Source organism: Blennius ocellaris (assembly GCF_963422515.1).
Source record: "Blennius ocellaris genome assembly, chromosome: 13".
Taxonomy (NCBI): domain Eukaryota; kingdom Metazoa; phylum Chordata; class Actinopteri; order Blenniiformes; family Blenniidae; genus Blennius; species Blennius ocellaris.
In genome coordinates this window covers 21379231-21450463 of record NC_137662.1, presented here as the reverse complement: position 1 = coordinate 21450463, position 71233 = coordinate 21379231, and the positions used below count along the sequence as shown (strand labels likewise).

Below are 71233 nucleotides of genomic sequence, written 5' to 3'. Positions count from 1 at the left end.
CCGGGTATCCGTGCCAGCGTGCAGGAGCAGCAGGAGCGCTGAGTTGTTTGTTTTTTTGGTGAGTGTTTGGTTTTTTGGTTGTTGTTGTTGGGGTTTTTTTTTTTTTTTTGCAGAGACGAGAGACGGAAAAAACTGGCGAATGCATACGTCAACGTCGTCACCCAAGAAACGACTTAATGAGGGTAAGTCCGTGTGTCTCACACCTCTGTGTCCTATAAAGTAAAAAAAAAAAAAAAAAAAATTAAACACTGCGTGCTGTCTGCTGACACGGATAAGGGGGGGGGGGGGAGGGGGGGGGGTAGTTATGCATGAGGATGCCCACAAAGTGCATGTTGTTGTTTTTGTTTTTTCCATCCTCTGGTGATGCAGGTGTTTGGCTTTGTGGCAGATGTTTGGAATTAGATAGCTCGTAGCTGCAGGAGAGACGACGACAAGGTCACACTGTAAAGTCGCAGTGCGCCGATTTGGACGTGACCGACGCATCTTTTTCTTTTTTGTTGTGCGCGCGGCTGGAGACGTTCACGATCCCAGACTGTGTGAACGCATGCGAGATGTTGGATGGATGCATGGTTTATTCGCCCCCCCCCCCCCCCCCCTTATCCATGTCAGCAGACAGCATGTGCGCGTCCATGTTGTGATAGCTGCTGCAGAGGAAGTTAAAAAAAAAAGAAAAAGGATGACGACGAGGCTTTTGGGTTTCAAAGTTGCTGAAGGGCCAGAGGTCGAGGCTTGGACACAGTTTTTTTTTTTTTTTTTTAGTTGAAGCATCACAGCTGGTTACAGTGTGAGAATACACTGTAGATCCTCCTCACACACACACACACACACACTCCTCCAGCAGGAGAGATTACATGAAAGGGCTCCCAGAATAAACCCCACTGAGCTTAAAAACACTACCGACTGCATCACGTAAGCGTGTTTCCAGTGCAACCACGTATTGGCAGTGTCCTCGGTCCTTCTGGAGGAGTGTGTGTGGATAACGTTTGATGCGGCTGTCTGCCCGGGGTTTTGAGAAAGCTGCTTTTCTCACAGCGATAAGCTCTTCTGTTGATGTCAGTTTTCACCTGCGGCGAGCGCAGCCGGGTACTTCGGGAGGGAAAGAAGTTCACAACAGGCGAAACATTCTTACTTTTACTACTGAGCCTCACTGAAACCATCTGATTCAACAAGCATGGGCTTTTTTTCTTCTTTCTTTCTTCGAATTCAAACATGAAAGGAAGGTTTCTAATTTGGTTTTGTATTGTTTGACGTCTTACATGCCACATATACTGTTAGTTGTAATATCCATCCACTCACTGCCACTTCACCGCCCCGTGCATGTATTTGGATGATTATTTGGATCTCGACCCCAAAAAACCCAAACTCATATGACTCTTTACGCTACTGTTGTATTCTTATCTTTCTCTTTTGCAACCACTTTTTTTTATTATTGAGCATTTATTTTCGAACAAAATGTGAAAAAAACAAACAAAAAAACTGTTGATTTGGTCGTAAAAGTAGATGTGAGCGCTTTAATTCAATGCAAATGTTTATAATGGATGTTTTCATGTATGTCACTTATCTGCCAGTAAACTTAAGTCGTCATTCCGGTAAATTGAAATGATTAATAATGAATAGCGATGGTTGCACAATATGAGCATGCAGAGATCACAGGTCATACTGTACATTTTACAGTTCTTCCAAGTGTTTTTTTGTTGTTGTTTTGACCTCCTTACTGCCACAGCATGGCCAGAGTTTGATCCACTCTGCACCACAGTCAAACATTGGCAAACCTATAATTAGGACGACCACTCTGAAAACAAGACGGAGGAGACGGCGCGTCCTCCGCAATGGGATGCGGCGGAGTGAAAGCAGGTTTACCGAGACTGGGTCGTTGCAATGCGTCATTGTGTTTTACAAGTGGACGCCCTCTCGTACACAAAGTCGCGGCCGCCATAAATCGTCGCAGAGAGACTCACTGAGGGCAACACATGAGACCAGACGCACGATCCGGCAATGGTTGGCCTCGTAGGACGTTTTGGTGCCAGGAAGTGGAAGTGACGGTCCCACAACATCCCAGCAGGCCATGAAGATCTCCATACCCCACATGGAAAGAACCTATACCAGGATATATGCGCATATATGAAAACAACAAGCAGTTTATATGCACATATATGCTGCATATATGCGTATATATGCCACATATAGGCAAAATTGAGGTGCATATATGTGAATATACAGGCCATATAGGTCTCCTGTACTGCTTCTTTATTTACACACATATATAGCCCATATCTCACTTTGGCAACTGTCATACATTATCAAGGAAATAACTAAGAACTAACTAAAAAACAATTATGCAAGAAGAACATATAGGTGCATATACGCACACATATATACGTGCATATATGTACCTATATAGGTACCTGTATGCATGTATATGTGTACATATATGTACATTTGTGTACATATAATATAGGAAAACGGCCAATTTTACATATGTCACATATATTAAAAACCTATGTCAAAACCTATATTAAAACATATATGTTTATATAGGTTCTTTCCATGTAGGCCTCGTAATCAGAAACGTGCGTGGCGAGGGCGGCCGACTTCCATTTCCATCGGCCTCGCCTGGACCGCCAACGCATCAGCAGTGATTTTAAAAAAGGCCCGGAAGGAGCCACACGGAGGAGAAACCGTGCTGACAAAGGAGGGGGGGGGTCACCAGATCCTGCTGCCCCCCCCCCCCCCCCCCCCCCCCACACTCGGCTGCAAATTCATATTTTGCAGGCTTTTTTTTTGCTTTAATGACCAAAAAACACCATCGACCATCTCCAAAGTTATCTTACCGTAATACCGATCCTATACGCCCGGTGACGACGGCGTGCTTATATTATCTCACGTCAGTTCAAACACGCTGGAATGTGATTTCATTAACTTCATAATCTCAGGCTTGTTGTTCTTGGACGGCCGCAAAACTTCCAGTTTGTTGTGGCGTTTCAAGGAGGAGGCGAGCCGGGGTCAGTTTGGCGCGCCTCCGCAAACATCCACATCAATTAGCTGCATATTTCGCAATAAACGGAACGAAACGGTGTCATACAATTTCAAGCGCCGACGAAAAGGGTAAAGAAAGTAATAATTTTTTTTTTTTTACAATCCGGGGAGTGAACGTCGGAATTATGTAACTTCCCCCATGTTGGTTCAAGGAAACTCCTTCAGATAATCGGAAACATATGTTTGCCTTTTGAAACCGTCAAATAACACGGGAACATTGTTTTAAAGGTCAGCGGCTCGGCGTCTTTCCTGATAATATGCTCTCTGTGTTGCCGTCCCCCCGTAAGCAGAGACAAAAAATAGGATCAGGAGGATTGGCTTGTTTTCTCTGCATGCCTTCAGAAATGTCAAATAATGGGGTAAGCAGAGATTAAAACTCTTGTGCGACTTAAGAGTTCATTTAGATGTATCTATCCTCTATTGTATTCCAAGATACAAATGTTGAATATTCAGTTTTCCATTGTTTATTTGTCCCGACAGTGAAATTCCTGAGGACGTCTATCTTAAACCAAAAGTCTGGTAAAATGGATTAATGAGTGTGTGTGTGTGTGTGTGGGGGGGGGGGGGTTAATCCCTGCAGTGAAAACATTGACAGGACGAAGGGTGGATGCACACTCTCCCTCAGATAAACACACCCTGCATACTTGGAAACTGCACCGATGCCCCCCCTTTTCTGCTCCTCCTGGGTGGAGTCATGCTCCAAATGACCTTTTTACCTTTTTGTAAAGACTTGAAGGGTGAAAGGGGAATAGTTTTTGTCGCGTGAGGCACGATTTATGAAAACCGAAGTGCAACACTCCCTTAAAGGCCTAGTGAAATGTAACACACTACTTTGCAAAAAACGATAGTTGGGGTTCTACTTCTAAGGTTCCTCCGTCTCTGCCCCACCACTGTTGTCGCATAACAAAGTTATTTGAATTTTGAATCTCCAGCCGAGGAAGTCGGGGGAATCCTTCTTCGTGGGCGTGACGTCAAGAGTTGTGCAGATCTCGATCTGTTGTGTTTACATTGGCTTGTTTCCTCTTAAATATCGAAGTTTTAACAGTTTTTTGAAGTTATAGTCGGCGCCTGGAAGAGACCCGAGCGAGGAGAAAAGGAGCACGGGCGGCGGAAGCCGCTAGCTCGGGCGGCTAGCGGGAGCCGCTAGCTCGGGCGGCTAGTAGACGATCAAGTAATACCTGGACTCATCTTCGGTGATTCCGCGCAGTCGGAAAAGCGCTTCGACGTGATCCACGAAGCCGGGTCGTTTTGCCAAAAGTCAGGACGCCTCAAAGCCTCAAAGGTGAAAACTGCTGAGGCTGAGGAGACGAGGAGACGAGGACGAACCATCTTCTGCTTCCTCAAACATGTTCCAGACGGGGTCACCGATGGCAGAACGACACATTCTGTGTCTTCTTCATCAATCACTGGATTTGAAATGATGATAATGATGAAATATCGTTAAATTCAGCCTCTTCGTCGTCAAAACTCTGATCCTCCATAATGTAAACACAACTTGGGCGTGTGCACAACTCGTGATGTCACTCTATTATTGTCAGAAGCTCCGCCCAGCAGCGAAAATAGCGCTGTTTATCGGCTATTTTCTCACAGATTGCCGTGTTTTAACATTTTACCCTTCGGCCAGTTAGCATAATAATGTCCCCAGAAGCGACAGCCAGAGTGTTTTGGAGGTCGAATTTTCATTTCACTAGGACTTTAAAGCTCCGCTCTCCATCTTCATTGTAAAGATAATAAAAGAAAAAGTTAATTTACATAATATGATTTCACATGCTACACATTAAAGAGATGTGAAGAAACACAGTCTGTTTGGTGGTGGTAATAAAAAAATGAATACACTTTTAGTGGCCTGAGATGAAACTCGTGCTCCAATTGACTTGACGGCACAAAGTGTTCTCTGGAGGAGCTTACTTCCCACTCACTCTCCGGAAAACTGACATATTTTGTCATTTTTGTCACCGTCTTTTGCTCGAAATTTAATTCTGCTGACGTGGAAATGGCCCTCTGCCTCCCCTCCCACTCCTCATGCATGAAAGATTACTTTGTCAAACTGGAGAAAATCAGAGGCACATTAAACTGCTCGTTTCGTAAATTTAATCTTACTTGGATTCCTTTCTTTGGACACGCTGAGAGACTGGATTTTGTCACGTTATGTTGGGATAATCCCTGCAATTGACCTTACTTTTGGTTGATCTGTATTTTTCTTGTATGCAGTTTGTATTAGATTTACACCGTTTCTATCTTTGTCCCGCAGATGCAACCTTTTGATTCCCCTTTCTTCTGTATAAACAGTTTTTGTTTTTTATTGTCTTTGATACTAACATGCGCTTGGACACTGCTGTTGTGATAGAAAGAGCCAAGACCACACACAGATCCAGCAAAAGACAGAGACGAAATGGATTATAGGCACAAGACTGACTGTGATTCTCCAACCTATCAACAGTACAAGTAAACTGTTTCTCTCTAATCTAATCCAAGCAAAACACTCTTCATCACAACGGCACGATGACGTGTGACGAAAGGAGTTTTTTTCCCCTCAGGTCTTCACAAAAAAAAAAGATACTAAAAGTGAGACGAATAATATTTCTACCTCAGAAAAAACACTCCAGAATAAATTCACTCATCTGCTTAAACAGGTTTTGAGGTCTGTGGGTTGTATAATTCTGACATCACTCAGCCTGGCGAGACTGTTTTTACTTTCTAGACAACCACAATTTCACCTCAGCATGTTGGCAGATTGGGCAGATTTTGTGTGTCAGAAGCTTCATTATTGGCCAGTTTGCTATATTAGTCTATTTCGACTGTCCACTTTTGTGCCCCTCAAAATATTTTGATGTTTCAACATTAGATTGTTAACCGACGCGCTAATAATGTTTCTACAACAGAAGCGATGAATCAAGTCAGTGGATCGAAAACTCCTATGCGACGTCCTGTGAGTGTAAATTGATGTTTTTTCTTTACGCGTATGCAGTATGCAGCTACGTATTTACCGTACACTACAAAAATTATTCACGTGAAATGTCAACAAGTGGTGTTGCATTTGAATACTTGGGGCAGCGACACAACAGATATTAAGTAACTGCTTTACCTCCTACAAAGAAGCAACAAACAAAGAGTCCAAACAGAAGAAGGAAAAAAAATGTGTAGATATTTTTTTTTCTGGATTTTTTTTCTAATTATTATCATACTTTTTTTTATTTTAAAAAACAATAAAAAAATTTTTTTATTTTTTTAAACTTTTTTAAATAAAAAAAATATGATAATAATATAAAAAAAGAAATTTCAGGGGGAATTTTATTTTATTTTATTTTATTTTTTTTGAGGAAAGTGTCTCCATGAGAGCACACTGAAATGCGGCGAAACACAAGCTGCTCAGGCAAAGCAGGTGCATGTAAAGAGTTACAGTCCTCCTTTAAGAAAGCACATGAGCCAGTGCCAATAAAGAAACAAGGTAAAAAAAATAAATCGCAGTTGTTCATTTGCTCACTGATAAAACAAACTTTTACAAAGATAAACACGTCCTCGGTCAGTAGAACTATGAGCGCCAAGCCAAGGTTGGCTGATTTGGTGATCGATGGATCCAAGGACATCACAAAAACCCGAGAAGGAGTTTATTTATTCTGTGCCTGTGTCAAGCAATGGAGACTTTATGTTGGAGCTGCTTGCCCTGATTGAACGGCGGGCTGACTGCACCAGCAGTCAGAAGCTTTTCCATGACATGGGTTTATTTAAGTGGAAGACAAAATGTATGCACAGGTGTCGGGTTGCTGTCGATGGCAGTATTTGCAGTGGCATCACACCGGAGCAATGCAAACAGTTGTGGTGGGAGACGTCTTGAGGCACTCGAATACTGCTTCAGTCGCTTCATGATCAAACTGCTGTGAAGAGAACGGGATTTGTGATGTGAACCTGGGTCATTGTCGTAACATGAGGCTGGTCTGCATGAAGGCACGAGGCGCTGCTGCAAAGAACTTCTGGGCACAAGTGATGACAACATGGGTGCACAAAAAGGGGTCATGCGATTTCTGGCCTCTGCGGTTGATAACGTAAACATCTCAAAGACGATATCTACAGCTGGTCAGAGGGAAAGATCGACCAATTTCGATTGTAAGGATGGATTCATCCCTACCTGAAGACGAAGGTCGCTGCAGGACTCAGAGCGGAGAGGTGTGCAGTTGTTTCTTGCTCTTGACTACTGGGAATTCAAGACCTCCGTCGTTTTGGAAAACGCAACATTTGCACCACTTTGAAGAAATGCGAGGCCAAGTGCATCTTGATGAAGGTGCCACTCTGGGAGAAGGGATGCCCTTAAAGCAAGCGGGAGAACAAGTCGCACACTTGTCTCACTTGAAGACTAAAGTGGATGTCGGGATATAGAAGATTGCCAATTGCTACATAGTCATACGGAAGCACAAGTGTTATTTCTCGCCGCATTAGTCCTTCATGGGATGGAGGTTGGCGGCAGTCACACACTAAAACCCTCAGGGTTTAATTTGAGCATTTGAGATCAGTCCCATTGGTGCTCAAACGCTTCTGAGACACATCGGGCAAATGTACATTTTGCAGGACGTGGCATCCTGTTGTTTGAAGTGGACCAACATTGCTCTTCTGTTTATTGTCTGCTATAATTGGCGCCCACCGTCTTGTTGTTGTGTGTAAAAAAAAACCCGGGCTTCACCTTTCATTGTGTCACTTAATGACCTCGCAGCCACTCGGGACACAGTGTCTAAAAATAGAGGTGGGGCACCAAAGAAGCCAAATATACAAGAGTCGCGAACTTCATTGTCCCGACAGTCGGCGTCTCCGTCGGCGACGTTCGGCCCCGAGAAACGAGAGTTTTCCCCCGATCTGTGTGCTGGACTTTTAATTCCCACACACTGCAGTTGGTGAGCCGAGGCAGATGCGTCTCGGTAAATCACCCGGATGCCACAACGGACACATGGTCCACATGCGTCCTCAAGGATCTGGTGTCTCCCTCCGGAATGACCTCGCCTCGGGCCCCGTTGAGGAACACGGAGGGCGGCGTGAGGTCCGATAAGGACGCATGTTTAATCAGGAGGATTTCCTGTCAGATCTTTACATTTGTTGCCTCGTTCCCCTACGTTTGCACTCGTCCGTTGTTTTGCAGATTTAGACGATTTTGGCCAAACTTAAGGAGACAATATTGGCCAGAAGTGGACGACAAAGCTTCTATGATGTTTCGCAATAAGAAATGTTACATTTGCAGTTTAGATTAAAGTGTTTTGTTGTTTTTTTATATATTTTTAAAACTCTGCTTGCAGACTCGTGACAAACATAAAACAAGCAGCTACTTCCTCAGTATGTTAGATTGGTAATCATATTAGTTTTTTTACCCCAACATTACGGTAGGGTCAGTTCATTTTAAGTCTCTAATGTGTTTTTCTTTTCCAAGCCAAGACAGGAAATACCAAAAATTTTACAGAAACGCTTCTCCGGTCACTGTGATATTTTACAGCAGCGCCGAAACTGCTGTTGTCAAAATATCATTGCATATTTGGCTTTTTTTGTTCTATTTTCTTTAACAATAACCTCCCGGAGCATCTTTCTGGATGACTTTCACAGATGGCCTTCACATTGAGATGACCGGATTGAAAACACTCGGGGGGGGGGGGGGGGGGGTTCTAGGGTGGTACCTGCAAGGCTGGAAAACAAAACAAGAGAAAGAACAATTGTGTAATGGGCAAACAGGAATAACCACACCACAGAAAACATGGCCGTGGCTGCTGTCCAATATGTCAAAAAAAAAAAAAAAAGAATACCTTGCCCTCGCTTGGCTTTGTTTTATTACTTTTCCACATCAGGACAGGCCAACAGGATGGCTGCCGGCAGCTGATAAGATAAAGCGATGTGCAAGGATGATGAAGGAGTCTTTCTGTAAGGTGGCAGATATCAGATCAGTTCGTATCGGACGGGGAGTGGATATATAACCATCTCGCACGCTATCTGGTACGTTCGACCACATTTTGAACTGTCAGCGGGGAATTCGGGTTTCCTTAATGGAATCAGCAGCTGGTGTTATGTCAGTAGGTACACAAGGAAAATGTATCCACACACACATGTATATACGTTTTAACGCACACACGCCGGAGCGACACAGTACATTTGATACGGTGCGTGCAGTGAAGGAACGAGCTGACCCTCGGGAAAGACGTACTCCTGGTACAGACTGTACCACAGCGACCTGCAGCAAAACAACCAGGACGGAATTCAACCCAATTAGTCGGAGGGAATCTGAGTCCTGTCAAAATCAAATCTCTTTATTAAAGGCATCAACTTCCAAATAGATTTTTTTTTAAAAAGTAAAATCTCTGAATCCCTTCATACAAAATTCTTCAAAACGTGCTCTTATAGAAAAGTAAATTGCGTCATACATATATGTGGTTGAATTTTAAATGATTTAAATCAGCCGAGCCACTGAAAATTTCAAATTTCAAATTTCATATTCAAAATCATTTCAAAATGATCAAATTTCAGTTACAGTTTAATTCATTGCAATGACCAGACGTGTATTTCGGGAAGTAAAAGCTTTTATTTATTGGCAAAAATCTCAACAATTTGTACAAATTTGTTTTGTTTTTTACCATGTTGTTAGTTACAAAATGGAATTTGCACCTTTGGGTAATCTTGAAAGTGATTTATCGTTATTATTTTGTTGACAATCTATTTGAAGTAATTTATATATATGTCAATGTGCAGTGATTTATTAATTTTTTTTGTTTATCCTGGAAGACCTTTCTCCGGAGAGCCTGAAGTACTTTCATTAGGACTATAATTTATTTTGATATCTTCAGCATGATAGTGTGGAAATCAGAAGGAATTCACAAACTTTTTTTTTTTTTTATTAAAGTTCCAAAAATGTCCAATGTTTATATGAATTTCGTGGAAGTAGTGGCCCACAAATGACGAATCAAGAAAATTATTGGCAGGGATACTTTAATGTACTGTATTCACATAATTTCTGAAGATTTTTTTTTTATATTTGCACAAAAGAATGTGAGGTAAAAAAAAATCAAAAAAATCAACAGGAGAGACTTTTGGGGGTAATTTTTGAGACGAATGCCAGTTTTGAAGTAGGTGGACTTACGGCGACTCCGATAATTGACTCTCCTGGATTTAAAGGGATCTATTGTCTGTTCAGGAGGCGATTTGTGGAAAGTCCTTGAAACCTTTCAAACCGACATGTGACCCACCGAAGCTTCTCACACTCTGTTGGGAATTCGAAGGGGCCTTTAAGGTAAAAAAAATAAAAATAAAGAGGGATTTCAGGCTCACAGACCTCCCCGAGGACGTTTTCTTTTTTTTTTCTTTTTCTTTTGTGCCATTATCTAAAACTTGAATCCCCCACAAACAGAGTCAGGCCTCAAAATCTTAATCCCAAATGGGATTTACTTTCTGTGTCTCCGGGGTCGTTTAGGGGTTGAAGAGGCCGTCCGCTGGAATTCCTCGTCCTACTTTTGTCCTCTCAAATCTCTGTATGTGGTCAAAAAGTTGACTTCCAGCCCATTCATGTCATACATGCCACAGACTTCACAGGATATTGTTAAATTGGACATGTGTGGTGTTTATTTGTCCATAAACATGTGTTCTAAAAATGGTGTGACGGGGAACTTTCAGGGGTCGGCAGGAAGGGGGACCGGTGAAGATTCTGTCCGACAATAGAATAAAAGAATAAAACATAGAGACGGGCCACTGCTTGTTGTTTCAGCTACTTCTCCACAATGTTTTGGAATACGGGTTTGTAATCAGGTTTATTCTGAGACGTGAATGGCTACAAATGGAGCCTCTTGTTGCGCAACATGTATTGTTAGCGCTGTTCTACGTCGTTGCCACACATTTTTGAACGGGGAGTGGATGTACTCTATTACGTCAATGATCAAAATATAAAAAATAAAAAAAAAGTTACGTAGGAATGCAACTCTTCCGGGTCCTCATGACGGCTCCATAATTACCCAGTACTACGATACGCCCAGCACACGTGAGTCACTTTAACGCTTGCGTCACTTATTAGGTTCAGTGGGAGGAAGATGCTCTATATCAGGGGTGTCAAACATGCGGACCCCGGGGGCCAGAACCGGCCCGCCAGAGGATCTAATCCGGCCTGCCATGTGATTTTTTTTTTTTTTTAAAGTATAAATATGAAAACTGACAGAGGCTGATCTAAAAACACGAGATTGGCAAAAAGGCCCTTGGTCAGAATTTGACCCTCAACATTAATGCATCTGTGGAGGTCACATAACGCAACACCTTTCACAATAAAACAATGAGTCCAATTTATGTGAAGTGATACTTTAGACACGTAAACTCAAAACAATTTCCAGATGATGACAAATTGTTTTAATCCTGAATAAAAATACGATATCCAGATACATTTGACTGAGGTTTTTTTTTTTTTGCAAATATAATATCTGATTTCCTTTAATATGTATATTTCAGAATAGACTGGGAAATCCTTGCCGTTACAAAAGAATCAAAAGAAGGAAAGACTTTGTCCATATCTGCAGTTTAATATGTTCTGTTTGACTTGTTGGCCCTCCAGAGGTCAGGTTAGGTTGGATGTGGCCCCTCAACTGAAATGAGTTTGACACCCCTGATCTATATAATGACGAAACGAGCGAGCGAGCGAGAGAGAGAGAGAGAGAGAGAGAGAGAGAGAGAGAGAGAGAGAGAGAGAGAGACAGCAGCTTCACAACTCTCTAGTTGCTTTCAAGAAGATGGAAATGCATCATTTACCAGTTTATAGAAACTTCAATTATTGTTTGTTTCAAATATCGCTCTCTAACAATTAGCCTCTATCTGTTCTGGGTTTGACACGTTTTTTCAGTTTTTTTTTGTCCTGGCGAGAGAAACCCGTTGGTGACAAGAGACCTCAACCTCGCACGCCCCGATTTACAGTTGAGATGTCTGAAACCGCGGCATTTCTCTCGCTATTTATCACCTGCGCTCATCTGCAGGGCGACCGGGGGGGGGCTCGGGTGGTAAAGTGGGCCCTCGTCCAGCCTCGCGGTTGACGTTCGATCGCCCCCCCCCACTGTGCACATGAGTGTGTTGCTTGAATGTGAAAAAAAAAGAGGCTCGTTTGCCCAAAAGTGGTGAAACTTTTCCTTTTGTTTCCTCGTCTTTCAGCAAAAAATGTGTGCTCACAAACCTTCCTCTACTTTTCTACTGTTCCTCTCTCTCTCTCTTCTCTCCATGGAAAAAAAAAAAAAAAAAACCCCAGTCAAAGTTATGTCTTTCTGCACCGCAGAAGAGTCTGACTGAATTTCCCTCCAGGCCTCACGAAGGAGCACTGGGGAGCCAGAGAGCTGCGTCAAATGCGTTTATGTAAATCATCAGTGAGGCAAATTAGATATACTGGCTGATGTGTTCACACCAGGAGAGAGTGAGACAGACAGTAGTGCCTCAGTCCTCTGTGGCTCTCCTCCTCCTCCTCCTCCTCCTCCGGTGGCGAGGAAGCAGCCAGACTTGCTCTCTGTCACAGATGGTTTCTGTCCAAAACCACAGGAGTCTTTTTTTAGACAAGGTTGGGGGTGGGGGTGGGGGGGGTGGGTAGAGGAGACAGGGTGTGGATGACTGCGTACCACCACCAAACCACAACTATACGAGTAAACAGCAGGAAAAAGCTCGGCGTGTCCCGGCTCACGCGGCACAAAACGCCTCCACAAACAACGCCTTCAGCGGCGGCGGTTCGGACCCACGTGCTCTGATGAAATTATACCCTGGTGCCACTTCTCGCAGACACTCGAGAAAAAACAAAGCCGTGCTCTGAAGGAAACCCAAGGAAGAAGCGACGCATGTCTGCCATTCTCCCTCCTGCAGACAGATCCAGGCGGACGACGCCGGCGTTGTATAATATCGCCTCCTGATTTTGCACATTTCTCCTCAAGTAAGTAATTTTTTGGGGGGAAAACCTTTCATAGAGATTTTTTTTATTCTCGGTAAACAGCCTCGCTGGTCACATGAGTTCGACTCTCCTCACTGCACTCAATATATATATTTATTTATTTATTCATTTTTTTATCTCCTCTGCAGTTTTGCCTCTCGTTCCTCAAAGTATTAAACATAGTCAGCTTTAACCTTCAGTCTGAATTCGGGGGGAGTCGTTCCGCACCGGAACACGCCGTGAGCAAGCTTGTGTGTTGCAAGACGTTTATGATTCATGACCACGAACGTCACAAAAAAACATCTCTCCGTGCCGTTTTTTGCGTTTGCATACTGTCGTTATCCTTGAATTGAACCTTGAGCCGACTGTGTTGTGAACGTGAGAAGCACGTGGTCAGTTCGTTGAGCTCAGCCCAATCCGCTCATGTGCTTTTGAGTTTTCATCTGTTGAAAGATGAGTCCTTCGCTTGGCAGTTCAGCTCTGAGTCACTAATTATTTCCAGCAGCCATTTTTTTTTTACCCCCACCTTGCCAGAGTGTCAAAAACAAAACAAAACAAAACTTCTCTGAAATGATCAATGGCAACGTGGCTGCGAGTTTGCACTTTGTTACTCGACTTTTCAGGTATCTGTACTTGAGCGTTTATGTTTTGTTGACTTTCTACTTTTCCTCCCTGCTTGTGGTTCCAGAAGTCTTTTCCTGTTAGTATTTTTGGCTCCTTATTTGGTGGGTTATGATCCAGAGTTAGGTTGAATGCAACTGTTAAAAAAATAAATAAAAATGCAGACGTCTCTTCGACAAATGTACAAGTGATCAAGTTACATTGATAATGGCTGGACGCCAACACTTTCTGTTTTAAAAACATAAACGTCATTTGAAAATATATCTTTGAGTGGAATTCATAGAAAAAAGCTGAACTTGTTGTTTGTGTTAATGATTTTTATTTGGCCAATGAACACCAGAACAGAGCACTGGTGGTGAATTGGTCTTCATAGAGTTTCATTTCAAGTCACGAAGTGTTAAAAATGTTCTCACATTGAGCAAGCATTGGCATTTGGATGACATTTTAAAGACATCCCACATGAAATACTGAGGAGGGCTCTACTGGTGATCGCTTCAGGGACAAATGGACAATTCAAATATGAAGAGTGTTGAAGTTTATTGACCAAATCAGGAAGCCACAGCCTGTGAAAATACAGTGAAAATACATCTTTAGTAATGGACTTGTATTTTTCACATCTTCACAATCTTTCTAATTATCTCTGAAAAGATCGAGGTGTCATACCCTGCAATACATTTAATCTATGCATACATCTTTAGTCATTTGTTTTAGTTTATTTTATCTCATGTTTTATATACAACTATATGTCCTTCAGTCTCATTAAGCATGACATGAATTTTGAGCCAGTCTATGTTTTTACTGTATGTATTGCTGATAATTCAGTGGTAATTTGTAAATGTTTAGTGACTTTCACTTATATCTGGGGCTTTGTTTCTCATCTTGGTTGTTTTCTACATATCCATAGCAGTTTCATGTCTTTTTTTGCTTTGGGATTATTGTGCTTCTGGACGAGATTTGTTATTGCTCTCTCGTCTAATCTGTGTAACACTTTATTAATTTTGTGTTTTTTAAACTTATCGTATTGATTATCCTTCACCTTTTAGAGGGAGTGTCCACTTAGTTTTGTGCTGACGTGGGATGTCAATACAATCCAGTCATTCTAATTTGGCCAGGAGCGCACCTCCAATGATTACTTCAAGTTCCGCCCCGGTCAGTTTAACCAATAACACATTTTTACCCTTTTTTTTTTTTTTAAACATCCGAACTTTGCTTTGTAATCTGACGATCTCCTATGCGGATACGTGGATTAATATGTGGTGAAAATACACACTTCACTGTGACACGAGGGTGTGAAAGGGGTGTGTGTGTGTGTGAGAGAGAGGAAGTTGAATTTTCCGAGCAAGCCGTAAAGGCATCTTCGCGGTTCTTCCGAGTTGAGTGGGGGGAACACACACGGGGAGAGAGTGGCTCAGCCTCAGACACAACAAGGCTTCTTCTCACTGAAACGAGGTAGGAGCTCATCTCTCTCTAACTTAAAACACGCTGGACTAACTAATGACGTTTCTTTGTTCTGTTTCTCCGGACATTGTCTGTCCGCTCGGGGCGTCACGCGCCACTTTAAACCGACCGTTACCTCCTCCACGTCAGATAAAATGAACTACTTGTGTTTTTCTCATTCCATCACGTCTTTCTGGATTTTATTTGGTGCCTCTATCTTAATCACGGAGTCTTGAATTGACGAGGTTGCCGCTTCTTTCTTTCTTTTAATGCCGGATATGGCAGCGTGCGTCCTTTGTCGGCTGCGGCTCGTGAATTAAATTTAGCGCCAACCCAAAGCGTGGCCGGTGGAGCCCGGGAAGCGGCGAACCGGCACCGGGCAGACCCCCACCCCAGCCCACCCCACCTCGCCAGTCACTACCCGGCGAGGGGACTGTTCTAACCAGGGTTTAAACAACCACTTTCACCGGCTTCATTTCGCGGTATCTTTCACCAAGGTACCCCAGTCCTCCCTCCCTCCTCCTCCTCTTTAATTACAGCAGGTTAAACGTTTTTAAAATGCGTGGGATATTCTCCTGCCGCGCTCGTGCTTATCATGCGGGGCTCGCCGGTATTAATTAAGCACGTGCGCTCATCAACGGCGGCGCGCGCCAGATTTGACTGGAAGCACGTGGGCGCGCGCTGCCTGCATCACAGGAAAAGAGTGTCAGCGATGACTCAAGACTCTTCAGAGGCGACAAGTGGAAAGTTAATGATCATATATCTTCCAAAACTCTTTGATTTACTTAATACTTTAAATTATATATGTGTGCGTGTGTGTATGTGTATATATGTGTGTATATGTCTGTGTGTGTGGTTGATATATCATGTATAGTTTTATGATTTGACTGCATGTCTCATAGGTTTTGCTTTCACTACTGTTATAATTGCAAGATCTCTTAAAATTCAATTGCTTTAATGCACTTTTTTTTATAAAGCACTGTGAATGGTGCTATATAAGTTCAATTGCCTTACATTTTAGATATTAATGATGCACTGATATGACAGATTATGCCAATGCTGATAACCGATTGGTCATATGGCCAATAACTATTTACTAATGTCAATTAAAATTATACATTCGTAGCGATATCTTTGTCAAAACTTTCATAATTTACTTCTATGAAATATTCAATCTGAGCTATTAAAAGTTTGTTAGATTTTTGTAGGAAATCAAGCAAACCTACCCATTCATGTTGTTCCTGCACAATTAATCTGTTCGTCTTGATGATCAATACAAGTCAATCTGAATAAATTTGGACTCTTATTTGCACATTACCTGATTTTTAAGTGCAATTCTGAAAGTCAGGGAATGTCTAACTGAACGAGGGTGGAGTTTTTTTTTCTTCTTCTTCTTCTTTCTGGCTCCATGTCACACATGTCTGTGCTATTTGTGACTCTGCCGACCCCCCGGAGCCAGAAGAGGAGTGAACCAGAATGGGGGGGGGGGGCTTTGTTTTCCACTCAGCAGCCCGTGGGACGGCAGTGTCGATTCACCACTGGACACACATCTGGCTCATAAGCAGAGGGAGTGACGTTTCCCCACCTGCTGAGCGCCGCCGCCACAGAGAAGTTTTGCCATTTGAGGCGGTCGTGAAGAGCAGATTAACCGCCTTGGTCTTCCTCATTGAAACCATCGGCAACCGCTGTCGTGTCGTCACAGCGAGAAGCGGACTTGTCGCTGCTTGTTCGTCGGTTTGCCGTTCATCCATCTCCTCTCGAACCTAAAGCCGGAGTCGGCCTTTGTCCCGCCTCGACAGAGTGGCGGGAAAAAAAGGGGGTTTTGACGTACGAACAATGGGTTCAGAGAGCTTCGCTCTTTCTTCCCTGCTTTTGGCATGGATGATCCATGAATTTCCAGAGTTTTCCCCCTGAGGGTTTCAGTTGGTGCTCCTCTCATTAGTGTTTCACAAAGGTCTCGCTTCCCGTCTCTGTTATTGTTTCCTGCTCTTACGCCTATTGTGCTGATTGCATCCTCGCTTTGGGAGAGAAAAGTGTGTTTGCTCAGACGCACGCTGCCAACCGACACGCTAAAGTCGCCGGCAGCCACAGAAAGCACAAACTCCCCACAGGACGTGGTTTAGAGGCTTAATATAACTTAGTGCGACGACAGCGTTTGATTTTTCTGTCTTTTTTTTTCTCTTATTTGTTGACTGTGTGTTTTTACCCATTTTTCCTTGGTTGCTCAGTGGCTTTATGGAAGCTGGAGACCACAATGACTAGTGCATGTCCACAAAGGTTTCTTTCTCTGTTGACTGTTGTTGTTTGATAGGTTTAAAAAAAAAAAAATCCATATAACATTATTACTCCATGACCACCTTGTCTGATTGCTTTATGTCCAGATACTGTTGTTAGATGTGTGCTTTCGCTTTTGCTTTAAGAAACCAATGGCTACATAATGAATATTGACGACAGAACATTGTTTTTTCTTATCTCCCCTCGCGCAAACTGATTAAGGAGAGTGTGAATTTAGGCGCATGGCTGCTGCTAATTGAACTTGCAAAGTTGCTTGCAAAGTGGATGATAATCTAGACTGTGTGTTAAGTACAAACTGGCTCGTCATGATCATTTCATTGTGAACTGATTATGTGTGAATCCTATCTGATGCAGGATACAGTTTATTTTCAATATATTTCCAGTAGATTTTTTTGCATGTGAAACCTTTCAACGGATTATTTCTGCATCGGGAGCTTGTTACTTGTAGTGACCAAAGTATCTTTCCGTAAATCGTTTTGTTTGCACTCGTGATACTTTACACGTCTTGCTCGCTCTCTTTTTGTTAATAGCGAACTTCAGAATGACTCCTTTCATCGTTACTCAGTAACCCAGTAGCTCGAAGGACAATGTGTTGCCAAGGACATCATTTCACGTAAACACTCTCATACTTATGAACTTTTCCCCTTTTAAATAAGATCAACACAATGACTCTGGCCATCTAATGAAGGCACAGTATCGTGGTTGGATCATCTGACATGTGCTCGGTGTTGCTGATGTTGTTGAAATAATGGATTAAATCTGCTGTAGACGCTTCTCCTGCAAAAATGCTGACGGAAGCTTGACTTTAATCTCTTTATTGTTGAGAAACGGAACAGACGTGTTGAGCAATGGGAGGCTTCCGTCTTATATTGTGAATAAATATCACCGACATAAGACCTTAACTTTGTTGTTAAATGTCTATTTAAGACGTTTTCCTCGAAGACGCAGCGTCAATACTTGTGTCCTTGAAAGAAGAGGGGAAGAAACGTGGCGTGAAATTGGACTTGAGGTGATAAAAGTCAATGTACTGTAAAGCAGCTTTAATGTGTTCCTGGACCGCCTCGATCTCGGTTGTTAAAACCAGCCAGATTTCCTGCGTCTGTGTGTGTCGATCACGTCGTGAGCGGTGTGAAATTGGAACCTCAGCTGTCGGCCGGAGTTATGAATAGCATGCTCATCTTCACTGTTGTTGTCGTCCAAGTGGTGCAAAGGAAAACCCCCCCTGCTAACCACAAATCGTCTGTCCTACTCTTCAAACTCGGGCGTCTCGGGCCACTTTTACACAAAATGACATTTCCCCCTCGACCTTTAAAAAAAAAAAAAAAAAAAAATCTTTATTTACGGGACTCCATATACACCTGGTTCAGAGCTGCTATGAGTTTGACGTTGACATTATCTGGCCCAGTTAAAGTGTCGGTGGTGATTTCCAGCCTCTGAAGGTGACATAACACATAATTGTCCATGATGGGAAGAGATGGATCCAACTGCTCAGATGATGATCTTAAACTGTTGTTTTTTTGCCTGAAGGTAATCAATTATAACCAAGAACACCCAGGCTGCATCCCTTTCTTCTTTTTATTTTTAAATCCCAACAGTTTGCTAAAATGGATCTTTACTCCCTGAAATCAAGGTTTGATATTGAACTTCTTTATGACCTTGACCAAACTGTTGATCGGGTATGTCAACACTGACTGTGTCAAATAAAGTACTTCTATCCTCGACAATTCTCAAAAATTCCACTCCAATTTGCTGCTGCTTGAAGAAAAATGTGACCTTGAAAGGGAAATCGAAAAAAGCACACGCTTCCCCTCATATGACCATCATCTGTCTACTTTGTGTTTTTTTGTTTTGAATAAAAACAACCCTGTTTTCAGAGAGGAACGCTGGTGAGAAAAGAGAACCACTGTCTTTTCTCAACGTCTATTTCTGAGCCGGGAGCTTGAAATGCTCTAAAACGGCAATGAAATTGTTCCTTGTTTTTTAAAGCACAAATCTACACTCTGCTAAAAAAAAAAAAAAAAAATCCAGCCATGTTCGAATAATTAAAGATGATTGTCGGGTATAAAGATTGGATTTTAAACTCTTATGGTTTGTTTTTGCTTCTCACTAGAAGGGGGCGTGTCTGCAACAGACCCTGAAATGCTGCTTATCAAATGTCAACAACTGTCACCTGGAAATACACGGTGAAACTGCAGTAGGAGCTATAATTACACACACAAACGCACACCTGCCGGCCGTCTCCGACAGTAATTAGTGAAACGGCTTGATGTTCACCGATCACTGCAGACGTAGCCGGTAACGATCAGCTTCAAGCCAGCGTTGCTCTCCAGCACATTAATCATTTCCTGCTCTCGTCACTTTGAGCGCCGTCACTGCAGCAGGTGTTTGCAGATGTATTAACAGATATATTGACTCACTGTGGAGCTGGATGGCCATTGATGGCATGTTAATTACTGCTCTGTCAGAACTTTCCTCAACGACTGAGGAACAAAACCCCAATAGAGTACTCCTGAAGCGTGGATTCCATGTCGGAATACAGATTTTTAACACTGAATTATGAAACGGTTGTGAGGCCTGTTGATCAATAGGGACTGAATGAAGCATTCGGCCTGTGGCACGAAGGACTAACACAGTTAGAAGAGCCAGGCCTCGAGAATTTAATTTGCTCACATGCATTATTCATCTACTGTATGGCAACAATTGTCAGCACACAAACACAATGATGCAGGAGAGTTGATGCGATGAGCCCAGTGTCCAGCACTCAAGGACGATCACACAGGCAGAGATAACAGGAAGACACACACACACACACACACACACACACACACACACACACACACACGACTCAGTCAAGAGACATGAGAGCAATTTGTGAAGTTCATCATGCCCTGCAGCTCTCGTTCCGTCTGCTGGCTTGGAATTGGCGAATGTTGCCAGCCACCCTTTTATAAACTCTTCATACTGTGCAGCTTGACCACACGAGCAGTGGACCAGTGAAACCAGCATATTGACTCGTCCACCAGCTTCCACCCAGGTCACTGTCTTGATGCACAATGTTCATGTCAAAGATGAGTGTTTTTTTATTAAGACTTTAATGCAATTTGTGGGGTTTAAAAGAAATGGTGTGACGAAGCCTTTTTTTTTTTTTTTTTTGTAAGTTTTTGGAATTAGAATTTTATCGGCGCTTTGACCTTGGCAAACAGATTGTTCCTCGCTGCTCCAGCTTGGCACGACAGAAACTGTTTCCTTTACTGTGACTTTAGAGGAGGAAACGATAAATTACCTTCACTGCCGTTAAATCTTTGTCCCTTTTAAGTGCTGCTTATTGAAGCTGGATGTCAGTGCAGGGCCAAGCAGAGAAAGTGTTGAGTGTACCCTTCTACGGACTGCAAAGTGCCTGTGTGTGTGTGTGTTTGTGTGTGTGAGTGATGTGGGCACGATTTCAACATGGAACAACTCCTGCCAGCTGGCTGGTCTTGATGACAGACCAAGTTGAGAGAGGCCTGCTTTACAGTGATCTGGGACATGGAGATGCTCTTTAACTCGAGTGCGACTGTTTAGGTTTCCTGCTATGATGAAGTTTGGCCTGATGGCGCCGCGCAGAGAGGTCAGATGTTTGCCATGACAACCAGAGAGACAGAACCAGGCGAACGCCAGTATAATACTAATTTGGGTTTTTTTTTTCTTTCTGGGGAGAAAAAAAAACCATTCAACATTGTCCACATACTAATTTGTTGTAGTAGATATCCACGTTCCTGAGTGTTGACCAAGTCTGTCACTACTTTTTTTTTAAATATACAACAGGTGCAGAATATTTAATTTTATTTGTAAGGTGCTCTTTGTTGTGATCTCACTCAGTCATCTAATGTTTGACACAACTTTTGTCCATGTTTGGCTGCTCTTGTTGAAATGGTGTCACCAAGGTTTGATCCTGATGCATTTTTCTTTTATTTTCCTTTTCTTTTTTCAAGCAACTAATGTAATTTGACTAACTGGACCCAGTGTTTGCAGTCTGTAACCAAGCTTAGAGCTATTGATATGGAGATGAGCATTAAGAAGAAGGAAAATGGAAGATTGTGTGCAGCGTCTCCCTGGTAACAGACGCTGATCTCCGATCTCATCACCTTTCTTCTTCTTTTTGCGATATTCTTTTGCAAACAAGTCGTTAACAAAAGTCCGAGCAACCTGTTCCTGCTCATTTGCTTTTTGTGTCTGTGCTCCCAAAGGTGCGTGACTTTTTACTACGAGGGAAAAAACAGCATAAAAACTACGTATGGAATAGTATTTGTGCCTTCCCACTATGGCAGGCACAAGAATAATGTTTGTTGACGTTGAACAAAACATTTCGGGTTTTGGTGACACAATGAACTAAAGCATCAGAGGAGCATGAACCGGAGATGTTGACAGGCGATCGAATGACCACATTCCAGATGACATTGTGGGAAACTTCCGGATGAGGTGGTGATGAGGACAAAGTGCGTTTCACATCACAGGCTCATGGGCAGAAAGATTAGTGCATGAAAGGAGTGAATTTAGGGTGATTTTGATGGTGTGGAAGTGATGAACACATAAAATGTTTGAAAATCAAGATGGACGAGCCACGAAGACGTCCTTCCTTCCTGAACATGATAAAAAAAAACATTGCAAGCATATGAGAAATGTTTACAGCAGGGATTGGAACCCTGGGATTTGCATCATTCTGAGGTCAGAGAAAATGTAGTATTGTGTTAATCAACCACAGTAAAAAGCTTGCATAATGTGTTCATCTATAAATATGACAAGGGGAGAATATTGACTGTTTTAAATCGGTGTTGGAAGTACAGCGGAGTTCAGTCGTGGCTTCTTTCTCACCTCTCCATTGCTCATCCATCACCGTCTGAAGTTTCCCTAAATTGAAAAGGTCGGTCACCTCAGGTTTGATGTAGAACGGTGACTGCTAACCATTCAGATTGTTCTCAGTTTGTCTTTGCTGGGGCTTAAACGAGTTACAAGTTCCAGCTAAGCCGTCAAAGAATGAATGGTTTGGTGACGGAGCGTTCTGATTGACTTGGATTTCTGGAACCATCCGGGCGTTTCCCGGCTTGTGAGGCGTTTCATTGCAACACTGTTGTGCCGGAGAGCACTTTTTGTTCTGTTCTGTTCTGTTCCCCGGCCGACTTACCACACTGGCCTTCCGCAGAGGTTCAATAGCTCAGAATCAATCCCGTGGAGTTTCCATGCATGTCGGTTAATGTGTTGTCATGTGTTTCACTCCCACCGTATAGAGGAGACTCTGTCCTCACTCGCAAAAACCCATGACCGTCCACATCGACCACGGGATTCAGTACCAACCAGAAGGTATAGCCAATCTGGCCACCTAAAGTTCAGAGCCCGTTCTGTGGTGTTTCACCTCAGTTAAATGTTCCCCAATCAACATGAGCAATAATTCAAGACGCTTCTCCTGGCAGTCGTTTTAATCCACTTGTGTCCACCAGCGGGTCCCTCGTCAATCAACTCTTCCCAGGAGGCGTCCAACTCCCAGGATGATGTAAACATGGCCTCATATTGTTTAGCTTGATTTGATTCCAGTTTTCTTTGTGTCGTTAATGGACCAAGTGGACGTCTGGGAGGAACACCCCGTCCCTCCCAGGCGTCCACTCCGTCCTTCATTAACGGCACCGAGTGAGCGTCTGGGAGGGACGGGGTGTTCGAGGTGAGGGGAAGCGGGGAGGGAGAGGCTCGGAGAAGGAAGAGGGGCTGGTCCAATAGGCAGCTGGGTGTCTACCCCCTGAACCGCTGGACGGTATAAAGTCAAGCTTTCCAGTGTGTCCAGCCCTTCTGTGCTGGTTGGGGCATCTGGTGAGTGAATAAAGGGATTCTTGTGTCTTTGCTCGACGTCTCCTCGGGGTGAGTTTGTCAGATTTGTTCTAATAAATATTTGTTGCATATGTTGGAAGTAAGAGCCTCACTGTGATGTAATGCATCTTTGTTGGATCCGTTTGAAAGCTATTCCTTTAAAAGTGTTGTGCAACTTGAGGGGGGAGAAGTCGTTCTTGTGACGATTACTTGTGTGATTATTTTACATTTTACTCGGAACACAATGATCAGGAAGGCTTCTTCCATCTGTGTCTCGTGATGCTGCTGGCATGCAGCCTCTAATCGTGAAGGCAATTTTAACTGCATTCTGGAGTCTTGTTTTTATGGGGTGGTCGAGGTAAATAATTATTTTTAAGTTGTGGAGTTGCTTTGCAAGAGGCTGTGGCGTGCACAGTGTGGATCAGCTGGCCGAAACTGAAAATCGAAAAGATGACCGATGAAGCAATATTTTTGAAAATCTTGTTCCCCTTTCAGTGAGGATCCTCAGCAGAGGAGCACTAATGTGGCATGAGACTTTCCCCCGTGACATTATTTAATTGTTGTGTTGCTTCAAACGTAGAATTTTCTACGTTTACAACGCCGACGCTCCTGCGCCGACACACTGTGTTTTTAAGCTTTACAGATGTTTGTGTGTGTGTGTGTGTGTGTGTGTGTGTGTGTGTGTTATCTGTGTATTGCAGACCTGGTGCCACCCTAATCAAACACTGAACACGTGCCCCAAGTCTAACAAGAACCATGACGGCCCTCAACGCACCTCGAGACAAGTAAGATGTTTTTTATTTTTTTGTTTAGTAAAAGCAGAGGTATGTTGTTGTTTAGGTTAATCAATTGATGAGAATCTCCTGTTTCACAGATACAATGCAGTGTGGATTATTTTCTTCATCCTGGGTTTGGGAACCCTCCTGCCGTGGAATTTCTTCATGACGGCAACAATGGTACGACCCTCCGGGGGAAACGTTGACCTCTTGACGTCCTGCAGACAAATGTAGATAATGTCAAGACGGTTGGAAGTGAGAAGATGAAGCTGGCCTTTGTAGTCGGCTGGAGCCGGTCCCCGTCTCTAGCGCTCGGGAAGCGAAAGGTCGGGCTGAGCTTAAAAGGGGGGGGGGTGGGGGTCACCAAATCTAGGGAAAACAAGGATTGTTTGTTTACCTCCCTTTCTCAAACCGCCTGGCTTCAATCAGGAGGGCTGATGTGACTCCAGCCAGGTGGAGGAGTCGTCCTGATCCCAGCCATTCCTTTAGGGGGTGAAAGACTTCACTGCTTAAAAAAATGAAGACTTTCGGATTTGTTTGTCTGGGAGACGAAAAGTTTAAAATGTATTTAAAGAACAAAAAAAAAGTTTTCAAGTAATCTTTGACCCGCTTGTTTATATATATGCAGAATTTAAAGTTGCAGAAATGAAACCCCTTCAGTGTTGGAACTTTTCCGTGCCGTCATTTCAGTTGTACTAAAGAGATGACGCTTCTGTCCTCTTCAGTACTTCACCAGCCGACTGAGAGATGAACCCGCCGCCAATACGACGGCCAACCAGACCGCGGACGGCGTCGACACCCGCAACGTCCTGGAGTCAAAGTTCAACAACGTGATGACGCTGTGCGCCATGGTGCCCCTGCTCATCTTCACCTGCCTCAACTCCTTCATACACCAGAGGTACCCGGCCCAAAGCACAGCTCCAAGACACAAGTCGCTCTGCATAAGTGCCATTTTCCTCAAATGGAAAACGATATTTAAAGGTCAAGATATGTTTGAGATAGAACTAGAAATTATCTTCTTCTCATCACTAGGAATAAATAGGTTTCTTAACAGAACTGTATGACTCTTTGAAATTTACATCCTATTTCAAGCAGTCATTCTGTAGTTTTTAAGTGTTGCCTCAAGATAAATGGTCAAATATTCTCAGATTAAATGAATATATGACTCAAGTTTCTTTTATTACTTGATAAACACTGTAAATTATAGATGAACCTTGGTTTGAACCCTGAATCTCGCAGAAAGGGAGTAAAATCTCTAAGGTATGCAATGGAAACGCCTCTATGAAATATGGCTAAAATGTACTTTGTGCACTCGCATAGATTTGTTGCACGTCATTTCTTTGGTTTATTTGAGCAGATTAGTTTTATTTATTTTATTATATGAAGCGCTTGCATGTCAAACCTCTAGTTCTGATGCACCCTCGCTCCTTTTTTTTTTTTCTTCCGTTGTGCTTGCGTTTCGCTCAACCAATGCTCCTGCAGGTAACGTGATCCTCTTATGTGAACATACGTCTGCGAGCCTCCAGTATGTTTGGTTTAATTAGAATCGGATTGGGAGAAATCTGGGGTGGACGTCGACCACGACTCGGGTCTTCCCCTCCACAAACACACCCAGGAATGCTATTTATGTTCTCTGCTTCTCGCCGCTTCAGCTCGACCTCTCACTGCTTCTCCTTTGGGCTTTGTTCTTTTTTTTTTTTTCCTCCCAGAGTTTATTCAACTTTTCCCTCCTGGTTTCTTTGACGACGCCCACCCTGCACGAGACCTGAATTGCAAAAAACTTATAGCTTAGTTGTGGTTTGCATAGTTGTTGTTTTTTTAACCCATAACTGTTATTTTCATTAAGATTTGATGAAATGAAGTCATTTATCCCACAATAGGGACGTTCCAATGTTGCACAGTGGAGGATAATAGGCAATTTAGTTTCAAGAATTTTCCGTTCAGCTCCTCTAATCTTCATGCTCTCATTCATCTTCATCACTGCTTTTGAACGTTTTTCTTTCATCACGACACAAGTAGTTGTATATGTGATTTGTGTAGGACATTGTAGAGTCGTACGTTTCACGGCGGGCCTGTTTGTTCTGCGTGTTTCAGGATTCCTCAGAAACTGCGGATCTCGGGCAGCTTAACCGTCATCCTGGTGGTCTTCTTCCTGACTGCCGTGCTGGTTAAGGTGGACATGGCGCCGGTGCCTTTCTTCACCCTCACCATGATCAAAATCATCTGCATTAACTGTACGTAAGGAATTGTAATGATGATGATTTAGTAATGGGAAAATTAGATTGAATTTAGAGAGTAGAGAGTAGAGAGCTTTATTCCTCCCCGGGGGGGGAAACACAAACTTGCAACAGCTCAAGGTAAAAAGGTGCAGAAATTATATAATTAAGGAATTAAAATATGTAAACATATGTAAATATCTAACAAGAGCCCAAAAAAGCACAAAAAATAGAATATGTAAAAAAATAAAACAATCCAGTAAAAAAGAAAGAAATCCTCTAAAAATAGTGAATTGCCAGGATTGATATACACAGTGTAGATAGGTAAAAGAGATGTACTCAGTGCAGGTGTAAACGGTACATGTAGGACATTTACATTTATTGGTAATATTATTCCAGCTGTTTCTTGCATAATTTCTATTGATGATTTCTGTTTCCTGTGATAATGACCAGAAAAGGTTGCAAGATCTCAGATAAAGGAATAAATCCCAACATTAATAAAAAGAAAAACCCCAAACTTAAATCTTTGCAAGGTCAGCAATGATGTGACTTGCTAAATGGCACTCTGTACAATCATTTCCTTCACACCAGTCCATTTGATTCCTATATGGGATTGTTTCCACGTCTCCTCCCTCTGTGATCAGAATCATGTGTGTGCACCATGTTGGGAAAATTCACACGCGCTTCCTCGAACCACGTTGAGCTTCAAAACACAGTCTGTGATCTCACAGTGTTTGTTTATTTACAAAAGGTCAGCGAGCAGCAGGGATAAGCTCACCCCCCCCTCCTTAGCCTCAGTGGGCCGGTCCTGACCCCCGGGCCCTGGGGAGGAACGGCCCATCATGTTTGGTTTACAGGGGAGGACGTGCTGACCTCGGAGCTTTGATATCTCGTGTCGGCACATTCCTCGAAATGCACACATGTTGCAAAAAACTTCCCGATTTACTGCGTAGTCTGTGTTTTTACAATATCTTTCAGGCTAAAACTATGTGTGAGAATGTTCTACAGCAGTAGCGGGTGTCGTTTTCTTAATCATTGTCGATTACTTTGTTGAAGTATTGGAAATGTAATGATAAAACTTTTCTTTTTCTTACTACAATAAAGTGTTTGGCCCATATGTCACGCCTTCTCAGTCCAGTCCTGTCGTCCTCATTGCTTGTTGTTGTCGTCTGTCTCTTGCCAGCGTTCGGGGCAGTTCTTCAGGGCAGCCTGTTTGGATTGGCAGGGATCCTCCCCGCCTCCTACACCACTCCCATCATGAGTGGACAAGGCCTGGCCGGCACCTTCGCCGCTTTCTCCATGATCTGCGCCCTGACCAGTACGTGGAAAACTTTTTGTCTGGTCCTGCACATGCTGAAATCTTAGTTAGCATCAATTGATTACCTTTTTTGATTAATTTCAGCATTACTGGCATTATGCCCCTTGAGGCGTTGCAGCTCGGTTTTATTCAATTTAGTTTTGTTTATGTAGAGTTTACTGCAACATAAGTGTTTCATGGTATTTAAAATAGGGGGGAAAGACATTAAAATCCCATCTGAAGGAGAAAAATCTGAGTTTTAACAGGAGGAATCAATACAACCAGGCTCAGATGGTGGCGGCCAGTTGGGTTTTAGTAGATTAGAGACAAAAGGCAGGAAACCAGTTGGTATCAGGTGGTAAGCTTGTTGTCCTGAAGGCAGGAGATGTTGATCATGAACTTTTAGTTCTGCTGGCAGAGATTCTGACAACAATAACCTTCATCAGACTGGGAAGGCTCGGGGAGTTTTGCCGTTTCCACTAAATTCCAAGCAAAGTCGCATCAACATCTGAGAAGCAAAGGGTTCACAGCATTAATTATTGTGTTTTGTCGTCAGGTGGATCAGCACTGCAGGACAGTGCTTTCGGTTACTTCATCACCGCCTGTGTCGTTATTCTCCTGGCCATCATGTCCTACATTGTTCTGCCCCGCATGGTAAGACTTGCATTTACATCATTTCAGGAACAATTAAGTTACTTTACTGTTTTTTTTTTTAAGAAATTACCTCATAGATGTCCATGAAGTCTTTAACATTTGTCATAATATACAAGTGCTGTATGAAGTTTAGCAGTTCGTTTTGTCACTAATTTGATGTGAAGGTCTGTGAAATGTGTCAGAGCATTGCCACCCAGGCGGAATTCTACTAATGAAAGCGGTTCTGGAAACTGTTTTCCTCGACAGGAGTTCTTCCAGTACTTCATAGAGAGTAATAGAGCCAGACCGTCTGCCGTCGATGAGGAGAACAAGATGGATTTGCTCAAAAAAGGTAGAGAACAGTCGCCCTGCGTGCCCAGCTGGACACGTCACAGGAGTCACTCCACCACTATGATGCACAACTGTTTGTTTTTTGTTTTTGTTGTTTTTTTTTCCTCTAGAAAATGCAGCAGAGAAGCGACCGGTCATGAATCTGATAGAAGACGAGGCCAAACCCAGTGTGTCTGTGGTAAACATCTTCAAACAGGTGAGACGGGATTCTTTTCTACAAGATGAACGTAGATCAGACATCGCATCTTCATTCAGATGTCTGTATTGGCTGGATCCCTATCACACACACACACACACACACACACACACACACACAACTGGTGAATGAACCCAGCAGCGGGAACATTAACCAGGAGGCCCCTGTGCTCTTTGATCAGATCTGGGTGACGGCTCTGTCCGTGTGCTTCATCTTCACCGTCACCATCGGAACCTTCCCGGCAGTGACCGTCGACGTGAAGTCCGAAGTGGCGAAGGGAAGTGCCTGGGGTGAGTCTGCACATCTGGGACCTCTATGAAACCACACTGTGACAGTGGCTGCTGAGCTGGTTGGGCGTTTCCCTCGGTTGGGGAGGCGGCATTTCGAGGACGTCGTGTGATTTAAAAACCCTGAGAACAACCGTCCCTCTGTCTTGGTATCTTCTGGAATTCTGCCGAGGTTGAGATGTATCTATTGGATTCAAGCAGTTCACACGATCCCGATTCCACACGCAACCGCATGGTTTTCCCCACTGGAGCACACCAGAGGTTTAACTCTGTCTGGTTGTTAAATCTTTTAAGGGGGAAACGGAAGAACCACTGCCTCATTTCCTGTGAAATCTTGATGTTTCACAATCGCTGACATTCCTAGACATTGTGTGACGTCACCAGCTGAAGCTGAACAGTCTTTTTATTAAGAAAATCATTTGTGAGACCAATAAAATATTTAGACATTTAAAAAATAATTTTAATTGGATGATCAGTCGACAGGAAGCGACGTCTTTTCTCTTTAATAAAAGCTTTTTTATAGCAGCCATGAAAAGTTTCAGAAAACTGAGTCGCTCAGAAAAAGGCTGAAGCTTTTCTTCCTTTGCAGAGACGTACTTCATCCCAGTGTCGTGCTTCCTGCTCTTCAACCTGATGGACTGGGCCGGCAGGAGCCTGACGGCCGTCTGCATGTGGGTCAGTAAAAACACAATAATAACGGTTATTTACCACAATATATTTTTTGTTTATTTCAGTCTTTAAGACATTGATCAGTCTGCAGTGGTACAACTCGGAATATTTGATCCCATGTACAAATAAATACTCATGAGAATCTCCCAGCAACAAATATTTACTGCGGGTTACAACATATTTACACCCAAGTTTGCGGGAGTAGATAACAAAAGTAACTCAAGTCTGTGAAAGTTTGTTTTTCTGAGCGCAGAAGTTTGTTTGGGAGGAAAGTGTGTGCGTTTCTTCTCAGAGGTCGTTAAAAAGTGACAGTGGGGGGGATTTTGAAGACGTCTGGTGTCGACATGACCTGTAATGTTGTTTAGCGGTCAGCTGCTTCACGACTGAACAAATTGTTGGGTCAAGTCCTTTGCGGCCTCCACATCATGTTTCCAACCTGCTTGTAGTTTGAAGTGGATTCGCCTTCTTCAGATTTCGATGTCCACACCGTCACATGCAAAACAACCACGTGAGATTTCCCTTATGCTACGTTAAAACTGTTCCCGTCTCCCTTCCGGTGCACGGGTCCACATCTGTCCCCTGAAAACCATAAATTAATAAGGAAATCGTATTTCCTGCCATCCAGAGTTGGTAATTTGATGTAATCAAGCCGTTTCTGCACAATCAGAGTACAGTTGGCCGACAGTGTGACCTGCTGTGGAATGTGGCTTCTTGGTGCAGATAACAGTAGTCAGCTGCTGCGGGACCATGTGAGCTTTATTTATCGTCACCAGACAACACAAGACAAGGATCTCCTCAGTTTCCTCACAAGTAGAGGTGGTTTATTGTTCACAAATGAAGATGGGCATTTTTTTTTAATTGTGCTTCCAACATGATCTGAACTGATAATTACCTCAAGCCCAATGTGCCACTGCGAAGAAAAGCGCGTCCCTGAAGTGTGGCATGGTTTCTTCCCTCCTCAGCCGGGCAAAGACAGCGTGTGGCTCCCGGTGCTGGTGGGCCTGCGGGCCGTCTTCATCCCCCTCTTCATGCTGTGCAACGTCCAGCCGCGTGAATACCTCCCCGTGCTGTTCTCCCACGACGCCTGGTACATCATCTTCATGATCTTGTTCGCCTTCTCCAACGGATACCTGGCCAGCCTCTGCATGTGCTTCGGACCCAAGTAAGGACTGCAGACGTTTCCATTTGGGGGGGGGGGGGGGGGGGGATTTAACTTCCAGAAGTCTGAAGATTGCTGCAGGAGCATTGATGTTGGTTAAAAAAGATAAATGATTTAAGTTAATCTACAACGGCAGCAATTTAAGTTATTTGATTTGGAAGGAATTGGGAGCATTTACAGGTATTTCAGTTCATCTGGGCAATAATGTCATAAGTTAATCATTTAAAATGTTTGTGGTTAATGTAAGTGGGTAAAAGTTTAATTTGTTATTTGCAATGTTTGGAAATTGATAATTATTTGGTGTTTTCAAGTGGCTGTGCACCTTTAATTGTTTAGTCGATGCTCCGGGGGGGGGGGATCAACTCTCTCCCTCTCCTTTTCTTTTTTTGTCCCTTTTTCCTTGGATGAATGATGCTTATTGGGATTTAACAGACAACTTATGTAACTTGGAACACCTTTGGACATTTTTTCTGTACCACCCTTTTGTTTGTTTTCTTTGTGAAGTAAACTTAAACTTTACGAGTGTTTGTTGTGTCTGTGTGGATAAAGAGGAGAATGGATAGAGCGTCAAGCGGAAACTACAATAGCAATTAAGCCAGTTTTGTGTCATTTGCATTACGGATAAATCTAATAACTGGATGACTTGAACCCGGGTGGAGGAAAATCACCCGACTCATTCGACCCCCCCCCCCCCCTCCGTCTCCCTACAGGAAGGTGGCGCAGCACGAGGCGGAGACGGCAGGAGCCATCATGGCCTTCTTCCTGTCCCTCGGCTTGGCGCTCGGCGCCGCCGTCTCCTTCGTCTTCCGGACCTTGATCTAGAGCCTCCAGTGAGAACCCCCAGCAGGCCGCCCCCACCCTCCAACCCCCTCCCCTGCCGGTACCTGGCAGGAAGCGGCGCGAGACGCTCGGCCTTCCACCTGTACAGTAGAGACTGGTCTCCAATCAGCAGAGCCTGAAACACGTTACTGAATTTTGATTTTTAGACTCCAAACTTTGCGGCCGAAAACCGCAAACGTGTGCCTCTCTCGTTTTCTTTAGATGTTTGTTTTATTATTATTTTTTAATGTTTTTTCATTAATGCCAATGATCAAAACGGATCAGGAGATCTGAACCAAAATTAGCTGGAGTTCTTGACTAGAAGACAAACTCGGTAAGGCAGCGTTAAAATGAAGACAGCCGGTATTGTACAGCGTCATTCTGCACAAGTTGAGCATGAAAATATTCAAATTAGATCGTATAAAAATGTTGTGTAAATTAAGTCTTGCAGTATTTTCATAACGATGCTACCGTTTGGATCGTTATGAATTTATTTGTGCTTTCGGACATGACATACGACCTTTTGCGTCTTCCTGGACTGTTGCTGCCTTTTTAAAACTCTCATCAAACCAAATACACAAAGAAAACATGTGCAAAATATTGGAACTTTTGAAGGGAAGCGTCCTCCCATCAACCAGTAACTGAAGTGCTACACTCCCTCCCTCTCTTGTTTGTGCTTTGACTTCCAGACACTTTGTTTTTAAAGCTTCTTCGTAACGCGTCGGTTTAAAAAAAGAAATCTCTTCAGAGGAACGAAGTGAATCCTGAAGACGACGATCCTGCCGAGTCTGTAATGTCCTCGTTTGTAGGTTTAGATGAAGTTGTTAGCCTGGATCTGTTGTTCATCTAGAAACAGACCTAATCTGTCAAGAATATATATGAAAAAAAAAGTGATGTATTTTTGTGTGTCTTCCTGATGAAACACCAGATTTCGCCACCTTGTGTTTACAAGGCAACATAAACATGTAAGTGTGGTCCGTCTGGGAAGTTTCCAGAGTTTCACTTTTACCTCTTTAACATTTTGTTATGTTGCAGCCTTATTTCAAAATCGATGAGATTTTAATTTTCCCCCTCAAAATTCTGCACGCAATCAACTGTGGAACTAATGCGAAGTGTCGTGTGTCAAATTTTGAGGGGGAAAAGAATTTTAATAAATTTTGGAACGAGGCTGTAACATGACGACATGTGGAAAAAGAGAAATGCTGTGAAAACTTTCTAGATGCACTGAACCTGCAGCCGTCGGTGACATGAAGTGAAATGTGCCAATCTGAATGAAACGCTCGTCTAGTTTTCTTACATCACTTCTCATTTTCTATGTTCTCATTAAAGATGAGTTTTATACCATGTTTAGCGTTTACTGTTTAAGCCCTCGCTGTAGGTGTTTAAAGCCTGCCAGTGCTAATATTTTAGTTTATTTCCATTTTTTTTTTGTGGCCATTTGATACCTTTTTTTTAAAAAAAAGAAAAGAAATGCTGTGTATGTTTTGTTAATTCTTCATGTCGACGTCCTAACAGCCTGCTTGTTTAAGAGCACAACGTTGGTCTGCTCTTCTGTACGTCTTGGTTTTGGTATGGAAGTTTTTCATAAACCATTAAAATGTTTCATCCTAAAAGTTCTGTGGTGTAAGAAAAAAAAGACTTTGGCTCCTCTTGGTGGTATTTGTGGATATTGCAGTGACCATCATTCATTCATTGGTCTTTCTTCCCCCTCACACAATATCACAATTGTGTAATCGGCAAGTGGATGTAAATAAAACGGGCATCAGTTATCAGAAATATTAATTTCTTCCCCTTCAGGATAAAGTAGTCTGTGATTAACCCCCATAAGAGTGACATTCTTCAAATCAACTCTTGACTACAAATAAAACCCAGAGTATCTAAGTATGATGTGGGTGAATTTAAATATATTGAGTGAATCATTCAATCGATTTCTATCTTTACTTTGGACAGATGGAGAAATTCTCCATTCGGTTCTATTAGCCAGATTCTTACATCTTTCTTCACACGATTTCCCCACACTGATTAAAAAAGTCATCCTTTAGGTCGTTGGTGCCACGGCTCAACTTCTTACTGTTATAACGGCCATAGATTTTAGTACTGGATAAGTGACACAGCAGAAGACGTGAGCGATCCACTCTGGACAAACTAAAAACAACAAAAAAAGTCAATTCTTAACTCCAAGTCTCAGGAAAGAACATGAATTTATAAGAAAATAGAATTCTGAGATTGAAGTCGGTTTTAAATATCATTTAAATTTCTTTCAGGTGACCCTAATAATCTTCTGCGAAGTGTAAAATTTACTCGAGTGTATGGAAGTAAAACTGATCAGATTCTGAATTCTAATTTCTAACTGAATTTTTTTACCATGGAAATCAGACTTTGAATTTTAATTGCTGTCGAATTTCAAGTACGTATCTTTTTTTTTTTTTTTGCTTCTGATTTTTTTTTTTCAACATCTAAAAATATTCAGTGTGTTAAAAATTCAATATGTCCAAAAAGTCAGATGCAAAAAAATTGAGCTGTAAAAAAAAATTCAGCCGCAAAAAAAATTCAGCTGCAAAAAAAAATCACCTGCAAAACAGCCAGAATGTCATCAGGACGATGCAATCGATACCTGTCTCATTCACCCAACGTCCAATCTCAAAATGATGCAGTGAATGAAGTTTGGTCTCCAGCACGTGTAGTACAGGGACGCTGCCTCTAGAGGGCGCCGTCTGCCCAGTGTCCATGATTTACATGAGGCGAGGTTAGGAATATTAGTCGCTGTCCAACACGCCGGAAACTTGACTCTTGAGACCAAGAAGCGAATAATCTGGAATTGCACCATCGTCCCTCTTCCCAGTTTGGTACAAAAAAATAAAAAATAAAGCAGAAAATTTCAAATCATCCCCCAGAGAAGAAAGTCATCAAGTTTGAAAAGGTGGCTTCCTCGACGGCCCCTACACACTCAACTCAACTCAACTTTATTTATAAAGCGCTTTAAGCAGCCGTAGCTGAGACAAAGTGCTGCTGTGTTGAAATAAAAATATAAGAGGCAACATAAAAACTAAAAAGTTAAAGCAATAAAAACAATCAGATGGTAAAACAATAAACAAAACATAAAAAGTTAAAACAACCTTTAAAAGTATCAATGTCTCCCTAGAAAAATGTAGAACTTTGTATTTTTGTATTTTATTTTTATACATCCCTGTTTTTGTTTAAAAAAAAAAAGAGTATTGAGATCTTGTTGTATTCAAAGGCATCAATGTTATGACTGTTCTACATTTGTGATGTACAGCAACAAATATTATTTTCTACTGTATGTATGTATATATGCATTGTGAGACTCTGAAAAAAAAAAAAAATTAAAACAATAAAAAAACAAAAAAACGAAGGCACTAAAACCAGAGCAGAGTCTCACGCTGAGGTAGAAGCCAAAGAATAAAAATGGGTTTTAAGACGAGTTTTAAAAATGGACAGTGAGGGGGCTTGTCTAACAGGGAGGGGGGGGGGGGGCATTCCAGAGGTTAGGACCGGCAATCGAAAAGGCACACACACACACACACAATGTGTCCTCACATCTGGAGTCCAGTGCTGGTCTGGGGGTCGTGTCACTGTTCTCTGACCCCGTCTTCTATATTTACCGGCGGATGCCGTCACGTGTGTCTCTCATATTTCTGCCGGCCAGTGGGACCGGCTCAGAATAGCACAGACACAGATTAACACCGCCGCTCTCGTTCTCCTTTCGCTCGCTCCTTCGAAAAACCAATTATTTTCCTTCAGTGAACCCCCCCCCCCCCCCCCCCCCCCCTCCCTCTCTCCCCGTCCTCGGAGCCGCTGACTTCACCTATTATAGTGTTCAAGGCCGAGGAGCTCACCGGTGGGGGGGGGGGGGGACCTGCTCGCCAAACATGGCGTTGAACACGATAATCCCGGTCCAAAGTTGGTCACATTGTTACGGGATTCTGTTGCAGATTAACTCGCGGTATTTCTATTTTCCAGACGAGCTGCTGGTGACGTCAGGCTCCCTCCTTCAGGGCGTTTGGCCCCCGGCAGGCTTTATCGATGGCGCGCGTCGTTTTAATGTTCCCGCTTCATCCCACGGGAGAGGCTAAAGAGCGGCGTCCTAAATGTCACGTCTAATCCTGGGGATGGAGCGGGATCTCCTGGACGGCATCCGTCAGGCATCCAGTCACATTTATTGGGGGGGGGGGGGGGGCCCAGTCAAACCCGACTGGCTCGGCCTGCGGGGGGTCATTCGGGGTGAGCGGTGAATTTCATCCTCGGCTCGCCCTTCCCCTTTCCGCTCCCTCTGACTCTGAAGCAAAGCGATTGTGTCCAAGCCGTCTCTGGCGTTGGAAGGTTGAAACAGCTTGGGGGGGTTGGGGTTGTGGGGGGGGGTTTCAGTGACGGCCCCGTTCCAAAAAGCAAACACTCGTCTGGCCCGCGAAGGCAAACAGACCAGGAACCAAGGCCAAAGCACACGTGTCATTAACACTGCACATGATGAAGTGAAATATGAGTTAATATCAGATTAATTAATGAGAAATTGATTTAATTAGCTGGGGTTTTTTCCTCCTGAAAACACAAGTTCTAATATAGTATGTGGGTTTTTTTTTTTTTAATTTGGCTGTAATGAAGCAGGGTAGATATTTTTTTTACTACTTCATCTCTTCCAAAGCCACATGCTGGATCAAAAAAGTGGTTGATCTGTGCCAGGAGCGATGTTTGTAAGTCAAAATGGGGTTTCTGTTATTCAGTTTCTTTTTTGACTGACTTTTTTTTAACTGAATTAACAACACAAGTTGATTTTAGAAAAAAAAAAAACAGATGGATCATCAGCAGAAACTACATGGAAAAATAAATATATACAAACATCACATCCACGGCCATCAGGCAGGTACTCTTGGATATAATAAATCTTCATACAAGTACAATAAAAGTGCTGTAATAAGGTCAATCAATCACTATTGACCCAGATGAAGCTGTGTGGAGGAGAACAGCTGGACAAACACACCAAGATACTCATTCCTGAGTATCTGCTCAGGATAAGAGCTTTTTTTTTTTTTTTTACCACGTTCTGTTTGGCCCCTCATCATCAGCGAGGGCAATTAAAACACCATAACATGAGTGAGCAGAGGAGAGGGGCATTTGTCTGGTCAAACACCAGAGATAGGCCTTATATTCAGCGACGTTCACCCTGGTCGAGGCCATCGAGGGGAACGTTGTGTGCTTTGACGTCCATGGATGAATTGGGGCTTAAAAAAAAAAAAGGTAGATTGTGTTGAGAGGGAGTGGAAGATAAACGACAGTCGCAGCAGATTTGAGAAAGTTAAAAAGTTTACTTGGTTCCTGGAGCAAATCCAAGGGGGGGGGGCTTTTCTGATTTCACAGTCTCATTTGCATTGTTCAGGTCGTGTCACTCCAATTTTAACTCCGCGTTCAGCTTGCCTCTCTGTCTGTATCCATCGAGCGCGTTGTTGTTTTGATGCCACTTTGATTGCTCATTTAACATCTGCTCAAGAAACGCAGCCATTTGGCGAACGCCGGCACATTTTGAAGCTGATAAATAGAAAATAAATCTGAAGTATAAAGCATAATTCAGTACAAACACAATTTGGCTTTGTGAATGGTGATGGCCTGATGAGACATTTGGAAGAAGATCATTATTGATTGGACGACTTTGTCCTCTAAACACGATAAGCATCTGCGAAAGCCTGTTGTTTTGAATTTGGACGACCCTTAATCTATATTTAAAAGAAAAATGAAATACGCACCTGTTTGAATAATATGAGGCTCAGAGCTGTTGTGGTTTACAACATATCTGTGCAAAACTTTTCCACCGCTCATTAGACAAAAACAGTGTTCATTCATGTCGACACAATATTTAACCTGTTCTGAGGTGTTTTATTGTTTCACTGAGCGCAACAAACAAAACAGAGAAAGAGTAGCCAAACAAAAGGAACCAGTTTGTGCAGACAGGACAAGACAGGATTCTCTAATCCACACTTGTACTTTATTAAAGAAAGTCACACTCTTTCTATAAGACCTTGATTCTCTGAAGCATTCCTGAGCGTTAAAATCATCATACTCTCATCAAATACACCTGTATTCTTTGAAATAAGTTGCATTGACCTCATCAACACACAATTTGTTCTGTCAGGTGAGTAATATTTAATATAACATTATATATATTTAATATCTGTTTATTTCTGCCGAAGCTTAAATTTTTAATCACATTTATTTTCATGACTTTGATAAGGTCCGTTAGAGTTATTCACCGTGAGGACGGATGGAGGGTTCAATAAACCCCGCCCCCCTCACTTGTCAACTCATCCTTAAAGGTGTTCATAATTCCTCGTTAAGCCACGCCCCTACTTTCACCTACGACTGGTAAACACAAAAGACAAAACATGTGCAGATGGGATGTTCTCTAATTGTGCTTTTAACTGAGAAAATAAACCGCCGGAGGATTAGGAGACGTTTGTGCCCGCACAGCCAGCCGCCGCAAGCAGCGGGATGAACCCCGGCACTCGGCCACGAGGGGAAAAAAACGCTCCTTTGACGTCAGCCACGTCAGATTTCAGTAGTCCAAGATGGCGGAGGTGAGCGGGCTGAGGAGCAGAAATCACTTCGAGCCGAACTGCAAAAGCCGAGCCGGAGACGAAGGTAAACTTGTTTTTTTAGTGGGTTTTATGAGCCGTGTGATGGTAAACGGGTGAGGACGGGTTTTATTCTTTTTTCTCGTGGCGGTTTGCAAGCTCGGAGCGTTTTGTCTGTGTTTGGTCTTTTGTGTGCCGCTGGTCCGTTAGCCTGTGTTGTCAGTCGAAGTGGTGTTCTGCCAAATGTGGTGTCCCAGCTAGGCTGTGTCTCCCGTTGGCTGATAAACACAGTTCAAAAAAAAAGAAGCTGTGAGGCGACGCACTGCGATAGATATCCATCCACCCGTGTGTCCCCCACCTCCCAGCTCGGTCACTTGGCCACAACAACAAGGGGCTGCTATTGTATCGATCCGCGACACCTGTCGGCTCCTGTTTGTCCCCGGCGGCCGTCACTTTCACCTGGTCGCGCGGAGCGGCGAACCGAACCGAGCCGAACCGAGCCGAGCCGAGCCGAGCCGAGCCGGCTGCTCTCCGCTCCCCTCCTCCACCTCCACCTGTCCCGGGGTCCAACATACACCTCCGACTCCAACCGTCTCACGAACTTTGAAACCGCTTTATTATGGCGACGATAAACACGCTAATCTCTGCGCACTAATGAATCGGGTATTTTTAAAACGGGCTATAATTAGTCGCTCCGGTTCGCCTGCAGGTTTGAACGCTAATCGCAACATCTCGTCAGTTAACGCGAGTTAAACACAGTTAACTCTGAATTAATATGCATCTACACTGGGTTGTTCTTCCATCTCACTCAGCTGGATGCTGGACAATATTGTTTTTTTGTTTGTTTTTTTAAATCTCAGCATCATTTACTTTTCAGTTTGTTATTTTTTAAACCGCATTTGGTCAATTCGCTTCATTGAACAGTATGTAAACGCAGCATTTAGATTTAGTGGATCTGCTCTGTGAAAGTGACCCTACAGTTACAGCGAGCTAATCATTTAACCACCCACGTTTGTTTTCCAGACCAGAGGCCTCCTTTAATCGATTGACGTTGTGGTTGGCTAAAACACAACTTGTTTACAACATGTTATAAAACTGTGAATAAATTATTATTATTATTTTAAATTCACTCATTCTTTATTTTGCAGCTTTCCTTCAAAGCTCACGTAAAAGTCATTGAATCACATTTGGAGAATGCTGTGTTGACCCTATTGAGACAAAGCAATTTTTTTTGTTAATAATTTACTCATTCGAAAGGAGGAATTTGACCGAAATGCCGCAGGTCAGGTTTAATTTTTCTCCAGTATGATTGTTTTTAAATGCACACAAACAGAAATGTGTTCGTGTTTGCAAATAAGTCCAGGTTTAATGTTTAGAAATGTTAAGACGTGCTCATATTTATTAATGACTGAAAATCTAGGAGCTTAAAAAAAAAAAAAAAGCACACCGCATTCTAAAATGCTTGGAAAGATAGGTTGATGTGTTGTTTGAAATTATACCTGGTGTACCTTTTTTTGTTTTTTCTAAACCCAGATGGTCATTTCAAGTAAATCAGCCCCAAAAGTCATTCATTTTCTAAAAGGGACTAATGAAGCATCTGCTTGTATTTGTTTACACGTATGTTAATAAAAAAAAGTCTCTCTATTCACTAGCTGTTTAAAGGTACAATAATTTGAATCACTGGTGGCCTCGCTCAATTTAAAAAGGCAATAGTGTAATGTGTTTTCTTTTAAATTTTTAACATGTTTATTTAAATGGCTTTTAAAATAAATCATAATAACCAAAGGTCCTCAGCAAAAAGACGTTCAGTTTTATATCAAGCACAAGAGTAAACTCATTCACACATAACAATGTTTATATTCTTAAAAAATATTGGAGCTTTACATTCAACAGCCACTCCATTATTTATTTTTAATCAAATATAACCAAAGTCAAGTTTATGCAACTGTATGAATGTTTATATACCTTTTTGCAAAGTAACCACATGTCGTTTTGACGCCTATGGAACAGAAAATACATTTTTCGTCTGTTTGTCGCATGTTGATGGGTACAGATCTGGTTATATTTAGTTTTTCTTGGAAAATAAGACCTTGATGAGTCGATATCTTGACACGCAAGAGGAGGGCAGATTATTACAAACACTCGATTTAACACCACCACAAGCTGCTATCCATAGAAAGAAGGTGCATTAATCTGTACGTTGGATTGTATCTAATAAAGTTTTTCTTTAGTGTGTAAAAATAGAATATTATAGCAGAAAAAACACAAAATGGATGATTGCTTTTGAGTGTTCTTTTTTTATTTACACAAAACTGAGACGTTTGTCTGTTGAAAACACAAACGAGCTTTAGTGTGACTCAGTTGCACTTTGTTGAAAAGCTAATCATGCCCTGGTCTCCTGGTTTGGGCTGAGTGCTCCATGTCACTCCTCGTTTCTCAGGCTGGTAAACGAGCCCGAGACTCTCGCCTGTTGGCGTCTGTTACCTTGTCATAATCACCCTTTTGCGTCTACTTTCCTCGCCTATCAGCTGATTTTCTGGCGGCGACCGAGTCTGCTGTTAATCTGCACTTTGTCCCCGTGGCCTCCCCCGTCGGTCGGCCCGCTGGCGGCTGAACGCTTGTCCTTCTTGACTCGAGTCCAGGGAGGCCGAGTCGGGACGCCTTTGGTTGCTGCCGCGCCGCGCGGGGAAGTCAGTGTACCTGCATCTCAATGGGCTACAGTGGCCTGGGAGAGTGGCGTCTCTCTCTCTCTCTCTCCCCCTCTCTCCCTCAGCCTCTGCAGACTTGTGTTCTCTACACATACAGAACAAATATTGCTCTTCCTAAAGTAAAGCCTGGGTAGTACAGGGGCCTACAGCAGGGAGGATGCAGACTCGCTTGACATCTTCGCCCGCTTCCTCAAACACTGTGTCGCCAGCGGCTAATTCAGATGAACCCCCCAAACCCATCGGCTCGGTGTCCTCCTTCGCCGGGACGTGTCGGTGAGATTGAACGTAAGAGAAAATTGCCATATTTAGCCAGCCGCTGAAGCGTGACCGCGGCGCCGTCAAAGTCGGGCCTCGGATATAGCGCAGGAGTCGAGGGAAAGGGGGAGGAGCCGAGGCGAGATCTAGGCTGGCTTTCGTCAGACGTGCTATTCTCGCGACGCGCAGTTTAAAGATAGTGCCCCCGTCGGAACCGGAGAGGATGCGAGACACTTGTGTGTTCATCCGCGATGCTCGTGATGCAGCAATCCCACCTCATCCCTTATTAAACGCCGTGTCGGCCGGTAAACATCCGCTCAATGCCACCTTGATGAGGAAAGGGGTGGCTAATTTTAGGTCTGCGAGCCGAGGAGCGGCGGCGGCGGCGGTGGGGAGGGGGGTGGGGGGGGGTGTTTCTCACTTTATCAGAACCTGTGAAGGGCACATATCATTTTCGTTTTCCACGCTCACAACCTGCTGAAATACAGTCTCCTCCTCACAGCCCCCGACTCGCAGCAGAGTGCCGTCTTTGTGTGGGTCCCGTCTGGGCCTCAGCGCTGTGCCACTTCATCCTGCTGAGTGCTGCTTTGGACCGGATGGGAAGCAGCAAAGGCCGCAGGCTGGGGGGGGGGGGGGAGAAACAGCCCTGGCCTAATTTGTGTGCGGAGCAGATTACTGTAACTGCCTCCTTCTGCAGCAACTCCACATCACTTTCTTTCAAGGACCCAGATAGCTCCGCTTCCCCCTTGGAAAACGGGACATTCGTTTTTTAATGCTCGTAACGAGGCAAGTCATTCCAGAGCAGGGAAAGTATCGTCAGTGTCTGTGGCTGACATTTGGGCCACCTTGCTGCCAACAGTGCAGATGAAGAGAGTCAATATATGCACAGGGGATGGAGGATTAGTGCGTCTGAAGCCTCGATGAGACATGTGGGTCTAATTTTACTGCCTGAAACCACTAACTTGTGTGCGCCAATGCAATTTTTTAAAATGTAAAATCAACAAATTAGTGGTAAAAATGACCAATTCCAGTTTTTCAAATTGAATATATATATATATACATATTTGTATTTTTTAATCTTCCAAAGCTGCAGTTTATAACCTGCACCTGTTATGACTAAAAGTGAACCATAGCTGTTTCTCCCTTCTTCTTTTTCTTTTCTTCCAACAATCCTTTTTGACATTTGAGGTTTTTAACCTTGAACTGGTTGTTGCATAACATAAACAAAAGGCAAGTCTGTGTCAAACTATAGCTGAAAAATAAATTGGTTTTGTGACGTTCCAGTTGAGGATTTGAGCATTTTGCCCTTTTTGTTTTTTTCTTGTGACCTTGAAGTTTTAATTTCTTAATGTTGAACTGGCTACTTGTGTTTAAATTAAAAAGAGGAGATTGTAAAAGTTTTTTTCTCTCTCTGTGTGTGTTTTGTTGTTGTTTTTTTAGACGTCAGAAACGCAGTTGCAGGTGAAGTGTCTTGTCAGGACCAGTAACCAACGTCTCATTTGAACGGCGTCAGATTCTAACGCTGGGAAAATTCCGTCCAGCCCGGCTGTGAATCATTCAAATATTTGTATGAGTAAGGTTTGATGCTTGTAGCCCAACCTGTTGAATCAACTGTGTGCAAATCATTTGACCAAGCAATTGTCCCCATCATGCAGGGAGTGTCTTGTAAAGCTGAGTAAGAAGATATTGGTCAGTGACATAGCTTATAAACAAAGATTAAAATGTTAATCCGTGAAGGAACTCAAATCTCCAGGTTTGTGTTGTTGAAGGATAATTTTTTTTTGTGTAATTCCACATTTCCCCCCGGCGTGCATATTTTGTGGTTTCTTTCTCGTCTGCATCATGTTGTCGTGAGAAAGAGCCGCCAGTCCTGCTGTTTGAGGACGACATGTGGTTTTAGATTTGAAGAGTCTCGCTGAAACGTGTAGAAGCGCCGTCCTGCTAACTTACTTTTACTCGTGTCCTTTCTCCTGTCCCTTTGTGATTTTCACTGCAAAGCTATTTTCGAGTTTGACCTAGATGGAGGGAATGGATAGCAGCCCGGCAAGAGAAGGGTTCTGTTTGATCCATGTAGGCCAATTTCACTTTTTCAGTCTTTGGATTCACAGAGCAACAGTAACACTCAGTTTTCAGAAAGTTTCCGCGGGTTCTGGTCTTATTACAGGAGAAACTGCTTCCACATGCTGCATCGAGATGTATAACCAGTGTGAATGACTCTTTCCCTACTTTGTCTCGCCATCTAAAGGCTTGAGGGGAGTCCAGGATGTCCCCATTGTTCGGCGCAAGAAAAGACCCCCAGTAGACGAGCCTGAAGAGCCGGAGGATGTGTTTCTTCCCGCCGCCGCCATGGCCTCAAGCTCAGGCAAAGAGCCCAACGTCGGGTCAGACGAAGAGTTTCTGGAAGGAGAGGTGCAGTATAAACCTGTGGCGTGCGGGCGATCATATTTAGTGACGTTTACTCCTTTGGTGTGAAACTAACAGTGACGACTGGAGTTAAAGTGAAGATGGACAATTAAAATATTGCTCAGGTTTTCTGAGAATTCTGAAAATGGATGTCGCTTCTTCACATTAACACACATTGTTAGGTACCTTCCACATTTGAACCAATACTTGGAGTCGATACGGTACTAATGTTTTGTAGTTTTGTGGGTTTTTTGTGCTGTAAAAATTGTGAAAATCTTAATTATTTTTGTAACTTGACATTTATTTCTTAAAATGTAAACTTTAACTACGTCAAACTGCTTGTATGGTGACGTCACAGTTCACGAATGTCATCAGCGTGAAAACCCTTAACTCCAACTACGCAGTGTTTTTTTTCTCAAAATAAATCCCAGGTCTACGTCCTCGTTTTCCTCTGGAAACATTCTGATGGTAGATTTGTAGATCTGTGACGGTAGATCTGTCAACTTTGACGGGAGTTACGAGGCTACCTACAACCTTCAAGTCAAGCCCGTTATTTGACCACACACACAATAATTATACATAGTATTCCTCAGATTAGAGGTATTTTTATTGCAGCGGGTGTAATCTGCATCGTATTTTGAAAAGTGGAGCCGCGCTTTTGAGCGCTTTGCCGCCCGAGGCGAACCGACGTCGTTACGCTCGTGTTCCAATCCGGCCCGCAAAGTCGCCTCCTCCTACGGAAAGATGGCAACGTTTGATTTTGATATTGTGAATTGGTACTCGGTAGTACCGACGGAATTCGGTCGCCACCTATAAAAGTAGTGAATTTGTTACCCATCGCTATTGTTTGGTCCCAAAAAAAACGTATTATGTTTGCCGTGCAGTGTGCATATAGAACAGGGGTCGGCAACCTTTAATGCTCAAAGAGCCAGTTGGTCCCGTTTCCCACTGAACACAACACCCAAAGAGCCGGACACATTTTATTTTGACAGTCCCACAGGAAGACCATGCCAGGAGGACACGACACACAAAACCTTCTTCACTGCTGGTTGACAACTTACAACTAATAAACTCAACTACATGAACTAAGCAACAAAAACACAATTATTAGCAACACTACAAACCTAATATAACCCCCAGTAATTACATTTAAAACACGACAAATATAAACTCCCATAATGCATTGCAGCTCTCAGCTCCTTTATTGCTACACATTATTAAAATGGAAGATAAATGTGGGAGATCTGGGATTGTTAGAACCATGAGTGTGAGCGGTGAGGCTTTTATGCCCTGTAGTTGTTGTGTAATTCACTAGAATGTTCCGTCACTCTCAACAAGTCTGCAATAAACCCTCCCGGAATTGTCGGCGCTCCGCAGCTCAGCAGTTTTACTGTGAAAGGTACAGGAAGCTCCCAGCTTCAGGTACCCGTTGAGCCGCTGTCATGACCTGCAGCCGCAATTCTACGTTATTCGTGCCATTATTGTTGCGTAATGATGTCACATCGCTGCGTCGTTCACGACCCTACATTTCACTCCACTCTTTGTAGCGGGACTGCGCTCTGGGTGGCTTTGCCTCCTTACGTCCCTCCGGGATGAACTGCAGTGGGACGGAGGCTCAAGGAGCCGCAGTGGAGGGACCAAAGAGCCGCGGGTCGCCGACCCCTGCTATAGAACTACTTGGATTACGTCTTATTTTGAATATACGCCCAATGCATTTAATGCACCTCGCTTGGCTGTCTTTGCTAATTATATATTATGTTGTAGCTGGAATTTAAAATTTTACAAAGTAGGTTAAACACATTTTAGCCATTACTCATTTCTTGTGTATTTTGCAAAGTGCTGACATTGTCATGGTTAATAACTGCACGTGCTCTTGTCATCATGTCTAATATGAAAGCCAAAGCCTAAGATCCTCAAAGCCAAGGAAAGACTGATTGTAACCCCGTGTCCTCAGGCCGCAGCAGCAGAAGACGAGGCGGCCCGGCCCGTCCAGATCGTCCTGGCCAACGAGGACGAGCACAGCTTCGAGCTGGACGCCGCGGCGCTGGAGAGGATCCTGCTGCAGGACCACGTGAAGGACCTGGACGTGGTGGTGGTGTCGGTGGCCGGAGCCTTTCGCAAGGGCAAGTCCTTCCTGCTGGACTTCATGCTGCGCTACATGCACAATCAGGTGAGACGAGCGGTGGTGGCGATTGTTTACGTTTCTCGCCAGATCCTGCAGGAGCACATTTTTTTTGAATGTGCAACGTTCGCTGCGGCACTTTTTATTGCAGCAGCTGCTCCCTTTCGCACCCGAGTCATTTAGGTGCACATTAAAGTGTCAGTCACTGGAACTCACAATACACACAATGAGGCAGCGCTGCAGGAAGGACGATCAGTGACGTGTGTAAAAGAAACGTCTGGAATTATTAGTTCATTTGAGAGCATCCAGGTGACAAACGTGACCTTGAGGAAAAAGTCTACTGAAAGCTTGATTGTTAAATTTCTAATATTCATTCATTGTCTTTAAAAAAAGAAAAGAAAAGTGGCTTCAACCACATGATCTGATTGCTTTCTGAAGGAAATGCAGTCTTTTAACTTGAAAGAGCTCCTCCATCCGCCAATATTGTGTAATGGCTGCAGTCAGAGTGTAAAAATAAGGTGGTCTTATTGGACAAAGCGTCTCCAGCTTGTACTCGACGTGTGTCGGAGACAAACAAAAGCAAAACCCGGTTGAACTCGTCTCCCAGTGTGAGAAACTTAAATAACAAGCAGGGCAGAGTGGATCAGCTGGCCTCGTCACCTCAACCACCCCCGTTGTTTTTTTTTTTCTTCGTCTTCCACGTGTCATTATGACTTTCCCACAATTTGACGCACAACTTACACACCCTGGTCGAGCTCCCATCTAGTAACTGTGTGTGACGCAAGTGTCAACAGGTCCTTCAGACCCTCCCGGCAGCAGCTGGACACGCAGACGGCCTCGGATCACCTTACATCCACTTGCAAATACGTTTAGTTTTTTTTGCAACACAAACGTGCGTGCAGACAAGAACCTCACTGGTGTGAACAAGTGCATGCAAGTTTCTACATGTGTTCATACGCGTGTGTCAGTGATTCATGCATACAGTTAATGCATGTGCACCTTTCTTTCTGCTGTTTTTTCACAATATCAAAATCCTCATTACCCTTTTTTTTTTTTTTTTATTCCATCGTCCCTGTATTGGAGAGACACAAAGCAGACCCTCGCTGGCTTGTTGTTGTTGTTGACCTGTAATCAGTGCTCCTTCCTTTTCCGACTCGCAAATCAGGCATTTGTTTTTTTGAGGTCACATTTCCTGCCTGTGCGCCGCAGCGGTCACCGGGGTTACCCGAGGGTGACTGACCCGCTTCTGAAAGCCCGTCTGATCGACGTCCTCCTGACAAGTCGCTGTGTTTCCTCTGAAACTGTAAACTGTAAATAGCCCCTCCAAAGAGTCCAGGCTGTGGGATCACTGATTTCAGCACTTGTATTTTAAATAGTAGAGTCACTGCAGCCTGGACAGGAACACCAAGTATAGACATGCAAGTCTAGATCATGTGTTCACAGCAGGGGAGTTCAATGAAATACTGCAACGCATTACGTTATTGACCACAAAGGTATAATAAAGGTTTTTGGAAATGAAAGCCTGTTCACAGCTTTGTTGTTTTTTTTTTTTTTGTTGTGGAGAAGAAGCATCGCTAAGCTAATTGCAGAATCGGTAAAAATCCTCTGGTTTTTCGACTTTTGACACGAAGGGACATGTGTGAAAACAACATAATGGTATCAGATTAAAAAGTAGGGCTGGGCGTTTTGGCCTAAAAAAACAAAACAAAACACATCTGTTTTTTTTTTAAACAAAAATTTTTTGTTTCAATTTGATTATTTTCAAAAGAAATTTCTCAATGCACTTAAAAATGACTGCAGATATAGTGTTTAAAGTTCTTACTGTGATTGTCCTCAGAGTTAAAATGCATATAAACTGTCCCAAAATAAAATGAGGCTCCGTTATTCAACCAATTCAAACTTTAACCCAGGTTGAAGCAAAAGTGCAACACGGAAACACACAAGGATACAAGGAATAGTAGAAGAGAACGCAAAAAATGCGGAAAAACTGTGGGGAGAATTTTTTTTTTTTTATTTGCTAAATAAAAATCAACTTTGCTAGAAATTCGATAATTGTTTTTTTTTTTTTTGTGCCCAGCCTTGGATTAAAGTAACAAATTAATCATTAACCTGTATTGAATGTTTTAAAGTGTTTCTCCCTCAAGGCTGAGGAATCACTGCTCTCCCTCTACATTAATGTCGATAGTTGTCAAATGCTGGTCAACTTTTATTTCCAGAACAATCGCCCGCCTATTTTTGAATTCTCTCTGCACGTCTCCTTCATTTCCCGTTTTCAGAAAGGCAAGTCGTGGATCGGCGGCGACGACGAGCCCCTGACGGGCTTCGCCTGGCGGGGGGGCTGCGAGAGGGAGACCACGGGGATCCAGATCTGGAGCGAAGTGTTCGTGGTGGACAAACCCGACGGCAGCAAGGTTAGACGACCCACCCCCACCCCCCCTCATGAGAATCGTCATGTTGAGACGTCTGAAGCGAGAACCTGCCGTGTGGCTGTCCCCAGGTGGCGGTGCTCCTCGTCGACACCCAGGGGGCGTTCGACAGCCAGTCCACCATCAAGGACTGCGCCACCGTGTTCGCCCTCAGCACCATGACCAGCTCTGTGCAGGTGACGGCTTCCGGCGCGTCTTCCGGTTTGTCCACGCCGAGTTCGCGTTTGCTGGAAAAAAAACAAAACACCTTCAACCTTGCTCTTTTGTTTTTGTTCTTCAGGTGTACAATCTGTCTCAGAACATACAAGAGGACGACCTGCAGCATCTGCAGGTCAATCTTACTTTTGCTCGGGGATTTCTGTGGGTATTTCAATTTTTTTTACGATTATAAACAGATTTTTTTCTCTCATATGTACAGCTTTTCACGGAATACGGTCGTCTGGCGATGGAAGAAATCTACCAGAAGCCTTTCCAGGTACTGGATGAGTCTTAATTTATTGTAAATGTTTGTGGCGAGTCGTTCATTTTAAGATGGAAAAGCTAGAACTTTGTTCCTTAAAATACCAATCTTTCCGACTTGTTCCCTTAAACCAGAGGTGTCAAACACGCGGCCCCCGGGGACCAGAACCGGCCCGCCAGAGGATCTTTTTAAAGTATAAATATGAAAACTGACAGAGGCTGATCTAAAAACACGAGATCGGCAAAAAAGCCCTTGGTCAGAATTTGACCCCCGACATTAATGCATCTGTGGAGGTCACATAACGCAACACCTTTCACAATAAAACAATGAGTCTAACTTGTGAAGTGATACTTTAGACACGTAAACTCAAAAAACATTTCCAGATCATGACAAATTGTTTTAATCCTGAATAAAAGTACGATATCCAGATACAGGTGACTTGGTTGTTTTTTTTTGCAAATATAATAATATCTGATTTCCTTTAATATGTATATTTCAGAATAGACTGGCAAATCCTTGCAGTTACAAAAGGATCAAAAGAAGGAAAGACTTTTGCATTTGTCCATATCTGCAGTTTAATGTGTTCTGTTTGACTTGTTGGGCCTCCAGAGGTCAGGTTAGGTTGGATGTGGCCCCTCAACTGGAAAGAGTTTGACACCCCTGCCTTAAACCATGAAATCATTTACACAGATGATCGGTCTGTCGCCTCACGTCGACTCAGGTTGTGTTTCTGAGCTGCTTGTTTTTTCCCATTTCAGTCGCTGATGTTCCTCATTCGAGACTGGAGTTACCCGTACGAACATTACTACGGCCTGGAGGGAGGAAACGGCTTCCTGGAGAGGAGACTGCAGGTGACTTTTCAAATTAGAAATGTCAATTAAAAAAAGAAAAAAAAAAAAAAGAAACGTGGGACCTTTCTGCCTCCGACGTTTACCTGCATTAAGAATAATCTGTGCCTCAGCCGGGCAGATTCACCGCGACCCTCCCAAACGCCTTGTCGCCGCTTTGTGACGCAGGTCAAACAGAACCAGCACGAGGAGCTGCAGAACGTGAGGAAGCACATCCACTCCTGCTTCTCCAACATCGGCTGCTTCCTGCTGCCGCATCCCGGCCTCAAGGTGGCCACCAACCCGTACTTTGACGGCCAGCTGAAAGGTGGGATTCGAAAAACCACACGACGTGGAACGATCGGCTGAAAAAAACCAAAACAAACCGAAGTGACGAATCGGTGTGTGTGTTTGGTTTCAGACATTGACGGTGATTTTAAAAAAGAGCTTGCCGCGCTGGTGCCGCTCCTCCTGGCTCCAGAGAGACTGGTGGTGAAGGAGATTGGGGGCAGCAAAGTCACCTGCAGAGACCTCCTGGAGTACTTCAAGGTGACTACAGTCCGCTAGTTTTAACATCGGCTACAAACCGATAAAGATCGACTTGAATCCTTCAGTGTCCCGTCGATTCCGGTAAAAGCAAATGTGCCGAATTAAACACGACGTGAACTTTTCCAACTAAATCTGCTTAATATTCACCGTCAAAAAAACGACACGCGTGCCCTGTTGTTTCCACTGCTCGGCGTGTTGGTAATTCCCAGTTTTAGAGCGCATTACCGGTTATGAGGGTCACACTTGTGTTGTAATCTCCTTTAATTTTCATCCCCGCAGGCTTACATCAAGATCTACCAAGGCGAGGAACTGCCTCACCCAAAGTCCATGCTGCAGGTTAGTGGCGGGTCTTTTCAAAGTCTCACTTCGGTTTAGGCCCAGTCCCAATTCTCTTTTGTACCCCTCCGCCTACCCCTTAACCCTTCCCCTCCAAAACGAGAGCAAAGGGATAAAAGTTTCAGCCCTTAGAATTGGGACCCCCCTCTCGCTCCGTCTCACAGTTTTGACGTCATAATACGTCGCCGTTCTATCAGCAGAGCTGAACCACGGATGTTTGTTGATTTTCCAGCAGGAGCGTCGTCACGCCGTCCCAAAATCATCGTGTTGCAGTCGCTTGGCTGCTTTGTTTCGTTTTCCACCTTTCCCCCATCAAGGCGAAGAAATAGACGGAGACATGGATAACTTCAGTTTTTGCGCTGTATTTAAACTTCAGAAATATTTCCTCATTCACCATGTGAAAGCGGAGGAGCTTCCTTGTTTGCTCGGAGGTCCCTGTTTTCAAAACACCCATATTAGAAGACTTTGGAACTATACAGTGTAATGATAACATGTTATAAACACGGCCTCTACCAAACAAATACACACCAAGCACTACTGCCGTTCTTACTCATATAAAACACAACAGGTTTATACAACTTTAGAAGCGTATATATGTGAAATGCGAGTCCTTCGGCGCCATGACCTCCTACCCCTCTGTTTAAAGTGTGCATCTGTAGACGCTCCGTTTAGAGGGGTGAATAGCCCTCCGCCTCTGCACAGTAGTGAAAGGGGACACCCCTCAGACCCTCGCGAATGCACATTTCAAAGGGGTAGGGGTAAGATGAAGGGCTGAGGGGGAGAAATGAGACGCAGCCTTATTTTCACTACTTCGATCGTCAAGTTGTTTTACTTTCCCGCCAGGCAACGGCGGAAGCCAACAACCTGACGGCCGTAGCAGGAGCCAAAGACTTGTACAGCAAGAACATGGAGCAGGTGAGATTAAAATTTTTTATTTTTTTTTAAATTCAGTCTGCATGTATCACAGATACAAGTGAGTTCCTAATAAATCGCCGCGTCACGACCTTCTCCCGCAAGGTCTGCGGCGGAGACAAGCCGTACATTGCCCCCGGCGACCTGGAGCGCTGCCACGAGGAGTTCCGCCAGCACTCTGTGCGCCTCTTCCGCTCGGTGAAGAAGATGGGCGGCGAGGAGTTCTGCCAGCGGTACCAGAGCCAGCTGGAGGCGGAGCTGGACGAGTCCTTCGCCAGCTTCTCCAAGCACAACGACGGCAAGAACATCTTCTACGCCGCGCGCACGCCCGCCACGCTCTTCGCCGTCATGTTCGTCACCTACGTGGTCTCCGGCGTGACGGGCTTCGTGGGCCTGAGCACCCTGGCGGTCCTCGCCAACCTGGCGATGGGCGTGGCGCTGCTGTCGCTCTGCGCCTGGGCGTACGTGAAGTACTCTGGGGAGTTTCGGGAGGTGGGGACGCTGATAGACCTGGTGGCGGAAACACTGTGGGAACAGGTGGGTAACCAGTGTGTGTGTGTGTGTACAAGTGTGTGTGTTTACTGAGAGCAGATTGTCTCAGACACAAAAAAACAAAACAAACAACAAACGTTTTATTTGGCCTTGGTTCAACTTTTTTAAATTAGAAAGTTGTTGTTGTGGCAGGAATAAATGCCTATCAAAGCTTCCGACATGTACAAAAAACATCAGAAGTGTTTCAGACGAGGGATTGTTAGTTTTTCCCCGTCCAAAGTTCTTCATGCATTCAATCAGGCAAACTGTTCAAAGGTACAATAATGTGACGCCAAACTCCAGTGACAATATCAAACCGTACCAGCACTTCCCTTCTGGCACCACCAGATGGCACTGTAGCACTGCTACGCTGCAGGATTCTGACTAAAGAAAGAGTTCAGTGTTTGTAGAAGCTTATGAGGGACTGGAGAAAGACTAGAAGAGTGAAGAAAACAAAGTCTAATCCTGAGCTGAAACTACAGTCAACACTTATGTCTGGGTCTGTAAAAATCTAAGTAAAAGGACTCTTATCCACTGTGGCTTATGTTTTATCCCTTTTCATAATTCATCCCAGAATCAACTTGTACTCAGGTACAACTTCTAGTCCACAAACTCTTAAGAGGTAGAATAAATTCTATAAGAAGCTGTTGGGTAATACAAATGTTGAGCCATTTAAAACATTTGCTCTACTTTTGTGGTTGTTTGTCGTCTCTCCTCTTGCTGCTCATCATGTCTCTGCTCTCTTGATCATGTCGTGATTCGTTGAAAATTTTTTTTTTTTAACAAATTCTCTGATGCACAGGAAGGAAGTGAATCACATAAAGGCATAGAAGCACAATAAGACCAGAATGTTTAGAATAAATCCAGGTTCAGGGGAATCCATCTCCCTGCAGTACTTCAAACCACCACCGGGGGGCTTCAGCTCCCCGTTAAAACCAGAGTTTAAGTTTATGAGACTGGGAAAGTCGAACGAGTCCCACGTTTTATGATTCTTCCTGATTTTTAGATTTAAGTTTTGAAGAAAATCGTCGGGCGCATTTCTTCAGTCTGTGTTTTTTTTTTTCTGTCTTTAAAACCAACAAAGTAAATTTTTACAACCTGGATCCAAAGATTTGTGTTTCTGTTGATTGAGCTTTCATAAACACCCCTCTCTTTTTTTTTTTTTTGTTTTTCTTCCACAATGATTCTGTATGAAATGTGATATTTGCGATGATCATTATTATATTATACTGAGTGCAATTTGTTTCTCTGTTTCTGTTGTTCATGTTCACAAGTGTTTTTTGTTGTTTTAAAAAAAATACCTTTTGTTTTTTCCTTCCTTCTCCTGCAAAATGACAGATTATTACTTTTTCTTCCCTCACTCATTTTTCCCATCAGCCCCCCCGTCACTGCCTGAAACCCCCCCGACGGCCTCCCTTCGTTCCCTTTTCCTCCCTCGCTCATTTTTTGTAACGTTTTGGGTTTCCGTGACGACCGCAGGACTCACGTCTCCTGTGACTTGTCCCTCCCTCTCTTTCTCCCTCTCTCTCTCTCTCTCTCTCTCTCTCTCTCTCTCTCTCTCTCTCTCTGTCCTCCTGTCCTCACTGCTTCACAGAGGATGGTCAGAAAGGTGAGCGGCGCCGCTTCCTGTCCCCCCCCCAACCCTTTTTTCTTTAACCCTCCCCCCCCTCCACCACCATTTTGCATTGCTTCCTAATCTGCTTTCTTTTAATTTCTCCCGTCGATCATGACGTTCTCCGGCATCGGCCATCCAGCCGGACGGCGTCCCCCGTGTTTAACCTCCCCTGCTTGTCCTCTCAGGTGTTTTCCACCCTGCTGGAGCCCGTCAGGAGGCGCCTGGCGTGGCCCGCCTCGCTGCTGTCCTCCACCCCGGGACTGCGGGCGCTCTTTCCCCTCAACAACAACTACAAGAAGACTAACTAGCCGGCCCCCCCCCCCGGCGCCGTCACGCAACTTCTCGAAACGTTTCCTCCTCACGTCAAAAACCTCCCCCTTTGCAGCTCGCCGGCTCCTTTAAGTGTTTATCTTGCGCGCGACGGCGCCGGACTCCCGCGCTTTTTCGCCCCGTCGTGGGTTGCGGACGCCTGCCGGACAGGGCCGTCTCGGGGGACGCGGAGCCTCGCCACACGGTTTCCCCTCTTCCTCTTACTTCTCAGTGTGCAGCGCGACTGAACTGTGTTTTTCTGTTGGGTTGTGATTCCGTGTGAGAGCTTTTTTGGATTTCTGTTGGCCCGTCGTCCTTTTGGTTTAACTGGGAGAATCTCCCCCCGTCCTCCCCCCCCTCGCCTCGCTTTTCACTCGTTTAACTTCCCGCCTCTTCTCTCTCTCCTTGTCGCTGCAGGTTCTGAAGCCTCTAAGTGAACAGTATATGGAGGACAACGTCAGACAGACGGTGGTGAACTCCATCAGAGCCAGCTTGACGGAACAGGGCTCGTCATCGCACGCCAAGTTAAAGACTCACTGACCCCCATCCCCTCGTCACGTTCACCCCCCCCCCCCCCCCCCCCCCCACCGTCTGCTGTTTTCAGTCCTAGAACTGTGGAACTAGTTCAAACACCAAAGCTTGTGTAATGACACCACCACCACCATCCCGCTCAGTTGACCTGCCATCACTTCACTGCCCGGCGGAGGACGCGTCGGCTCCCCCCCCCCCCCCCCCCCCCCCCAGTGCCTCCTATCAGATACTGCACGAGAAGCCTGCGGCGGCGGCGGCATCGCCTCTCGCCAAAAACCTCGGAACCGCCCCGGAGGACCTCCCGCCGCGTGCCAAGAACGCAATCCCGGTGGACACGTCGCCGGCGGACGCAGGGACTCGAGTCCAAATTCAGGGAAAACTTTTCTTCTTTTTTTTTTTTTTTTTGGACACCGCTTTTTGGGGGCAGCTTTGCAAACGTTTTCGGATGCAATCGGGAAAACGCATCTCACCGACGTCTACTTTCTCTTCAGCATCGAAGTGTTTCTCACAAGTGAAAAAAAACAAACAAATCGCCTGCGGAAATGAGTGATTTACTCCGCTGGAGAGAAAGTAAACGGAAGAGAAAAGCTGTAACAGCAATAAAAAAAACAACAACAAAAAAAAAAAAACCGCTGGAAGTGTTTTGTTGTAGGGAAACTGAATCAAAGCGGTTCGTTCCGACGGTCCCGCCCTCTGACAAGTTGTTAACCAGGTAACATTTGTATAATCCAACTCTGGGCTCAGGTCGCTTTTTAGAGGAGAACTTTAGCTGTAACTCTGTCAGACGACGTAAGATCTGTAGGAAGGCTTGATAGTCACAGGTGATTGTTTTTGGCATTCTTTCACAATCCCCGTGTGTTTTTGTTGGTGTTTTTTTTTTTCGTGTGTGTGTCTGCATGGTGTTTGAAGAGCGACTGCGTCGTATCATGAAGCTCAGCCAGGAGCCTTTAGAGCCCAGTGACGGGTCAAGCTGTTAATTTTGAAGTATTGGAAGTACTGCACTCGCTCAGACTGTTTGTCCACGCTGCTTCAGGACCTGCAGGAGGAACTTTTCACTCTTTTTTTTTTTTTTTGTATTTTGGAAGCTCCAGCTCAGATGTGGTGAAAATCTTTCAGGTTTTCATCTTTTTTTTTCTCGATTTTTCATTTTAGTTTGAAGATAGTGACTCACCTTCCTGCCAAGAGGTCGATGACCCGACTCCTCATTGATGAGACGTTTTCAAACAGCAGGTGACACTAGATCTGATCTCAAATCCGCTGGATCTTCCTTGACACCTGTGTGTGTGTGTGTGTGTGTGTGTCTCTGTGTGTGTGTGTGTGTGTGTGTCTTGCTCCTTCTGCGTTCATATGACAAACCCGACATGTACATTGGATTAATTATTTCGATAAACTTTGTATACATTTTATAGCGACTCGGTCGATAACGGCAGTTTGTTTTCCTTCCTGATCGACTCACCAGTGTGTGGTTTGTTTAAAAACGACATTAAGTTGCTGCTGTAGGTTTACGTTAGTTTGTCCTTTTCACGAGAGAACGGATGTCGACAGAGTCACGCGGTGTGAATATTTGGATTGTGATAGGATTGTTGACGAGCGGGCCGCAGACCATGTTTGTCTGCCTTTTAAAGTTATCACTGGTAATTTATTTTTGAATAAAATGTTTACCTCTAAGAACAAACCACGTGCACATCTCGTCTTTATTTTATGTCACGTCTGTTGTCTTAAGCTTTAAATGGGATTCCTGATGCACTTGCAAAAATCCATTCATGTTTGATCGATGTTTTGTATAATTAACAGTTTCAGCCATTATTCCGTTATCCGGCACTCATTGATGACCTGCAAAATGAGATTTTTTCAAATTATTATTTTCAGTACTGAACTGTTTTGAGCCGTGTGGCTCTTTGTTTGCTTTTAAATTCTGATCGTTCAGACAGGAAAACGGAAGAGCGCGTCGCGCATGCGCAGTCGGCGCGCCCAGTCGCGTGCAGGACGGCGCGGACCACAGCCGCGGGGCCGGAGCGGACAGTGGCTTCCGGTGGGGGGAGGGTGACGATTTTGACGTCACGAAGTACGCGCGTGACATTGGAAGCATGACAGGGCCTTGAGAGAGACTTATTTAATCAAGAGATGTCGGTGGAGAATCAAAAATGGCGGTGTTGCGGGCGCCGCCATACTTATTTACCGGTCGCCGCCATTTTTAAATAGTGCATACCGGACGTTCACAGACGCGACATACAGGAAGTGACGTTTCAGACCGCGAAAGTCTGGAATTACGTTTTCGGAGGCAGCCCCACCGGAAGTGACGTAGGAGGACCCACTCACCGGGAAAAAACAGTGCACCGTGCTGTTCAAACGCACATTTGTTTGCATTGCATTGTTTTCTTCACACGTGTACTCGAAGCTCAACAGAGTAAAGGATTGTCTTCTGCTAAGGTAAATAATTGAATTTTTTTCTATGTGTCGGGTATCAGCCTGCACTAATAAGAATGAAATGGTAGGTGGAGTTAGATCAGTATTTAGAGACTATGTTTATACTCGCACTGGAAGACCGTAGTCAGATCACGCTTCACAAGCTTCCATGAGGGAACAGATATGTTCATCTATCCCCAACTGTGTCAGTCTGTCCACGTATCTCTGCTGCTTTATTTCTCCGTCCAGACAACTCACAGTTTACTGTGTGCCTTCACTTATCACTCCTGCTAACTGCAGTTTCATCAGAACATTTAGTTGCGTTTAGGTCCTTAATAGCTGAATTTTGTCACGTGGGTGAAAAGCCTCAAAACGGTGTGCATCAGCCTGCACTAATAAGTAGGACATGGTTGATAGGTGTCATTATATCAGTATTAGTGAGAGTAAGAGTTGTTGTATAGTTATGTTGGGAGCAATTCAAGTAAGATCAGCTCAAAGTTTATGTTGCTCTTTTTTTTTTTATCTTTGTTCCATGTGTTGGTTTATTTAGACCCGTACTGGTATTTTTTATCATACTGCATTACTGGATTTTTACAACCTGACTGGGATTTCTGTGTTATCAGTGCATCCAAATTAGAGAAAGTTTAATGGTTATGAGGGAGATCGAATATCTTATATATAACATACTGCAATGAATCACTTGGATGCTTGTCAGTTTGCATTCATCAATGAGAGATCAGTACATTTGAACAAATACTAATGATTCTGATTTAAATATTTTTTCAGATGCAGTGTTTCAGAGCGCTGTTCAAAAGAACAGTGGCGCTGGGGTGGTGATTCGGATCAAAATGGCCAAACCGCAGTCGCCTGCAGAGCGTGGTTAAGACGGCCGAGAAGATCCGAGAAGATCACCAGAACACCACTGCCCTCTCTGCAGAGCATCTACCAGCACAGCTGGGTCCACAGTAGAGCTGCCTCCGTACTTAAAGACCCCACCCATCCACAACACAGACTGTTCACGCCTCTGCCCTCAGGCCGGAGGTTCAGAAGCTTGAAAAGCAAAAACAACGGACTGAAAAACTCTTTCTTCCCCGTTGCCATCAGACTTTTGAACAACTGCTGGCATGTTTACTTTGCACATCTCACTTGCATATACTTATTTATATAGGTCGGCTTCAGCGTGAACGGCAAAATAAGAATTTCATTCTCCGTGAAACCTGGCTTTTACTGGCGATATGACAAATAAAACACCTTGAACTTGAACTTGAAACGAGATGGCGGTGGTGGATTCCCCTGCTCCATTTAACAGATAGAATGTGAAGGAGGCGGTGCTCATGATGAGGGCGGAGGGTGTGGCTGTTTTGCAACACAGCAGCAGGAGGGCGTCAAGGAAGAGTGCAGACGACGACTGCAAGACACCAGGAACTGCAGGTTGGGATGACTTTCCGACAACACACAGACTATATAGACTGCTGTGGTATGGTCAAATCTATTTGCTTAAAAAAGAAAGAACAATAATTCAATTTAAAGTTTGTTATACATTTCTGTTTTATTCACTGTGTTGTTTGTGTTCAAGGTTTTTTTGTTAGTTTTTTGTACCTGAAGCTAGAGGAACCAAAGAAAGTAGAGAAGTTAAAGACTACCCGCTACAACAAATAAAAGGAATGCAGAAAAGAGAGAGATGGAGGGAGGGGGAATCACTTGACCGAACTTGACAGCATGAGAGAGAGAGAACTTGACAGAACTTTGCTGCATGAACTTCCCTATGGCTACTTGTTTTGTTTGTGCAGTTTCAACATCCATGGAAAATCTGGACTTGGTGAACCAGTACCTGTTCAGGTACAAGAAGAGGAACTTTTTGGTTAATAACAAACTTTATCCTGAAGGACTTGATGCTCTGCGGGACTTTGAGATCAGACCCACCGACGTTATGCTCATCTCGTATCCCAAGTCAGGTCAGTTTAACGTTCATCTGTCACATCGATTGAGAATTCCGTACCTATCAAGTGTGAATGACTGAAACCAGAAAAAAGAAAGATCTCCGGCTTTATAGAGCAGCTGGCCCCAATATGGTATCAGAAATTAATTATGAATAGTTTCTCTTGTGACCAGGATCAGCACAGTCAAATGTGCTGCAAGAAAAGTGACGAGAACTGTTTGAAGCACTGGTCCAGCAAGTGTGTTGGGAATCAACTTTATGGGAAGTTTGGCTATGGATAATGATTTATAATCACTAGGAACAGTTGATGATTGTCAAAAAAGAAAAAGAAAAAGAAATCTGATATTTGTAAGATAATCTCAGGGCACCACCTGTAAATATTGGCCGATACATATTTATTGGTCTCACGATGGACAGTAAACCGTTAATTTGGTATTTTACTTAATTTGCAAGTTACCTGTCAAAAAATGGAATCAGTAACTTACTCCAAGTACTAAAATAAAAAAGTAACGCACTAGAGTACTTTTCGTTACTTTTGGATTACTTCACTGGCAAACATAAAAAAAAGTGTCCTCTCCTCGGCGTATTGATAAATCCAATACACAGCATATACAAATTGCACTTAACTAAATCAAAACCCTGTAACCAATCAGGTGTCTAACATTGTTTTTTAAACTACCCAAAATGATGCGCTACATATGCTAGGCCTGTAGGTGGTGCTGAAACTGAAATACACCGAAAACAGAGAAGACAGAGCAGAAAAACCTGTGAAATTGACAAATCCATCATATTGCCTTATTAAGCCAAATAACAGTAGCTTCTGCAGCGTGATCTGGAGTATGTCGTCCGCCATTGTTGTTGTTGCGGTCAAGTGACGTTGTTGAGAGGATCGCGGAGTTATTGGACTGAAAGGTGAGGCGATGACATCATTATTTTTTAGCAAATGTGTTTCTTGCCCATCCACGCGTGTGCGGTGGCGTTTTAAAATTGCTCAACAGTGACTCTTAAATCTTTTTTCTTTACAATTTGCAAGGTTCAGACCAGGATTGGCAGATATGCTTTGCTCTGCAGGAACAATTTGGATGCAACAAATCCTGATCCAAATCATGGACGCAGCCCATCCGGAGCGCGCAGAAGATGCAACCAACAGGCATCGAGTCCCTTTACTGGAAGGGAGAGTTCTGGATGACCCCTACAAAGAAGCTGAAGATCCTCGAGTCTTCCGCACACATCTGCCCCCAGACATGTTGCCCCGTGGAGTGAAAGACAAGAACATAAAGGTGATTTACAACCTGCAACATTCACAGACTGATTTCGCAATCGCATGCTCGGTGTTGAAACATGAATATGTCCACGTTGTCTATCAGATCGTGTACGTCTGGAGGAACCCAAAGGACATCTTGGTGTCTTTCTATCATTTTGCAGAGAGTTGGGTTTTACTGGAAACTCCTGAGAGCTTTGAGGCTTTCTTTCAGCAGTTCCTGGATGGTGAAGGTAGGTCCAGTACTCGTGGATCTCCTGGTGAAGTTTCTGATCTGAATTTATTATGACTGTAACGGCCATTTTGGCGTGTATGTGTGTGGGTGTGGCACACTGATTGGTCCACAAGGGGGAATAATTACACTGAACAGGAACTAACTACTTAAAGTTTATGTTTGGCGTATTATGAATTGTTTTATAGAGCACTTGGTTTTTGGGATCAACTGTGCGAATAAGACAAAGATTTGTATACAATTTAAGTGGTCGGACGTCATCTTCTTTAGGTCAGTGCAGGAGTTCACAGTGAACACTTTCTTCATTCATCAAGGTAGCTTTAGCGTTGGGCTTTAGCTGTTACTATTGCATCACAAAGGAGGTTGCCCGATGTTTCTTTCATATCACATGGAGGACGTATGAGCAAGCAGGATGGTAGAAGTGGGGAAACAAGGAGCCGGACTAAATGGGACAATGTTCTTCATCGGAGGATCATCTTATCCAACATCTGTAAAGCAGACTTCAATTGGATTAGTTTTTTTTTTTTTTTAGTCGAAGCTGTTTGTGACATCTTACCAAGTCCAGCCAACCTCCAGGTCTGGGGAGAAACAGACACCTTTCCGTCTCCAGTGTCCAGGCAGGGGATCCCTAGGGCACTTCCTCAGCCGCAGCCCAAAAAGCATTTGGTGATGGGCCATACTGCTGCTGAGGCTTCAGCAGGAGGAAAAGGGGGAGATCATCACGTCTGCACCGAAGCCGCAGATCTGACCCTGGTCAGGTCATCAGGAAGACCAAAACACACAATGAACCCTAGATGATCCCAGTTTACATGGCTGAAGATGTGTCTGGAGATCTAAAGTTGTGAGCAAAGGATTTCTGATAGGATGATGGGTGTCTGAATCCCACTGCCATCTAATCAGGGTATGTATCAGGAAAAACACACAGATCTATAATTCAGTGAGGCAAGCAGCTGGAAGACCATTGTCAGGTCTCGTCGAAGGGCGCATTGACATTTCCTTGTTTGATCAGAACCAGAGTTCCCTTCGGGGAATTTCTAGGAAAGACCCTTTAATTTAGTCGTCTCGAAAGCTTCGACAGACTGAACCGGATCTAACAAATGAGCCCCGGGCCACTTGAAAACTTGGGTCTCGGTTCTCCTGCAGATAGTCTTTCCAGTGGGCGAGGTGAGAGTACCGGGTGTGATGACGTGACGGAGATCCGTCTTCTTACTTCATTTCTGGTCGGTGTTTGTTTCAGGTAACGGCGCCCGCAAACGAGCAGCCGTCGTAATTGTGTGACATTTTCCATGCGGTTTCACCCAGCCCCAAAACGGCTGCTTGAACGCCACCAGAACCAGTCGATGAAGGCGTAAAAAATTCCCACCTCCCAAGCGAACCAAGTCCTGGACTATCCGAACATGAAAGGGCCCCATAGTCTAGTCTCCGTGCACTTAACCTTCCTCCCCTCCTCCCCTCTGTGTCAATGTGTTGCACCTGTGTCACTCCCACCCTGGTGTATATAAAGTTCGCTTCTATGTGTCTGTGCCAGATCGACTTGTTCCTTCTCAGCAGACCCAACTTTGTTCTTTGTGTGTTTCTAGTTTGGCTCTTTATGTGTTTTGGACTTTGTTTTGTTCCTGACCTGCTCCTGGATTTTTCATTAAACTCTCTTAACGTACCTCCTGAGTACAAGTCGAGCTTCTTGGTCCCACTCGGAGTCGTGACGCAATCGTCTCCTCTCCTTTGCATTTCAAAGATTTAACTGGCAACAGTCAGGTAGTCACGTTCGGCAACTTGCTCTGACGTTGTGCTTTTCTCAACAGTTTACATGGGATCATGGTTCGATCACATTAGAGATTTTTTCTCTGCACAAGATCAACTCAACATCCACTTTGTGAAGTACGAGGACCTGCTGCAGGTAGCGAACCCTGATATCCCCCTCATGTATGTCCCACAACATTTCACATGTTTGAACATTTGCCTGACAGGACCTCAGAGGAGAGGTGGTGAAGATTTGTGCTTTCCTTGGAAAAGATTTGACGGCTGAAGCCGTCGGTCATGTTGTCGAGGTGTCCACCTTCAAGAACATGAAGACCGACCCCAAAGCAAATTACAAGGACCTTATGGAAACGCAGAGCTACACCAAGAACACCATGCGTAAAGGTTTGTTCCTAGTTTTGAAAAGAGCAGCGGAACGTCCAGCGCACCTCTGACTTTCTGTGTCTGAACAGGTACGGCGGGCGACTGGAAGAATTTCTTCACGGTGGCTCAGAATGAGCAGTTTGACCGAGTGTTCCGAGAAGAGATGAGCGACTTTCCTCTGAACTGCACCTGGGAGGTCAAAGCGTAGCTCCTCCGAGACTCGGATCACTGCTGGAAGCCTCAAGGTTTTCAATTGCCCAGTTAAACGTCTGAATTTGGGGAAAAGATGATTCATCTGAAGATTAAAAACCTTCATGTACAAATGTTTGTTCCTCTGAACATGGCGATTTAGGGACGGGCTCACTTTGTGTGGTGAGAATATCTTCAGATTGAGTTTGGATGTGACGGTTTCTGGAGTGGATTTTAAATTTTAAGGAGGATCTGTTTTAAATTTTCAAATAGTGCATTTTATCGACATTTTAGGCATGTCTAATATCTATTTGCAATATTTTGGAGTAGCCATTATCATTGTATTTACCAAACGTAAAGACTTATTCAAATAAAATCTGACGAGATTATGCGAAACGTATTCATGCAGGCTGGATTATTGCAAAATAGTGCATTTTTCTGTCTAATTAAAAAAAATAGAAAAAAAAATCAATTGGGGTGAGTCCAACACAAAGAAAGTAGTGCAAACCAGGGGACAAGAATATCACACAGGTTAAAGACATTGGAGTGGAGAACAGCAACCGAACACGACACAAAAAAGAAAAAAACGGGGATTTTGATGCTTTAGTCAGCAGAAAGGTAAGTGATGCAGCAAGATCTGGTTTTCTAAGCTTTTTCAAAAGGATTGTAGTTAAAGGTTGTTGTGCGGCACCATTTTAATCATTTGTCTCTTTTTGGGGTGAATTATCCTTGTTTTTATTGTGTGTTTTTCACATGCTTTATTATAGTAATAAATCTTCGCCCGTTCGTAATCATTCAAATATCAAACCGTGCAACTTTTTTGGGACTTTCCGGCTATGTTCTAGCTTTTTGAAATCTCGTCAACTTTTTGAAATATTTCAACTTTTGTGCAACTTTTTTCCAATGTTAACGGATGGAGAAATAATTTAACTTGCTCTAACTTCTTCAAATCTTCACCGATTTCAACTATTCAACTTTTAAACTGTTCCACTATTTCAACTGTTGCAACTGTTGCAACTGTTTGAAACCTGTGCAACTTTTTGAAAATTTTTCAACTTGTTGAAACTTTTTCAACTGATAATTTCTCAACTTTTTCCAACCTTTTCAACTGTTTGACACTTTTCCAACTTTTTGAAACTTGTTCAACTTTTTGAAACTTTCAACTTGTTTAACTTTTTTCTACTTTTTAAACTTTTTTCTACTTTTTAAACTTTTTTCTACTTTTTTAACTGTTTGCACTTTTTTAACTGTTTGACACTTTTTAAACAAGTTGTACAAGTTTAAACTCTCACTCTAGACCAGAGACGGGTCGCCAGGACAAAGCATTACAGTTTACCTGCCGCAGGCAGGCAGGACAAAGCATTACAGTTTACCTGCCACAGGTAACATTTCAAAAAGTTGCACAAGTTTCAACTCTCACTCCAGAACAGAGACGGGCCGGCAGGACAAATCATTACAGTCTACCGGCCGCAGGTAGCATTACAGTTTGCCAGCAGCATTCACACTATCATGCATTTGCCGCGGGAAATGCAGACCATCTAGTTTAATTTGATTTTCTTTTCCCCAAACCCCTACCACATGGTGGCAGTGCAGGCTTGGTTTGTCATTTGGCAGCAACCCACGTCTTTCTCATTCTTTTGCTCTTTGACTTCATCAGGGCTGAAATACTTTATATTAAAAACATGTTGGCGCTATTAAAGGAAAAACCAACAAATTGGACAACATGGACTTCAGTAATTGAGTTTTTTATAAAATACATAAAAATATGAAGTCTTGTTCTTGAAGATATATACATAAAAGTGTTGTTTCTGGTTGAATATGGATGAAAATGGCTCGTCTTCACACAGATGCATCTTAAACTCGCATCTCAGCTCTTCTCCTGTGTCTCTTTTACCAGTGACTTCCTCTACAGCACTTTTATTCCCTTTGCTACGTACTATAATTGGACAATAACAATATTTCTACTCTATGGGTTTTGCATGTCCCTATTTTATTTCATTGCATAAAAATATATATTTTTCCTTTATTATGTTTCTGTTAGTTGTTTTGTTTCTTCTTTATATGACTAAAGTTAAAAAACACACATTAGAGGAGTGATTTCAGAATGGGTTGCACACGAGGGGATTTTGAAAACACAATTTCACTTACTACAGGATCTTAATCATTATCTTTATTCTATTTATCTTTTATTCAGCAAACATTAAACAAACATATTTACTCTTGACTTATTTCTTTTAAATGATTGTTAAAGGTAGTGTTTTTTCTTTTTCTTCTGGAATAGATCTATTGTTGATTCAGAGATATAAATAACTGCTTCATTGGAATCACCTTTATCCAATCGAGATCCTAAAAAGATCTTAATATTTACCGTAACGATAATGAATTGGACAGCGTTGAGTAAATATATCACACCAGCAGCAGCAGCAGCGTTGATGCTCTTTTGATTTTGCTCATTTTGTATGAACCGAAGGGTTCAACATACAAACGCAGCAGGAAAACAAAACACCGATCTGGTAAATGTGCAAATTATTTAAAATGAGGTTATTGAAATAAACACTAGTAATCGATGGGACATTGTCCAAAGCCACAGATTATTAAATGTGATTTTATTCCTGCCTCTGTTGCAAGTTTCCCTAATTTTGAATTATTAAGTGTTGCAAAGACATAAAAATGTCATAACTGTGCACGAGAGACAACCAAACCCCCCCCCACACACACACCCGCACCCCCCTGCTTTCTCTTGAAACACAGCCTGTATCCACTACACGCCTTTGCGTTTACAACTGCTTCCTGCCCCCCAGCAACAAGTTTACGGTGCCCCTCCCTTCCCCGTCTCCTCCTTACAGTTTCGCTGCTGAATCAACAGCATTGCTGCCGTGTTGTCATGGCGGCCGATTGTCGTCCGATCGTGTCGCGCACCCGATCACAGCTGGACGTCCGGTCCGAGCCGAGCCGAGGCCTGCAGCCGGGCCCGTGGTCACCATGACGCTTCCCCTTGGCAACCGCGAGGAGCGGACAACAACGAGTGGATGGCCGAGAAGTCGGCCGCTGTTGTGTCACGTCACGTCAGGTCGTGGTCAGATTGTTTTCGGGGGTGGGGGGGGGCAGGGTGGAGGGGTAGGCCCTTATACGTGTCATGACTGGTTCTCATTTACTTTAAGAACCCACAATATGGACAATAAAGTCACATTTCATTCACGTTTTAAATCCAGTTTCAATTGTTCAACTTGTAGAATTGCACTTTTTCCGCGCGCATATCCAGTTTTCTATAAATATAAATGATCATGTATGCAAAGCAATAGAACTACTATCTCGGTTTGTAAACTCTGGTGGTTTCCTCCCTCAGCCCACAAACGAGTGTTTGAGGTTAACCAATGACTCAAAATTGCCTGTGAATTTGAATATTGTCAGCTGAGATTGACTATATCCTCCTGCAAAGCTAAAATGGATTGATGACATTTAAATATTGACTCACAATAGCGCCATTACAATAATTTGCACTTGATATGTGATGAGGTGGAAGTGTTGAGACTTTGTTTGATCTCAGTAGATTTAAAAAAAAAAAAAAAAGGCTTCAATATTATGCTACAGTGCTCAAAAGGTCTCTATCTCACAATAAACAAGTCATTTTCTTCTCCAGATCTCAAACTGAATCTGTGAATTGCAGCTTTTGCAGCAGACACGGCGGCAACGGGTGAAGCCCCAACGTCCCCGCTCTCCCTGCCCTCGAGGGGCAGGGCGGTGAAAGGGAGAGCCAGAGAGGAGACCCCGAGGCCCGGGCAAAGCCAGCGCAGCAGCGGGGACTCCCATCACTCTCTCCACACTTCTGCTGTCAGAGCTTTTGTCTCGGCCACATTACTCACCCGCGAGGCCGCGACGCCCAGGTAACCTGAAGACCCGGTCCTCTGCCAAGTGAGCAGCGGAGCAGACGGTCCGACAGAAAAGACGAAGCAAGAACTAAAGTTACCTGTGTGAATTAGTTTTGTTTTTTTCCCCCACATCATGTTTGCACTCCCAAGATCAAGTCATTTATCAAACAGAGTCTGGTGACGATGTAACTCCAGAACAAACTAGTGTAAAAAGTGTAAATGTTACAGCATAACTCATAACATCATAGCGTGCATGTAACTACACATTTCATAATACTATATATTGTATTTAACCTTATTGCCCAATTACTCCTGTTCTATTTATACTTACCTTGAGTTAAAGTTGAGCTTGTACATGGACATTGTATTTCACGTTTACGTTCATTACGTCATTCCCTCCATTGGTAATTTAAAGTTGAAATCTAAAGGCGCTTCAATAGTATCTACAGTCGTCCATCTTCAATCTTTAAAGGGCATACTACAAATATAATAACAATAAAATGCACGACGGTAACACATGTTACAGGGTGCGTCAGTTGCCTCCAACAGACACCTGTTGACAAATGTGATCAAGACTATCTTTACTATGAACTTCAATTGAAATTTACTTTGTGTGAAAAGAAAAAAAATGTGAGACTGAGTTTCTCTGAATTTATGTGATTTACTTTTTTAGAAGATGTTTGATGTGGGTTTTTTTTCCCAGTGTGCAGGTGAGGTATTAACCCTTTCAGAGTGTTAGGGTTAGTGTGTGTGTGTGTGTGTGTGTGTAATGTATGGTATTACATGATGTCACACTCTCAGGTTAAAAAAAAAACATCTTGCTGTGTTTTTCACAAGAAAGCTTGACTTGATTTTGGTTAAATTTAACCAGTTCACATTAAAAACAAAAAAACAACAACAATGTTATCCCCTTTTTGTTGTACTTTAAATTTATCCTCAATCTGACTTGAACAAATGCCAATCAACTACAAAAATCAGTCGAATCAGCTAGTGTGAGTTTCAAAATAAAATAAAAAAAACAAACTGCAAATGCTTCATCTGTACAGGCCCAACCTTTGGCCAACCGTTTACTAACATACAGCATTTTGAAATAGAAACAGCAGAAACACATTTCATCATATCCATGCATTGAATGAGAAAAAAAAACGTCACTTAAAATGATCCAGCCGTTCGTACGGTTCTGAAAAAAAAACCCCAAGTTGTTTCACATAGTTTTGTTTTCCTCGGAGGAGAAAAGTTTGAGTTTCCGTCTTGTCGCCGCTGTCTGTCTCTGGTGAAAAGATGCGGTATAATAACAGGGTGCATGATTTGATTTTCAGTCGTTCGTCGACGGAGCATCTCTTGTTTACCACGAATCCTCCACAGACCGAGGATGGATTTTAACAACGTTGTGTCTTCTGCTTTCTTTCACACGCTTCCATTTGCTTCCCCCCCGACTATTCAAATTCACAGCTCGCCCCCCGGAGTCGTGGCGTACACGGAAAAAAACCCCCCAAAAACCCCAAACCTCAATAAACAGGAAGGTAGCATGTGGAACGTTTTCTGCAGGAGTCACGCTGTGATTTTTAAATGTTCTTTTTTGTACTTCTAAATGTTTCGGCATTTACTGGGTAATTATCTATGCTTTAAACCTCATCAACTCTCAGCAAATTTGATTGTTTACCACATTTTGATCTTTGAAGACACTTAGCAATCTTTTCCAAACGATTGTCTCTCCTCCGCAGAACACGAACTTTTGTTGTTTTTTTGGGGGGGGAGGGGGGCTTCTCTCAGCGGCGACGACAGTTTTCAACAAGGTCTGTGCAAGATAGAAAAGTAAAACCCTTATTAGTTTGAATATTATGTTCATTTTGTATCCCGCTTTTTTTCCCAGGACTCTCGAGACCATCTGACTTTGGACGAAGGCAGGTTCCCCCCCGGACAGATCGCCGGTCACACACACTCAGCCCAGGTATTAAACATCTATCTGACAGTGGCAACCACAGAAACATGACATCATTACGTTCCATAACCTAATTAATCGGCTTAATCTCTTTCTCACCAATAACAATACTTTCTGTATCAGTTTGACCTGGTTTATTAAAAAAAAGAAAAGAAAGCAGACTCACACACGAATCACATAAACAAATTATTAACTTTCTATATATTTCACAGCACAATGAAAAAAATGACCTGAGGGGCATAGAAAAAGTAAGTAAGCCGATTTAAAACATGTTTTAAATGTTTGAGAATAAAACTGATTATTTTATAGTGCATAATAAATTTCATTGAGGTCAAAAGGAGTTTCAGGTTGAGGAAGGTTGGATTGTTTTTTTTAGATACAGTTCTACAGATCCATTTTTGGAACAGAAGAAAAAATACATAGAACACAATGAGGTCATCAGTCAGAAGAGTATCTGCTTAAACTGATTCTCATTGTTCAGCCTCACCAGGTATTGACTTTAACCATCTGTCTGACACATGTGGCGTGAGTTACTTTTATTAATTTCCGTATCTGTTGCAACCGTGTCGTGAAATACCGTACCGTACCACACGCAACGTGACGTGACTTGACAAAAACGAAATGTACTGGACCGTACTGTATCGTATTGTACATTTCTTCTTCTTCTTCTGGGTTTAAAGGCAGTTTGCATCCATAACGTTACGTTAGCGCCATCTGCTGGTTCCACCTACATTGTTTCCTGCTGCTCTCGCCATCCCTGATGACAGTTTCTTTTCTTCTTCTTCTTCTCCTTCTCCTTCTCCTTCTCCTTCTCCTTCTCCTCCTCCTTCTCCTCCTCCTTCTCGTTCTTGTTCTTGTTCTTCTTCTTCTTCTTCTTCTTCTTCTTCTTCTTCTTCTTCTTCTTCTTCTTCTTCTTCTTCTTCTTCTTCTTCTTCTTCTTCTTCTTCTTCTTCTTCTTCTTCACTTGGGTTCATCAGCAGTTGGCATCCACGAAGTTGCACTACTGCTGGTTCCAGCTCGTCCATACAAGAAAGAAAGAAAGAAACGGCAGTTTGTATCTATAGAATTGCATTACTGCCATCTGCTGGTTCCATCTATCTACATTGTTTGTATGGTATGGTACGGTACGGTATGATACAGTCCAGTACAGTATGAATGGTATGATACGGTACGGTACGGTATGGTATGGTATGGTACGGTACGGTACGGTATGGTGTAGGTTACGTAAAAGATCCAGAGGAGGCTCATCCTAGTCCACTTGATGCACAGTTGTGATGTTACTATTACCATCTTTGATATCCTTTGTGTCGACTTTGACCAAGACGTTGATGCTGAAAAGTTTATACAACTTTTTTTCTGTGGTTTGCGGTGGAGTTTGTGTCATCGGGGCTCAGACGTTTTGAGGACGTCAAAGAGGCTTTGGGTAGAAAACAAGTCTTTCCCCAGGCGGTCGTCCCACCTGTGACTCTGCAGTGAGTGACATTCATCCTCAGTTCTCACATGTGGAACTAAAAAAAACCCAAAAAACCCAAAACAAAGTTATAGTGAAGTCAAAAATGGATAAATGAAACAAGGCTGTAGAAACGCTAAGTTCAGTAACCAAACGTTCCCTCTGTGTGTCGACATAGCTTGTACGCATTTAGATGTAGGGAGAGTGAAACGTTTCCGAACACGAGTGCCGCTCCGCCACCTCGCCCTCTTCCTGCGTGCAGCTTTGTGTGACATCAAAGGCCCTGAGCAAAGAGACATGGGCCTTAATTGTTGTGCTTTATCAGGGGGATAAAGGCGGGATGGGCAGCAATTTAGGATGCCTTTATGATACTACAAAGTGTGACAGACTGACGGAGAGATAATTGGCAGAGAGGGGAAAGGAGGATGGGATGAAAGAGGGGAAGGATGGAGAGATGAGGAGAAGAGGGTGCAGATGAAGGGGCGTTTGATCGGCGGAGAGGAAGCAGAGGACGGAGACGCTGCGAAGTGAAACTCAAGCCAGATGAAGCAGCTCCTCCAGTTGAAACTATCCAGCTTGTTTTGTTGTTTTTTTTTGCAGGAGGGGGAAATTAGTCCCTCGTCAGTAACTCCCAAACTACGGATGAGCAGTTTCGTAAAATTAACGGCAAAGACACTTTTAAAAAGCATTCAAAGAGATGCCGGAATCAACATTGTCTTACAAGCATGCGATCATGTGCAAAAAGCATCACATTTATTAGTTATTCATCAATCAAGCGACGGGAACTTTTTTTTCCCCCCATTTAAATATTTAATTTCTTAAATGGTTAATTACCGCAAAAAAAAAAATCAATGTTTGCTATAACACTCAGATGTTTGCAGCAATTTAATGTCTGTCCTCGACGTTTTGAAGGATTTCCCGAATTTAAATGTTTGCAGAGTTAAGAGTGGGTTGTTTGCTGGGGGTGGGGGGGTTTATATGGTGTTTTAAGGCTTTGTTTAGTGTCAGGGTACACTAGCTGCTTAGCTTTCCTGCACTCCACAGCTTGTTAATGTGACAGGGTAATGTTGGCCTCCTTCTATTGCATCTGAACTAATGTGTTTGTCTGATTACGCGGTGGCGATATGCAGAATGTAAAACAAAAGCTTCGCATCATTTCCAATCTGTTCTCTACTCCACACGCTAATTACATTACTTAGATTTGATGCATGTTTTAATATGAGTCAGGAATGCTAAAAAAAAACAAAAAACAACAACAACATAAAGTCAGTTTTATCGCTTTCTGTTCTGCTCCATGAAAGAGACATTAGTTCAGTGGTCGGGTTGAAACTCTGCATGTTCCTCTGTCAGTCCCACAAATCACACACTCGTCCCTCTCTCTCTCTCTCTCTCTCTCTCTCTCTCTCTCTCTCTCTCTCTCTCTCTCTCTCTCTCTCTCTCTCGTCACAGTTCACACACCGACTGCAGCCACCGAGTCCCCCGTCCCCTCCGCCGCCACCCTCCACCCCCTGACATGAATATATGAGTGTTTTTTATGTGCGCAGTGAAAAGGCGTCGCTGAGTTAAGTGGCCTTGTTGTATTCCGCCCGGGCCCTAACGGGCCTCCGCCTGGGGTGGGGGGTGGGGGGGCGAGGCGGTGGGGGTAGATGAAGGAGAGGCCTGCAGCACCATGCCTAATCAGCCTTTCTCGCCAGGGTCAAGACTTTCTGTCTGGGTCCGCGGTGCTCCCTGCCA

At 43.5% G+C, this 71233-nt stretch overlaps 3 protein-coding genes across 5 annotated transcripts; all 3 read left to right on the top strand.

The window, feature by feature from the left end:
• The first annotated feature begins 12649 nt into the window (after positions 1-12649).
• On the top strand, positions 12650-33141 carry LOC308138822 (equilibrative nucleoside transporter 1-like). Of its 3 annotated transcripts, none has more exons than XM_080508085.1 (13): positions 12650-12937; positions 23824-23907; positions 23997-24078; positions 24624-24796; positions 25993-26132; positions 27298-27432; positions 27968-28065; positions 28312-28396; positions 28506-28591; positions 28773-28881; positions 29468-29553; positions 30510-30709; positions 31417-33141. In XM_080508085.1, exons 2-13 carry the CDS (start codon positions 23879-23881, stop codon positions 31526-31528), a joined length of 1335 nt encoding a protein of 444 aa, XP_080364211.1. In that variant the 5' UTR covers positions 12650-12937; positions 23824-23878; the 3' UTR covers positions 31529-33141. The 3 variants fall into 3 exon arrangements, with proteins under 3 accessions (XP_080364211.1, XP_080364212.1, XP_080364213.1); XM_080508086.1 differs by lacking the exon at positions 12650-12937 and adding an exon at positions 14933-15004; XM_080508087.1 differs by lacking the exon at positions 12650-12937 and adding an exon at positions 23122-23173.
• A 4933-nt stretch (positions 33142-38074) lies between these two features.
• On the top strand, positions 38075-55759 carry LOC308138409 (atlastin-2-like). The gene is made up of 14 exons (XM_080507508.1): positions 38075-38173; positions 43315-43478; positions 45427-45642; positions 47871-48005; positions 48092-48196; positions 48301-48351; positions 48439-48495; positions 49239-49331; positions 49497-49635; positions 49729-49856; positions 50136-50192; positions 51036-51107; positions 51210-51641; positions 53977-55759. Exons 1-14 carry the CDS (start codon positions 38101-38103, stop codon positions 54097-54099), a joined length of 1845 nt encoding a protein of 614 aa, XP_080363634.1. The 5' UTR covers positions 38075-38100; the 3' UTR covers positions 54100-55759.
• Positions 55760-58297: 2538 nt separating this feature from the next.
• Positions 58298-66126, top strand: LOC308138373 (amine sulfotransferase-like; the record flags this gene model as incomplete). Its single annotated transcript, XM_080507457.1, has 8 exons — positions 58298-58451; positions 59507-59715; positions 59803-59929; positions 61731-61825; positions 61896-62070; positions 62139-62253; positions 65085-65263; positions 65906-66126. The coding sequence occupies 8 exons, from the start codon at positions 58298-58300 to the stop codon at positions 66124-66126; spliced, it is 1275 nt and encodes a 424-aa protein (XP_080363583.1).
• Between the last annotated feature and the right edge of the window lie 5107 nt (positions 66127-71233).

Excerpts from the sequence above, each read along its gene's own strand:
- LOC308138409 (XM_080507508.1), top strand. The coding sequence starts at position 38,101 with ATGGCGGAGGTGAGCGGGCTGAGGAGCAGAAATCACTTCGAGCCGAAC. Across the intron at positions 48,352-48,438 it reads ACGACCTGCAGCATCTGCAG|CTTTTCACGGAATACGGTCG; the intron begins GTCAATCTTACT and ends TCATATGTACAG. Across the intron at positions 49,332-49,496 it reads TCCTGGAGAGGAGACTGCAG|GTCAAACAGAACCAGCACGA; the intron begins GTGACTTTTCAA and ends TTTGTGACGCAG.
- LOC308138822 (XM_080508085.1), top strand. The coding sequence starts at position 23,879 with ATGACGGCCCTCAACGCACCTCGAGACAA. Across the intron at positions 27,433-27,967 it reads CATGATCTGCGCCCTGACCA|GTGGATCAGCACTGCAGGAC; the intron begins GTACGTGGAAAA and ends TTTTGTCGTCAG. Across the intron at positions 30,710-31,416 it reads TGCATGTGCTTCGGACCCAA|GAAGGTGGCGCAGCACGAGG; the intron begins GTAAGGACTGCA and ends GTCTCCCTACAG.